At 36.4% G+C, this 61,777-nt stretch overlaps 5 protein-coding genes across 11 annotated transcripts; 3 read left to right on the plus strand and 2 right to left on the minus strand.

Annotated features, from left to right (window-relative positions):
- The first annotated feature begins 14,775 nt into the window (after window positions 1-14,775).
- Window positions 14,776-20,172, plus strand: LOC145006261 (pyrophosphate-energized membrane proton pump 2). Of its 5 annotated transcripts, XM_078965355.1 has the most exons (15): window positions 14,820-14,931; window positions 15,013-15,123; window positions 15,286-15,375; window positions 15,917-16,222; window positions 16,373-16,728; window positions 16,839-16,986; window positions 17,073-17,205; window positions 17,300-17,472; window positions 17,551-17,671; window positions 17,980-18,608; window positions 18,744-18,908; window positions 18,990-19,145; window positions 19,228-19,339; window positions 19,432-19,651; window positions 19,747-20,172. In XM_078965355.1, the coding sequence occupies exons 4-15, from the start codon at window positions 16,130-16,132 to the stop codon at window positions 19,844-19,846; spliced, it is 2,406 nt and encodes an 801-aa protein (XP_078821481.1). In that variant the 5' UTR covers window positions 14,820-14,931; window positions 15,013-15,123; window positions 15,286-15,375; window positions 15,917-16,129; the 3' UTR covers window positions 19,847-20,172. The 5 variants fall into 5 exon arrangements, with proteins under 5 accessions (XP_078821478.1, XP_078821477.1, XP_078821480.1 ...); XM_078965352.1 differs by lacking the exon at window positions 15,013-15,123 and having other exon boundaries at window positions 14,776-14,931; XM_078965351.1 differs by lacking the exon at window positions 15,013-15,123 and having other exon boundaries at window positions 14,781-14,931; window positions 15,269-15,375.
- A 484-nt stretch (window positions 20,173-20,656) lies between these two features.
- On the plus strand, window positions 20,657-22,800 carry LOC145006263 (Phosphoglycerate mutase family protein). The gene is made up of 5 exons (XM_078965356.1): window positions 20,657-21,012; window positions 21,432-21,531; window positions 21,601-21,780; window positions 21,911-22,028; window positions 22,462-22,800. The coding sequence occupies exons 1-5, from the start codon at window positions 20,724-20,726 to the stop codon at window positions 22,528-22,530; spliced, it is 756 nt and encodes a 251-aa protein (XP_078821482.1). The 5' UTR covers window positions 20,657-20,723; the 3' UTR covers window positions 22,531-22,800.
- Window positions 22,801-44,156: 21,356 nt separating this feature from the next.
- LOC145004368 (alpha/beta-Hydrolases superfamily protein) lies at window positions 44,157-48,089 on the plus strand. Its single transcript, XM_078963263.1, has 11 exons — window positions 44,157-44,486; window positions 45,648-45,729; window positions 45,867-45,970; window positions 46,042-46,168; window positions 46,271-46,365; window positions 46,443-46,566; window positions 46,647-46,826; window positions 46,935-47,123; window positions 47,210-47,356; window positions 47,451-47,609; window positions 47,702-48,089. Exons 1-11 carry the CDS (start codon window positions 44,446-44,448, stop codon window positions 47,900-47,902), a joined length of 1,449 nt encoding a protein of 482 aa, XP_078819389.1. The 5' UTR covers window positions 44,157-44,445; the 3' UTR covers window positions 47,903-48,089.
- Window positions 48,090-48,145: 56 nt separating this feature from the next.
- LOC145004369 (uncharacterized) lies at window positions 48,146-50,563 on the minus strand. Of its 2 annotated transcripts, none has more exons than XM_078963265.1 (7): window positions 50,347-50,563; window positions 49,528-49,738; window positions 49,323-49,399; window positions 49,143-49,185; window positions 48,969-49,026; window positions 48,792-48,861; window positions 48,146-48,685 (listed from the first exon to the last, which is right to left on the minus strand). In XM_078963265.1, exons 2-7 carry the CDS (start codon window positions 49,673-49,675, stop codon window positions 48,260-48,262), a joined length of 822 nt encoding a protein of 273 aa, XP_078819391.1. In that variant the 5' UTR covers window positions 49,676-49,738; window positions 50,347-50,563; the 3' UTR covers window positions 48,146-48,259. The 2 variants fall into 2 exon arrangements, with proteins under 2 accessions (XP_078819391.1, XP_078819390.1); XM_078963264.1 differs by having other exon boundaries at window positions 49,528-49,716; window positions 50,347-50,498.
- A 3,687-nt stretch (window positions 50,564-54,250) lies between these two features.
- LOC145003825 (uncharacterized) lies at window positions 54,251-56,473 on the minus strand. 2 transcript variants are annotated; one of them, XM_078962737.1, is made up of 2 exons: window positions 55,188-56,473; window positions 54,251-55,052 (listed from the first exon to the last, which is right to left on the minus strand). In XM_078962737.1, the coding sequence occupies exons 1-2, from the start codon at window positions 56,272-56,274 to the stop codon at window positions 54,265-54,267; spliced, it is 1,875 nt and encodes a 624-aa protein (XP_078818863.1). In that variant the 5' UTR covers window positions 56,275-56,473; the 3' UTR covers window positions 54,251-54,264. The 2 variants fall into 2 exon arrangements, with proteins under 2 accessions (XP_078818863.1, XP_078818862.1); XM_078962736.1 differs by having other exon boundaries at window positions 54,251-56,473.
- Between the last annotated feature and the right edge of the window lie 5,304 nt (window positions 56,474-61,777).

The raw sequence follows: 61,777 nt of genomic DNA on the forward strand, positions 1-61,777 counted from the left end.
TCAAAACAGTTTACACAATGTATTTTCTGAAAATATACTATTTAGAGGGTTAAAAACATAAATTTCAAGCTTATTGGGCTAAATATGACATTTTCGGCCCAATAAGGCCCAATATGCGAAATTCTCTAAATTGGAGGACCAAAACTGCATTTTTCTGTAAAACAGTGGACTATAAGTGTTCCATATGCTTTCCAAAGGTTTAAAAATGCTTTTCAAATTTAAAAGGGACCAAAGTTGTAAAATTTTTCCAAATTGGGTCAAAAATGTAAAAGTTGCGAATAAGAGGGGCTATAACCGAGAAAACTGAAGTTTCAAGGGCTTAAACTGTTTTCTATGGTAAATATGCTGGAAAATACTTATTTCAATAATTTTTGGTATAAAAATGTCAAAAAAAATTGATTTAAGGACCAAACCGGAAAGTTTTTAAATAAAGGGGTGAAAAGGGTAAATTCTACAATTAAGGAGGGGCTGAAAACAGAAAATCTTCAAGGCTAGTTAATACATGCAATTTGACCAATTGATGGTACCACGCTTGTCGACGAAATACAATATACTACAATACCAAAAGTCGTTGTTAAACGAATTGGTTCGGTCTCGAACCAATAAAAATCCAAAACCACTAACACGACGACGTTACGACATTTCGATTCATAACTAATAACGATGGAGAATTCACTATACATACGAGTGTGCGCAGACGTCTATGCACCATCTTTGGGCCCCAAAAGTGTAAAATCTTGTTCGTTGAGCCTAGCTAGCCCAATGACCTGATCTTAAGGCCCGAAGGTCTCTCTCTCTCTTACGAAGTGTTGGGTTTTACCGATCTGACATAACGTAACAGGACTTTCAATGGCAAACGTGCTGCTGGTCCCCAAGGGTCCTTCAGTGCTGCTAGTAAAGTCGGTAACTCACGATTGCGGGTTGGGCTTCGGGCCCTTCGCAATTGCATTTGTCCTGAACGACGCGGGGAAATACCGAGGGTTTCGCACCTTCTCTCCTTCCCTCCGGTCGTGGGATTACACAAGTCCGGGAGGATCGAGTTGTGTGAAGAATTACGAGTGGCACCTAAGGGGATCGCTTGTAAGGTTGTCGATTGGACGTTTTCATTAACGTACGTCACAACACTTCACCACCCATTGTATTCTCAATGCCTCCGGAACTCAACGATTTCCCTAACGAAACGAAACAACGGTATACAAACTAAGTAATACAAAGTGATAGGAAAACGTCGGGTTTTCCTAGGGTTTTCAACAATTACAACTTATGAATTACCGGTCGAATTTTTCACAACTCTTACGCTTACATTTATAGAATTCAAACATGCATACTCATGGATCAACACATATTTTTACACTATTCTATTATTAGAAAATATCGGATTTTCTGACGGGTTTCAAACATTACATTGGATTTCAAACTCTACTTATGAACTCACCAACATTTCGTATGTTGACGTTTTTCAAAATACTTGTATTCTCAGGTAACAGATAAGGTGACGGATGATTTATACTCTATGATGTTTGCTGTGGTTTAAGTGATGTTGAACAGTTATTTTGAGAATGTAACGTTTGAACAATGTAACGAATGTAAACACTATCGGTTGTACTATTCCAAATGTTGGTGATGTTTTATGTTATGTTTCATGTATATGCATTGTAATGGTATTCAATGAGTCACGATAGCCCTCGGACGTTTCCGCCGTCTGGTTCGGGGGTGTGACATTGTCACAAGAGATCATTCGTGATATGTAGATATCAAATAAAAACGATCACTAGGATAGTCAGGAAATGGTTGTGAGTCCTAAGTGTGACATCCCCAAAATCTCGGCCAGAAAAGACCGATTTTCATTTATGCTTTTAAAATAATTTCAGAGTAAATCCTTTTGATTTGAAAGAGTTGCGGAATTTGTTCCCAAAAACAAAACATGATAAAATAATATTTACCAAAGCATTTCATAAAAGAAATGTATTTTCATTATATAATCAAAACTCGGGTTGTCATGTTCCGATACAGACCATAAAGCATAAACGATAACATTACAAGTCATTAAACAAATATATACATATACAAACTTGTAAACAAAACAACTTGATGCTTCATCCATCTTATGCCCTTGCGCCACTTCTTGTAATACAAATAAAACTGAGTGGGTCAGGCTTGTGAGCCTGGTGAGCATATAGGGTTTTCAACCCAAAATAAATAATTAAATTTAATTCCACCAATCAACAATAACTCAATTACCCATTCCCGTTATTCTCACTTTACGTCCCTAAAACAACTAACACAAGGGACCTAGTCTTAGAATATTTCATCGGGGCGACAGCACATGCATTCAGGGGTTTCCCGGCAATATATGTCAAATAAGGCAACCATGAGGGGGATGGAGTACAGCGAATGAACACCCAAGTTCATTAACACCTACAGGTGGCGAACCTGCTAGCGTTCCACAGGACTGTCTAGAAAAGTCTGTGGTCGTCATCTAAACTCCGCTAGATGACTGAATCAAAAACAACATCGAGGCCTCTCATCTGTTTATCACACGTCAACTATCTACCCATGTTCTACCCGACATATTAGTAGATAAAAATATATATTTTTATACATAGTTTAAAACCTGCATAGCATTCTCATTCAATACATATTCCAAAACAACATATGAGACACATAAACATAACACATATTTCATAGAGAACAAATCATATCTATGAGATAGAAGAAAGTGAATATACATTCACGCATATAACAACAAAATATACACATAACACGTATTTTATATTAAATACTTGATAATTATGCGTTAGAAGAAAGTAACCACACACTCACTTGATCAGAAGATGATCGGACAGCACTACGACTTGTAGAAGTAGTATTCTTCGGCAGATCTGGAAGATCTTCACAAAAATCGGACTCCTCACGGGCAGAGCTTCGGCTTGGGAATCGCACTTCTCGGGAACTTCAGGGCTTCGGGACTTGCTTCGGGGCTCGGGAATGATACCGGGGCTTTGAGATAATTCTTGCACGAAAAACGATGCAAAAACGCGAGAAAAAGAGAAGAAATGAGCAAACTACTCGGCTGCCCTCGACACCCTTTTATAGGGGCTGGAAGGTCGAATTACGTTGGGCGTAACGACGATAAGGTCGCTGACTCCCCCCCCCCCCCTTCGGATAATATTGAAATATATATATATATATATATATATATATATATATATATATATATATATATATATATATATATATATATATATATATATATATATACACACAATATCGAAAATATTTAATAAACTTCAAAAATTCATATCTTCCTCATTCAAACTCCGTTTTCGACGTTCTTTATATCCACGCGTAGGTGAGACTACTATCTACAACTTTCTTTTAGACTCTGTCGGCTAATTTTGATTTTATTTTTATTATTTATTTTTAGTAGGTCGGGATAGGAAAATTCCGTTATAAATTCATAACTTCTTCATCCGACGTCCGTTTTCGCCTATATTTTTATTGTTTTACTCCTATTAACGAGACCTTCGATTCTCATTTAGATTGTTTCGGCTAAAAACCGCTCGATCTCAAATCAAGTATTCGGGCTGCATACTGCTAAGTCGAAACTTCGAAAAATCATAACTTCCTCATACGAAGTCAGATTTTGGCGTTCTTTTTATGCACGCTCTCGGTTTAACGAAATCTACGACTTTCGTTTAGATCACTAAGGCTAAGTATTGATCTAACGTAAATTTCACTTTTTACGTCATTCAGCATTTGTCGGTTCTATCGCGAAACTTCGACAGGTCATAACTTCTGCGTTATAACTCGTATTTCGGCATTCTTTATATCTTCGGAATCCTTGTTTCGACCACTACATCTTTATGCAAAGATATTGGGATTATCCCACACTTCAAATTTGACGCTTATTTTATTCTTAATTCATTAAATTATAATAATTAAGAAAATAAATACATAATTCACATAATACTCAAATATTTCATCATTAATACTTCAAAAAGAGTTACAAGGGTTAACCTAGACTATTACATCAATGATAATGCCTAGCCTGGAAACGCAGACGTTACACTAAGGACCACCGAAGGTTTGATTGTGAGTCTTCAAGCATGGGGGATGATGACAAGAGCAATCTCACATCAAAATCACGACGTATTCTGAACGAATTGCTTGAACAATTTTTATACATCGAAGTAGGTAATGTAGTCAAGACCTTTTGTGTCGACATTTATATCGAGTAGATTGTGTTGACATTTCACGTCTGAAGGCGATCGTCATTCCCAGCATGTAATTTTGTAGAGGCACAAACCAATGAATTCCTGGTTTTGGATGACTTCGTGAGGAGTTTGGTAGTAGATCTATAGTAGAAAACGAAGTTCAACAACCAAATAATTATAGATAGATGAAGGTGGTAGGGGAACACAAGTTAGATATTAGGTTAACCTTATGAAACCTCAATAGGATTGTATAGGAACTTTCTTAAGGTGCGCTAGGGGTAGGATTTCGGGATAAAATCTCTATAAGTGGAGGAGAGTTGTAACACCTCATTTTTCACCTTATAGTATAAACAACTAGTCATAAAAATATGTGTCTTTGATAGAAGACTATTTAGGATAAATAGTATTGACGAAAGTCAGAGTAATCACAAAAGTGAGAGCGTGTGTATAGAGAATGTCCAGGTCTGACTACATAAGAGGAAGTTGTGATTTTGAGAAGTTTTAGCGCAACATTGTATGACACATAAATTGAACTAGAAATCGGTTAATTGTTAGGAAAAACAATCTGAATGAAAGTCGAAGATCTTATCCATGTGATTCCATATGATAGATATCTAGTTTTTATATGGGCTTTAACAGTCTAATCCTATTAAAAATATAGCTTTAAAATTAAAGTAAGAATTAGCCGACGGAGTCTAACTGAAAGTTGTAGATATCATCGATAGCTACAAATTGATATAAAGAACATTGGAAATGGAGCTCGTATGAAGAAGATATGGAATATACAAAATCCATGTTTTGTACCTTTCACTACGTACGATCCATTGAAATGGTTAGTTAGTAGTAAGGAATCAGTGAATACCTAAAGATCCTTAATTTGAAGATCCTTGTCTAACTTGTATGGTATCATCATCGACACCTTAATGTGGAAGTTTAGCAACCAATTTTCAATAGGTATATTTATGTAACTCAATTATTTGACTTTACACACACATAACACAACATTATTAAATGGGGTTGATAATTTTTGTTCTTCGTCAATTTTCAGTGTCCACTTCTGAACATAAATTATTGCCCTCCAACTGAAACGGATCTATCATCTGGCAAAAAATTGGTAATGAGATGCTTTATATTTTTATCTTCTCCATGAAAGTCAGCAAAAACTATTATATGTTGTATATATACATAAAAGCAAAAACTGTTATATTCTATAGCAAAAACTGTTAAAGTCTTATAACCAAAAGTTCAAAACCTAGGGTGGAAGAGATCTGATGTTATAAGACTTCCAGTGAGTATCATTTTAGGTTTTGAACTTTTGGTTGCATCTAAATCACTTTTTTTTGGGATAATAATAACAATAATAATATATTATGCATATTATATGTGAATATATAACAGGTTGTGAGTAAGAATATTGTTGTCTATGACTCGAATGGAAAAGAAGTAGAGTATCAAATTCTGCTCATAGTAAATGACACTGTTGCCCTTAGAAACTACTACACTAGTGCATATACTAGTAAATCACCAATTTCAACTCCCAAGTATTCACTTGTATTTACAGCATCTGTTCCACCTCTGGGATTTACCACCTATGTCATTTCACAACAGCGCTTGTCAGCATGCTGCTCCAACCTTTGTCAATTTAATGAATGCTGGAATTCTTAGGCATGCTACACATAATAAGAATATGACCATACAAACACGTAATCATCCACTACCAATAACAGGAAGTCAACGCCTCCAACGTGAAGTATACATATACTTCCAATTATTCTTCTATTTATGCTCATATATTATAATTTTGTCTACGATAACATGCAATCAGAATATTGGCACCTTTATATGTAGTGTGTATTTAAATAGTGATTTGTATGATCTTGTAGGACCTAGATGCATTCTCTGTGGCTATTGTTGTGAGTATTGCCTTCTCTTTCACTCCTGCTTCGTTTGCTATTGCTATTATGAAGGTATGCTACTCTCGAGTTGTCTTTTTCATATAATTGACAAGGAGCTGTTGTATCTATTCAGACTAGGCTTAGAGCAATGGTTGCAGGAGATGAGTTCAGAATAAGAAGAAGAAGAAACAAGGATGCAACTATAGTTAAGGTGTAATGGATGAATTATGTTTGTAAAGTATTTAAGAAAATAATTAGAAACAAGGGTGAATTTGTAAAGATTAGTTAGCTACATGGAGGTTGATCTTGAGTAAGCAAAGGGGAAATGAATTGTATTTTTTGTATCTAATTCGTTTATAAAATCTTTAAACAACTTCTATTGATTTGTTTTACCTTTCCATGGAGCGATTATTTGTATGACATTAAATTTTATGCAATGGATTGTAATTTTTATATATGATATTTTATTTTCTATTATGAGACATTAAATACAAATTTAATTTGAAAATTAGTAAATCTATAAATAACATTTTTTTAAACGTTTTTAAAATTATTATACGCAAAAATGTGTGTCATCTTTATTTATGACATGTCCTTTCTTCATAGTGTCTTCCTTGACATGCAATGCGTGTCGTAAACGCATGTCGTAGTTTCACATCGTAAATAGACGACGCGCAAAAGTGTGCCATCTTTTGTTATGATAGGGCCTTTGACACGCATTTGCAAGTTGTGACATCCCCAAAATCACGGCCAGAAAAGACCGGTTTTGTTTATACTTTATTTCAAAATCAGAGTTATCTTTTAATAAAAGGGTTGCAGAATTTGTCCCAAAACAATAATATGATAAAGATTTATCAAAAACATTTCCATAGAAATGTATTTCATTAAAAGACTCGGGATGTCATGTTCGTACAGATCAAAAGTATAAACAGTACAATATAAGCCTTACTACATTATTTCATATCTACAAGCCTATATCCGTAATCCCTCGTCCAAAACATCACACCTATGCTCATGCGCCACTACCTGTAATACATAAAACTGAGTGGGTCAGGCTTCGGAGCCTGGTGAGCACATAGGGTTTTCAACCTACAATAAATAAGTTTATTAATTTCATCAATCAACAATAACCCGATTACCCGTTCCCGTTTTCCTCACTTTACGTCCCTAAACACCTATCATAAGGGACCTATCCTAAGGATCATCATCGGGACTGACACTACTGCTAAGGGGGTTCCTCAACAATAAATGTCCTAAAGGCAACCATGTGGGGGGATGGAGTACACCGGTGAACACATCGTTCACAAACACCTACAGGTTGCGAGCCTGCTAGTGTTCCACTGGACTGTCTAGAAGAGTCCGTGGTCGTCATCTATACTCCACTAGATGACTGGATCAACAACAACAACATTGAGGCCTCTCATCATTTTATCACACATCGTCTTATTACATCTACCCATGTTTTACCCCAACATTTTTTTTAGATATAAATACATATACAGTTTAAATCATTTAAAACTTGTATAAAAACATTCATCCAGCATAGATAACAAGTATATAGATAATATGCACACATAACACGTAATATATAAAATACTTCATATCTATGTGTAAGATGAAAGTAACTATGCACTCACCTGATTAGGTGGTGACTCAGTACTCGGACAGCGCTTCGATACTCTCAAAATGATATTCCTTCGATAAAACCTACTATCGATACCACTAGGGTTTAGTCTAATGATAACCGCGATAAATTAATTATCTGACTATTATTATTATTATATAAGCGTTAATAACACTCAATATAACTCATAATAATAGCCCAAATAATTATTTTAAGGACCTAATAACATTCCTATATTAAAACATAAGCTAAACTAAAGATAGGATAGGTACAGCTCACTTACAGCGGATTTTTCTAGAAAATCGGGCTTCGCTGGAGCAGCGTTCCCGAGCCGAAAGGCTCTTTTCTTGGAACTCCGGGAGCCTCGGGGCTTCCTTCAGGTGCTAGGGGGTTTACCTAGGCTTTAGGGGGCTTAAGGAGGCTTAGAGAGAGAGTGTAGAGAGAGAAAGAAGAGGGTTGAGGTGTGAAGAGAAGGCTAGACCCGACACCTCTATTTATAGTGCAAAAATCTGATGGACTCGCCGAGTAGGGGGGACCTACTCGCCGAGTTGGTCCATGTGGTGGCCTTCTGGTGATGCCACGTGTCCAATTCTAGTGGTGCCACGTCACCCCCTATCGCGTATCAGCCCTCGAACTTGGAAAAATCATAACTTTCTCATACGAGCTCCATTTTCGACGTTCTTTATATCCATGCATAGGTAAAATCAAGATCTACAACTTTCGTTTAGACTCCGTCGGCTAATTTTCGACCGATCTCGAATTTAACAGTAGGAGGCGTTTAGATTGTTAAATGACCGCGAAAAATTCATAACTCCTTCATACGGACTCCGTTTTTGTTTGTCTTTTTACCGTTGAGTTCCTATTAATGAGATATTCAACTCTCATTTAGGTCGCGTAAGCCAAAAAACCGCTCGAACTAAAATTCGAGTTTCGGGCCGTGCACTGCTAAGCCGAATCTTAGAAAAATCATAACTTCTTCATACGAAGTCAGATTTGGGCGTTCTTTTTATGGATTTTCTCGGTTTAACATATTCTACGACTTTTTTTTTGATCACTAAGGATAAAAAGTCTTCTATCGTAAATTCACTATTTACGTCTCCCGGTGTCGTGCCGGTTTTGCCGTAAAACTTCGGCGAGCCATAACTTCTTCGTTATAACTCAGATTTTGGCGTTCTTTATATCCCCAGAATCCTGGTTTCGACCACTACGACTTTATGTAAAGATATTGGACTTATCTCACACTTTAATTTTGACGCTTATTTTTATTCTTTATTAAATATATATATTTATAATAAAGTAATAAGCACACAAATACACATAATTCACATAGAATTAAAATATTTCATCTTTATTACATCAAAAAGAGTTACAATAGTTGACCTAGACCATTACATTGAAAATTATGCTTAGCCCTGAAACCCGGGTGTTACACAAGTCATTTAAGCGTTTTACGACACGCATTGTACATCGTAAAAGGCTCTTTTTCTAGTAGTGAAATGTTCCTTTCACCAAGAAAAGAGATTTTGTCTTCACAAAGAAGACAGGTTTGTCACCAAGACAATTGACACAAAGCCACGAATCCTAACACAACATTACGGTTTATCCTAATGTTGTACATATATGAATCTATACATGTATATCCCTTGATTGATAGGATTGAATCTAATCTATATTTAGAACCAAACTTGTTAAGTTGGTGTTGGCGTTGTCAACATGCTGACACTAATGGATTAGCCTGTTATGTGTTTGACTGCCACCCACTACCAACATAAACCACCACCATCCACCACTACTATTGTTGACGTCGAAGCCCCTTCCCCCCACCACCTCAACCCTCGTATTTTCCTTCACTTCCTAAAACAACCACTACCAAGGGTGATGTTGTTGTGGTGACCGCCGCGAGACACTACAATCTCTAATCCCTCTTTTTTTTTGTTCAATTAGAACATGCCTTAGAGCCAGCCACCACCTACTTCCCTCCCTCGCATCGAACTTATCGGAAATAGAAGCAGCATGAAGATGTTGTGCAACCTCCCATTGTAATCGATCGTCACCCTCTCTTTTCCCTCACCGATCGACTGTCGTATGCAAGGAAGGAAGCAGAGGGATGCATCGCCGCTTGTTGCCACCACTTTCCTACTATTGTTGATATGTTCCGACCACCACCTTGCAATTTTCGAACCAAGAGAAGCATCGGAGGTGCTCCTCCCTCTCAACAAAAGATCACCCAACGATCAAGCAACACCACCAAGCCCTTGGCCATTTCTATTGTGTTTCTATTTTGGCCATTCAAAGGTCAAAGGAACTCAAAACTTGTTTTAAAGTGTTCAAAATCAACCCTCCCTTGATTAAGTTAATTAAAATCAGTCCAAATCCCCCAAAATTGATTCCATTTATCCTAAACAACCCCTCATTTGGTATTTATTAACCAAAATAGTCCCATTTGATAAAGAAATTACAAACCAGCCCGTCCAATTGTTTAGAATTTACAAAATAATACCTCTTGATTTAAATCATTACAAGAATAGTCCCTTTAGTTAAAGATATTACCAAAACGACCCAGGTGGTTTGTTTCAACATAAGAAGAAGTAAGTTGTGGTTCTCACGTCATGCATCACCAAACCAAATCTAGTCCGAGTTCAGGCCTCAAGGGTGAGTATTTACGGCCCCTTTTTAACATTTTCATTATTTTGGGGGAGAATACATACAAAAAACATATATCAATTATGAAAAATGCATGTTGAACTCATATTTAGCTTAAATCAATATTTTGTTTGTAACAACCCAATTTACAAGGTAAAATTTTCATTTGAGAATAAGCAAACATGATGTCATACATTAAGAAATCCAGTTATAATTGTTTTCAAAACATAAGTCTAATACAACTTTTATTCCAAACATCAGTGTCCCAAAAAGTCTATGAGATAGTGCGCGTCGCGCCATCACGCCTTGCCCTTGGAATCTGAAGTACCTGAAACCATAAACAAACCTGTAAGCACGAAGCTTAGTGAGTTCCCCAAAGCATAGCCCACACAACAAGCACATAACATGCAAGCTATAGAAGCTACCTCTACCACATACACATATCCATCAGCTATAAAGCTACCTTAACCACTTACACATATAATTCAGTTATAAAGCTACCTCTACCACATAACACATATCAATTAGCTATAAATCTATCTCTACCATTAGCCACAAGGCTATCACTACTCTTAGCCATACATGCTATCTCTACCATTAGCCATACAGGCTATCTCTACCATTAGCCATACAAGCTATCTCTACCACATATCAATCATAAACATGCCACACACCTCTACACAACAAGTATACCAAACATCATAAAATATGCCGGCCTTGGTGCCTTATACCCATTAGTATGGTGAGAAGACTCACATCGCACTGTTGAAGCTTCCCGCACGAATTCCATTGTTGATACTTTGCCAACTTCCCGAGCTGCCTCTACCAAACAATATACCCAATTAGCAATTGGATCCCAAACCATAATCCTTAATCCATGCATGGGGTAAAATGACCATTTTACCCCTGGCCCAGTATGATCCAGAACTAAGGCCCAATCCTTAAAATAAAACCCAACACTGGGTAGGCTTTCCAAGCCCACTAGTGGTCTACAAATGGCACAACTTGCTCAATTGGGCCCAATCCCTTTAATGGGTCTTACCCTAAGCCTAAACATGTTGCTGGCCCAAAACATATGACTCCTAATGGCCCACTGAAGCCTAATGACCCAAAGTCCATTGCTTGGCCAACCCGAGGCCCAAAACTCTACAAGCCAAAAACGGATGAGTACGCGGGGTGTACTCTACGTACGCTAAGCGTACAGGCAAGATGGTGAGTACGCTGGGCGTACTTGCACGTACGCTCAGCGTAATTCCCCTATTAAGTCCTTTTTCCATTAAGCGCTTATTACTCCACTCCAGAGGCTACAAACTCAGATCCACGTCCTTTTCCATGTCTTATTCCATAAAGTCACTGACTTAGTGACTTTACTTGGCCCAAACAAACCAAACTCAAAAAATAATCTTCTACTTCCATAAAGAGGGCTAGATCTCATGCATGATTATGAATGGACCATCAAGTTCGAAGCTTTACTGCTCATGAAACACTCTTAGCCTTAAGGATGGCAACCCCATGCTCAAAAACGAGATTTCATTATAAAGGTCCAATCTTGGGACCCAAAATGACTCCAAAACTTCACTACACTAGATCTATGCATCCGTAAGTAAAGTTATGAACTTTATACCTCCACAAAGTCCAAATGATGATGCTAATCCAGATCTATCAGCTCCAACTTCGAAAGTTATTCCTTGTTAACTTCTTCTTTTCCTCTTCCAAGTTTACACCACCAAAATGAGCTTCTTAAGGAGAAAATCACTCAAGAATGAGGGAATGAGACGTTTTAGGGTTTTCTGAGGGTAAGGGAACAGATAAGGAGGCTAGGGCTTGAACCAATATGTTCTTTATATAGTGGCATGCCCTAAAATTAGGGTTTCTGGACATTAGACGTACGTTGGGCGTACTCCAGAAGGCACCCGTGATCATTTACCCTTATACGCTGGGCGTACCCCTTACGTTGGGCGTACTCGCGCGTTTGCCACTTTTCATGCGTGGTTCTTCTTGCCATTTATTTCCATTAGGGGCCATTTCTGTCAATAACTTAAAGTGTCATAACTCCTTCGTTCCAAGTCCGTTTCCGACGGACTTTATATCCACAAAAAGGTGGCGAGAAGCCCTACGCTTCTAGCGATACTCCCCGACCCAAAACCTCTCGAATAAAAAACTCAAAACCCATAAAAGACCGAAACTCCCCTAACCTTGCCCTTTGAAACCCATAAACGCATATTTTCAGAATAGGGTGTTACAACTCTCCCCCACTTAACAAGACTTCATCCTCGAAGTCCGCCACAACCAACTATCCTGCACCCTTGCGACTCGTCGAGTGCACCCTCGCGACTCGTCAAGTCCCCTCGTATCCTCATAAGTCTCACAAAGCCCAGTTCAACTCATCGACTTGACCCCCAACTCGCCGAGTTATCGCACAATCAACCCATCGGGACAAACCCTCACTGATTCGTCGAGTCAGGCCATGGACTCGGCGAGTCCCTTTGATCAGATTCCTCATTTACACGATTCAAGGCAGATCCATCACTCCAAACACTAGATCTACCATCCTAAGGGTTGATTGTCACATAAAGCTACAAGCTTTACATTTAAACATGGCATGCAAGGCTTATAATGCCAATATAACTCTAACAAGGATGATTAACCACAATAACTCTTACATGGCTAGATAAAACTATAATCTTTGGACTCTCTGGAGCTCACAAAGTTCAGATCTGAAATCTAGACCTCAAAAGGGACCTTATGCATCAAAGTCCTAACAATGGTGGAAGAAACCCTAATCTTCCAAAGCAACAAGATCTAAGCAAAATAACAAGAAAGGTGCAAGCTTTTACATCTTGCTCAAGCCTTTGCACGAAATTACACCAGATCCATTGATTCTCCAGCTTCCTTGTTGGATGATCTTCTTCTCCTCAAGAGATGCACTAGACTACTTCAAGATTTAGCTTCCAAAACTCTCATGGCTCTCTATGCACGTTTAGGGTTTTCTCTCAAATAAGGGTAGCCACAAATGAGACTATAAGTGCCTTTAAATAGCTCCTAAACCCCAAAAATTAGGGTTTCTCTGCCCAACACCTGCTCGGCGAGTCCCTCATCTGAGTCCACTCATTAAATCCACAGGAGAAACCCGACTCGACTTGGCAAGTTGGACCCTTAACTCGTCGAGTCTCTCCTTCAATCTCAAGAGTAATATAAACAATAATATCCCTGAAGATCCGACTGTTACAAATTCGGGTATCGGGTATTTTCAACAGGGCTATATTACACTGTTAACGACCGTGTAAAATTCATATCTTCTACATACTGACTCCGTTTTCGATTGTCTTTTTATCGTTGAGATCATATTAATGAGATATTCAGTTCTAATTTAGGTTGTGTCGGCTAAAAATCGTTCGATCTGAAATTCGAATTCCGGGTTGTATACTGCTATGCGAAATCTTAGAAAAATCATAAATTCCTCATACAAAATCAGATTTTGACGTTTTTTTATGCATGCTATCGGTTTAACGTATACTATAACTTTTATTTAGATATCTAAGCTATAAAGTAGTTTATCAAAAATTCATTTTTTTACGATTCCCGGTGCCGTGTCGGTTTTGCTGTATAACTTCAACATATCATAACTTCTTCGTTATAACTCGGATTTCGACGTTCTTATATTTCCAGAATCCTTGTTACGATGACTACCATTTTCTTCATAGATATTGGGTTTATCTACACTTTTATTTTTGACGCTTATTTTCACTCTTAATTTATTATATTTTATAAATAAGTATAAAGCACATAAATTCACATAATTCACATAATATTCAAATAATTCATCTTTATTGCTTCAAAATATGTTACAATGGTTGATCTTACTATTACATCACTGCACTAATACTTAGCCCAGAAACACGGGCGCTACATTAGTAGTTTTATCCATCTCGTAGCTTTAAATTTATAGTTTTGATAGTACGTTGCTATAATAGTAAAACTTAGAGTCTTAGATCTAAGGTGCATGTACACTTAGGGTTTTTATTAAATGCTTCCGCTGCCTAAATTTCGTGTATAGATGTCTAGAAAACCCTTCAATGATACACATAAAATATTAGACACATATCATCATACCCAATTAAATAGAGAGAAATTAAATATTCTCTTATTTTTTTGTTCCTACAAATCATCATACACAATTAAATAGTAATACATATAACATTTAATGCTCATTTAATGAAATTTAGTAATATTTTTGTATACTAATATGATACATATTATAATTAACATAATTTAATTTGATAGGAGGATTTACAAAAACAAGAGTAAAAAAGATATTTAATTTCTTCTAGACATATTATTAACCAAGAAGCCAACTCCTCACAGAGTTCTTGTAGTTTACTTTATTTTTAAGTAGCGATAATTAGTCAACCATCTTGAGAAAATAATTCCCCTTCTAATGATGTATAAGGTATGGAAACCAATTATATTTGCCCTATTTCATCAAATAGTGTAGCGACTCAAAAGAAAGAGACAGAGTTGATCTCTCTCTCACACTGATCTCGATCGTCAGGTAAGGTCTCTCTCTATTATTGAATTTATGTACCGATTTCTATCTGGATTTTGCTTTCTATATGATTTGTCGATCTTTTAGGCTCCGAAAAACCCCAAAATGTTGTCGGTTTTTGTTTTCTGTTGTGAAGTACTATAATTGATGATCAGATGAAGCAAATAGTAGAGTAGCATTGTTTTAATGATCGAACAGGTGGTTTGTAAGTTTCATATGTTGATGTTTTCTTGCTGGTTTCCTTTTATATACGTTACGACCAAGTCTTCGTTCATATCTAATACGCCCATAAAACAAAATTGAGCGACTTGACTCTACTCTACTCGTGTGTTAACGTTTCCAGTCTTCATTCAACGCAAGGTCTGCTGTTAGAAGAGGGAGAGAGGGAGCAATTGAATTTTCACAGAAGTCTCGTCTTAAGGGCTCTTGCCATAACCCCAGCAAAAGAAGGTAATTGGACCTTAAGCGTTTGTTTGCACATCGCCTGCCTTTTTATTTTTCTCAGTTGCATTTTTCTTGATATGAATCTTAATTGTTTGTGATTGGATGAGGTGTTTCTATTCAATTCATCATCTTTATGCTTGCTATCCTCATGTGTTTGGTTTTGAAATTCATCAATGTCCAATTTTTTTATTTTTTTTTTTATTTATTTATTTATTTTTTTTTATTTATCTCTGTGGCCATCGATTATAAGAAATTTAATGTATATATGGATTTCTGGTCTTGGAACGTATCTAGATTCCATTTTCCTTGGATAATTTCTTAATTTGTTGTTTGTGATATATTGTTCATTGGTGATCTTACCTGATCATGATTGCTATTGATACTCATGAAGTGTTAGTGATACGAGCTTGCAGTTTGCCTATTCGGACATTACTGTTTGTCACATTAACCTCTGTATAACCAACCTTGCAGTCATGCCTTTTTTTTTTTCTTTCTATTTCTTGATACTTGCAACATGATGTCTTGTCTATTTTGACATGCTTAACAGGTGTAGTTGATCATTTTGAAGGCCTTGAATGAGTGTATGATATGATATATATATGTCTCTGTGAGGAGAAACCGTTTTCTGCTGCTGGATTTTGAGGGAAGAAAGGTTAAGTTTTGATCTCTATTGTCAACTTGGAACATTTAAACAGAGACAGCAAACAAGTCTAAACCTTTCCCTAGACCTCAGACATTAATTTCCTTCTGTGCTGTTGCAATGGATGATGCCATGGAGACTGGTAATTTGGCTCCTTACCAAGATAGACCTAGGACTTTTCCAAACATGCGCAGTAAACCTAGCACACCACTGGTAATAGTTATCTTCTGTCATCTGTTAGTGTTTTCATAAACATCTTTACATTTTTTTAATCATCTTTTAGATCATGCAAAAGTGTTTTTCAGCTTCCTCCTTTGGTTCTTTTTTGTTTTATGTTGCTTCATTCGATTTCCTTTTATGCAGGTATTTCGAATTCTCATGACAATGAATGTCCGTCTACTTTTTGTGCTTATGTTCGTGGTATTTGGAGGAATTTTTTACATTGGAGCTAGCACCTCACCGATCATTGTGTTTGTGTTCTCAATATGCATTGTGAGTTTCATCTTATCAATATATCTCACTAAGTGGGTACTTGCAAAAGATGAAGGCCCCCCTGAGATGGCTCAGATATCAGATGCAATACGTGATGGAGCAGAGGGTTTTTTTAAGACCCAATATGGGACAATCTCTAAAATGGCATTATTTTTAGCAGTGGTGATATTTGGTATATATATGTTTCGCACTACAACCCCTCAACAAGAAGCTTCAGGCATAGGGAGGTGAGAATGGGAATGGATGTGTATAATTGTATATTTCTTTGATGAGTATCTTTCCATGTTTGAAGTTGTTGACAAAAATGGAAATATGTTCCTGTGTGATGCTTGTGCAGGTTAACTTCTGCATCCATCACTGTGTTTTCTTTTCTTTTAGGAGCTGTATGCTCTGGAATGGCTGGTTATGTTGGCATGTGGGTTTCTGTGCGTGCTAATGTTCGTGTTTCAAGTGCTGCAAGAAGGTCTGCAAGAGAGGCTTTACAGGTTTCTTTCTTTCTTTATTCTTACTTACATTACATAATTGGTTTCTAAGCATCTTGCTGAGCTGGCAGATTTTTCTTTTTGTTTAGATAGCAGTTCGTGCTGGTGGTTTCTCTGCCTTGGTGGTTGTTGGTATGGCTGTGATTGGTGTTGCAATCCTGTATGCCACATTCTATGTTTGGTTGGGTGTGGACACACCAGGGTCAATGAAGGTTACTGACTGTGAGTGTCCATTTAGTATAATATACTATCATTTCAAAATGAAAAAAAAAAATAAAAAAATAAATCGGTTTTCATTTTATGTCATATCATTCAGTGCCTCTTCTTCTTGTGGGATATGGTTTTGGAGCTTCATTTGTAGCCCTTTTTGCTCAATTGGGTGGTGGAATATTTACAAAAGCTGCTGATGTTGGTGCTGACCTTGTTGGAAAAGTAGAACAGGGAATACCTGAAGATGATCCCAGGAATCCAGCTGTCATTGCTGACCTGGTATCTAAATTGTTTTTGTTCTTCATTTCATTATGTTGACCTAGTATATTAAACTAAATTTTAATTTTGTGATACAAGGTTGGAGATAATGTCGGTGATTGTGCAGCAAGAGGAGCTGATTTATTCGAGAGCATAGCTGCTGAAATAATCAGTGCTATGATACTTGGAGGAACCATGGCTCAAAAATGCAAAATCGAAGGTAATCGTTTCATTCTATTAATTTACATATTTGGTCCCTTAGTATATCTGATTTTTTGCAATTGTGGTCCTTATTTGAGGTTCTTGTAATGTAACGTTTCAGAGTAAAATGGCTATTTTTGGTCCTGAGTATAGCAGATTTTCACTGTTATGGTCCAAAAAATAGTCATTTTACTCGGAACAAGGAACAAAAAAAGTACCAAAATTGCAAAAAAAAACAAATCAACTATACTCAGGGAGCAAAAATGTAATGTTGTCTATCATTTAATATGCATACTAAATTTGATTTCCATTACTACACGCATGCAGATCCATCCGGATTCATCTTATTCCCTTTGGTTATCCATTCATTCGATCTCATAATCTCATCAGTGGGGATCTTTTCAATCCGTGCCACACGTGATCCTGGAGCAATGGGAGGAGGTATGGAGGATCCCATGACAATACTCCAAAAAGGATATTCCATCACAATAGTTTTAGCAGTTATCACTTTTGGTTTCACAACACGTTGGATGCTGTACACAGAACAAGCTCCATCTGCTTGGTTTAATTTTGCTCTATGTGGATTAGTTGGAATCACAACTGCTTACCTTTTTGTCTGGATCACTCAGTATTACACAGACTATAAGCATGAGCCTGTAAGGAGATTAGCTCTTTCAAGTTCAACAGGTCATGGGACTAATATTATTGCTGGGATTAGTTTGGGTTTGGAATCTACTGCTCTTCCTGTTCTTGTGATTAGTGTGGCTATTGTATCTGCTTTTTGGTTGGGGAATACTTCAGGGTTGGTTGATGAGGCTGGGAATCCAACTGGCGGATTGTTTGGGACAGCTGTTGCCACAATGGGGATGCTTAGTACTGCAGCTTATGTTTTGACTATGGATATGTTTGGGCCTATTGCGGATAATGCTGGTGGGATTGTTGAGATGAGTCAGCAGGTAAAAATGCCAAAATACTTTTTTATTTTTATTTTTTCAGTAATTAGTATATAGCATCTAGTAGAACAAAAGTAGGTTGGTATTGTTTGCATTTAATATAAGGTTTGGGTTTGGGTATTTATTTGTGATTTGCAGCCTGAAAGTGTGCGAGAGATCACTGATATTTTGGATGCAGCTGGGAACACCACAAAAGCAACCACAAAAGGGTTTGCCATTGGATCCGCTGCACTTGCATCTTTTCTTTTGTTCAGTGCGTATATGGATGAGGTGGCATCGTTTGCTCGGGTCCCATTTGCACAGGTAGTCTTTTCATGCTGCTGCTTTAACTTCAAAATCCTAACTTAATATATGTAATTCTAATATGAGGTTGGTTTGTTACAGGTTGACATTGCTATTCCAGAAGTATTTGTGGGTGGGTTACTGGGGTCCATGCTTATCTTCCTTTTCAGTGCATGGGCCTGTGCTGCAGTTGGTAGAACTGCCCAGGAGGTTGTCAATGAAGTAAGAAGACAGTTCATTGAGAGGCCAGGCATCATGGTAGGTCCCATTCCCATTTCTTTTTAACCTCCTATGATGATGATGTTATGTTGATGTTTGGGGGTGATATATCATTTAATAGGAGTACAAGGACAAACCGGATTACGGGAGATGTGTTGCAATTGTGGCTGCTGCATCTCTGAGAGAGATGATAAAGCCTGGAGCCTTAGCGGTTATATCACCTATATTTATTGGTGTGTTGTAACTTGTATCTTTATTGTATATATAAACTATTATACAAATATATCTCCTCTAACTTTTTTTTTATTTTTTTTTTTTTATGAAGGGATTGTGTTTCGGATATTGGGTTACTATACAGGGCACCCGCTGCTAGGGGCAAAAGTAGTGGCATCCATGTTGATGTTTGCGACAGTTTCTGGTATTCTAATGGCTCTGTTCTTCAACACTGCTGGTGGTGCATGGGATAATGCTAAAAAATACATAGAAACCGGTGCACTTGGAGGAAAAGGAAGTGAAAGCCATAAAGCAGCAGTTACTGGTGATACGTGAGTGACACGCTTTGTCCATAAATCCCCTTTGATTTTAAACATCCAATCTTCCGTTTTTGCCCCTTACGTATTTGTGATATTACTAACTACAGGGTAGGTGACCCGTTCAAAGACACAGCTGGGCCTTCGCTTCACGTGCTTATAAAGATGCTTGCAACGATAACACTGGTCATGGCTCCAGTCTTTCTGTGATGCATAATATCAAATGAAGCATAATATTGCATATTGCATGCACATACAGTAGGGAGGGAGGGAGGGAGGAATCTAATTGAGTTACTTACTATATAATTACCGATTTTGTGTCAACTTGGAAGCCAGATACATGTGAAAGACTGCTGGTTGGCATAATATGAAAGAATTACTGCCGTTTTTTTTTTCAGACAACTTTGAGTGAACCTGTACTCGGTTAAGGGTTTAGTTACATCTTCCATCTAATTGCTTCTTGTAGTTAACTATTACTTTATGGGGGGTTATTGCATTATTTTTATGGAAGAGATCGACTTTTTACTTTTTACTAACCTGATGTGTTCTTTTATTTTGACTTAATGGGTTCAGCTCTTAATGTGTACACATATGTCTGTTTCTTTTTACTTAATGCATAAACCGGTCTCAAGTCATTAAGCGCAAAATGTTGGCTTAATACATATGGACCCAAATCTTTACCATATCATTTAATGGGTTTTCTCCTTGTTCATGTTTCTGATTTTATGGGTTTTCTCCTTTGTATATACAACGTTTTATGCAAACATATATTAGTATCCGTTCAACCATTTTATTTATAATGATTTAATGGGGAAAAAGAAAGACACTAAGATGTTAATTGCACTTAAACAAACTTTTTTTTTTCAAACTATCAATTTTTAGTTTTTTACAAGAAATTGCATTTTTGCAGCTTTCTCAAGATAAAATATTATGTCCACCTGAATTTATTAAAAGATATATATTTTTTTTTGATGTTAACGGTTATGAAAACCCAATTTATTTATTAAAAAGAATTTGTTCTGTTGGTTATAGCAGAACATAAGTAGCCAGCAACGAAGGAAAAAAAAAAACAAAGCGATAAAGCTCAATGGTAATGGTGGTGTGTAGCAGCTGTATGTTACGGCCGTTCCAATCGCCGGTGGTCTCCTTAGCAGCGACAGAATCACCATCATCGTCGTCTTCGTCTTCGTCGTCATCTTCATTATTTAAGAGCATCAGGCATAAACATACGCCTGTATTTCATCGTCCTCAATCTCAACCACTGGTCATCGAAACTACGCTTGCCGAGACTTCCAAGGAGGATTCTAGTGTTCCATCTCGACGCTTGATTCTGCTTCGTCATGCAAAAAGCTCATGGGAGGATCGCTCACTTAAAGGTACTAATACAAATAACAATTTTGCCCTAGTTATTCTGATGCAACTACAAAGTTTTTGCAATGACAAGCGCACACAAGTTTCAATTCGTGGTTTCAAATTTCCCAACCTTACGTCATTACTCCATATAATCCGAGGAAATTATGCTAAAAGCTCTCTACAAATTGTTTTACTTGATGACACAATCATAATTGATTAGTTATCAGTGTTGAACTTTAATATTAATCGGACTCATGGTGAATGAAGAATCTTACTATTAGGTAATTCGAAAAGCTGAGTGTTACAATGTTGTATGAAATTCAAATGCATCTGCAAACGTAAAGCACAACTATTCAAATGCATAACCTCTAGCTAGCATTAGCCTTTCTAGCCACTATCATTTGCATTCTCTTAGTTTTGTTTCTTTTCTTACCCTTCATAGACCATGATCGACCTCTGAAGAAAGCTGGAGAAGCTGATGCTATACAAGTCGCTTACAAGCTCCAACAGTTGGGCTGGATTCCTGAGCTTATTTTATCAAGGTAACAATTATCTTCTTTACATTTGCACATACTATTTTGATATTGAAAGTGTTGCTGTTGTTGATGCAGTGATGCAACAAGAACAAGACAAACTCTTAAAATCATGCAGGAGCATGTAGGGGCATTCTTGGAAGCTGAGATACATTTCATCTCAAGCTTTTATTCTATTGCAGCAATGGATGGGCAGACAACTGATCATCTTCAACAAGCTATCTGTAAATATGCCAGAGATGAGATACTTACAGTTATGTGAGTTCTTGTGACTGTAACAGCTTATTTGGCCTTCAATGTGTTTGCATTTAAGTATTAAGAATCTTTAATTGATTTATAATTATATAGTGAATTGATTAAGAAGTTATGTTGGAATTTCAATTTTCAGGTGTATGGGACATAATAGAGGGTGGGAGGAGGCAGCCTCCACTTTATGTGGGGCCTCCATACAACTCAAGACTTGTAATGCTGCGTTGCTTCAAGCTGCTGGAAAATCATGGGAAGAGGTGCTTACACTTTTCATCTTTCACTCTTGGAAAATTACATAAAAGCAACTGTATTCTGGTCATTTTTGTGGTTTAAGTTTAACCACTATATTTCAGTTTTGTCAACGACAGACACCCAAGTTTTACAATTTTTTTTTTCTATGTTGACCACTTTGACATGTGCACAGTAGAAATTTTGTCAAAGTTTAGTGGCTTTAGTGAAAATTTTGACACTAAATATTCCATTAAAACCTATAGCAGGTCAAAGTGGTAGACAGAGAAAAAATTGTCAAAATTGTCATTGACGAAACTGAAATACAGTGGTTAAACTATAAAATGGGCAAAATATGGTGACTTTTATATTATATAATTTGCCCATTTACTATCTTTGTTTTTAGTTATTATGTTATATATATTTGTTTATTGTGAGTGATTACAAAGTTGTAAATTGTAGGCATTTCTTTTGGCGGGACATGGTGGGTGGAAACTACAACAATTAGTCAAGCCAAATGGTGGCCCTTAGATATATAGAATGACTCTGTTATGATGATAGGCTTATGTTTTTTTTTTTTTTTATATTTTCTAAGAACGTATATAATATAAATTTAGAATATATCAAAAAGTTTAATTAAAAAGCAAAACGTCCATCTCATAATTAGTGTACACATGGACAAACGTATGGTGGAGGGTAGAGCTAAAATCTCCCAATTGTGTGTTATGTCATCATCATACAACTGGTTTTGTGGGTTGTACCCTAGTTTCAATTGATAAAGAACGCAAGTTTAATATTGTAGTTGAGTGTATAAAAGATATTATATATATTTTTTATTTTTCCAGTTTAAACTTAATTTTTTTTTTTTAATACAAAAAGATCTTTACACTTTTTTTTAGGTTCGGCTCTTTTAGCGGGTTTACTGACAAATTTTCTGTTTAAGAAAAAAAAAAACCGAATGAACATTAAATTTTTCCGAAAAAACCCATATATTTGAAAAATATTTTCTTGTTTGTACAATCCATTTCATTTTAGCTCAAGACTTTTTTTTTTTTAATTATAAATATTATTTGTGGTATTCTTTATGGTTTTCAACGTTAAAATCCAAAGAAAACAATTGATTTGCTTTTTGAAACAAAGAGAAAGTTGTGTATAGTTCTTGTCAGAAAAATACTTATTAAAATCTATCTATAAGATGTTTTGAGAAGCAAACATATAAATAGCAAACAACAACAATATAGACTGACTTGACATCTTATATTATTTTTAGAAGCAAACATATAAATAGCTTTCAAATTTTATTTTATGTTTGAAATCTAATTTCAATTTTCATGTTTAATCCCTTAAACATTTTAAATCTTAAAATTGTTTTGATCCATAATAATCTTATTAAATTCCTTTGAGGCTCATTTTCCCACTAATAATGTATTAATAATAGCATAGTCATTTTTTTCAAGCATTACATTATTATTCAATTTCAAATAAACATACGGAAAACCTTCAAATTTGCAAGCGCAAAACCTTTTGTTTATTAATAACGTATTAATAATTAGCATAGTCATTTTTGTCATTTTTTTTTTCATGCATTGCATTATTATTCAATTTCAAATAAACATACGCAAAACCTTCCAATTTGCAAGCGCAAAACTTTTTGTTGGTTAATCGAAGGTTCTGCTCCTACTAATTTGAAGTTGAACGATGATATGCCCACCGTATGGGCTAAAACTAATTAAGATATATTTTTGAAAACATTTATTAATTTCAGAATTATTGTAGAATTTAGGCTCATAAACTTATGGCCTCACAATTATCATTGAAAAGTCAAGGATGTATAGTTAGATCATAACATAAAGGCAAAGGTTAATCACTACATTATTAGTGACCTAAAATATCCAAGCTAACCCCTTTAGCTATGCTTCATTCTTCTAGTCAAAGTGTATGTCAAAATAATAAGTTAGACTTGGGGAGCCTAGTAAGTAAACCCATAGTTAGGCTTTTGAATTGGATTTGATAATGGAAATAATCAAAATGCAAAATTCTAACCCTCAAAATATTTTTAAAATAATTATATATTTGTAAGACATGTGGGGATAAAAAAACATTAGAAATAACCAATTCAAAATCAAGCAAGTATGTAATGCACATATAACCAATTCAAAATCAAGCAAGTATGTAATGCACATGCTTCTAAATTCCCAACTCAAGTCCTCTTACACTCAAAACAAGTCTTTTGCATTGATGATTCAATGACATAAACAAGGTAGTGACATCGTACCTAAAATCAGTTTAGAGGCCTAATAATAAATATCAACATTTTGGAGACATGTGCCACCCACATGAAACCATAGAATGTGTTTACAAAGTCCATCCATTAAATAGTATCGACTTATGACTTATACGGTAACCAATATCGAAAATAAGATTTAATCCTAACTAAGTTTCTGGGAAAGACTTAAGTCAAACCATCCTAAGTGATATACATATATAGGATACTTAACAAATTTTCAATCAATATGATATTCCCCCAAATGAAAATGCATTCAAAATATGTTTTGTGGATGTACCAACATACACATAGTAGCCACATAACAAGCAAGAACACCATAATATAGATTAAGTCCAAAAATATCAAAAAGTAGTGATGTGGACATATATTTTTGGTATTTATTCATCTCAACTGATTGACAAACCTTCTCTCTTATTCCAAAACTACGGAGCTTCTTAATCATCACTTATTGAAAAAAAAATTGTGATTACAAAATGATCAAAATATCCATATGAAGGTCTCTAACTTCTTTAAACTCATTTAATGATTAAGACCATTGTTTCAACTCTATATGAAAGTTATGGAGGTAAATAGAGCTCAAATGCTTAAAAACAAGTCAAAAACTTGTTTTAGAAGTGACACAACATTACATAACCCGTGTAACAATAGCCTTGAGAATTGCACAAACATGTAATATGCATGGCTAATTCATACAAAACTTTCTTCCGTTTTGAGCATTATATTATGATCCAAATGACTTTTAATCCTCAAACAAGCTCTTAATTGACCTTACATACGTTCAAAGACCTAGAGACTTATTAAACTACTTTAACACATCTTAACTAATGATGAGTTTTCTAGGTTATAAAAATTCATGTGGCGGAAATGTAACATCCTGATCCCAGGTATAATATTTAACTAATTTACATTCATAATGTCAGAGCAACCCGACGAGTTGGACGCCCCCAACTCGCCGAGTAGAGGAGTTAATGGTCGTGTGATTTTTAGCGTCTACTCAACGAGTTGGAGAACCCTAACTCGACGAGTAGGATCTGAGTGAGAAAACCCTAATTTTCAGGGTTTGAGTCCTATTTAAAGGGCCTTAAGCCTTCATTTACGCCTCCCTTATCATCTTAACACTCTGAAAGAAACCCTAATCGAGCTATAACCTTGTGTGAGAGAAAGAGAGGCTAATACTTTGTATTTTAGTGCATTTTTGGAGGAAGGTTGAGGAGCAAAAGGCTTTGGATGAGAGGGAGCTTTTGGATCCAGTGTTTATTCATTCCTAGCTTCCGTTTGAAGGTAAAAAGTTACCACCTTGATCATTATTTGGTCAGATCTTTTTTCTAGGGAGTTTAGGGCCTTTTCCTATCATTCTTTGAGTTCTTGAGTTGTTTGAGCTTGCCATGGAGTTAAGACTTCAGATCTGGACAATATGAGGTCCCTTGAGCCCAAAGGTCCAAGCTTTATCAAGCTAGTGGCAAGTTTTTATGCATTAAACCCTATGTAGAGCTTGTTTTGTCATTTCGAGCCCTAGATGCCATGCATAGACGTAAAGCTTGTAGCTTTACGTGGTATTTCAACATTGGGAGGCTATATTTAGAGTTTGGGACCTTATTTCTGCTTAGAATTCTTTGAATGAGAATTTGTTCTAGAGGGACTCGACGAGTGCATGCGCCAACTCGACGAGTCACATGGGGTTTTCCATGATAGACTGGACACGCTACAACTCAGCGAGTTGATGAGACAACTCGACGAATTGAGTTGGATTTTCCCGATACTTCAGAGAAAACGAAGGAACTCGACAAGTCGCAGAGATGCACTCGACGAGTTTAGTTAACATGAACTGTTGACTTAAGCGTTGACTTACGTTGACTTTTAGGGTTTGGTAAACTGTGGACCTTAGAGACCACGGAGGGGTAAAATGGTCTTTTCACCCTTTTTGAGATTTAGTGGAGGAATTAGCTTAACATCTCGGAGTGGTTTTTACAAATTGCTTATTAGAGATAATTATATTATGCAGGCGGAGTCTAGACTGTTCGCGGGGTACTAGATCTACTTGCTTACTTACAAGGTGAGTCTTCTCACTATACTTACCGGAGCGGTAATACTGTGTGACCGGAGGGTCTTATTTGAGTTATCAACCGGAGGGTCCTATGTGCTTATACTGAGTATGTGATAATATGCATTTTTTCTTTGTGATACATGCTATATTATTCTGTGCTTTACTGAGTTAGGACCAGAGGGTCCAAACCGAGTTCTGAGACTGGAGGGTCTTCACTGAGATACATGACCAAAGGGTCCAACCCAAGTTGTGAGACCGAAGGGTCTTCACTAAGACACATGACCGGAGGGTCCTCACCGAGACGCGTGACCGGAGGGTCCATGCCGAGTTATAGCCATGAGAGGCTTATTACTGTGTATGTGGTATTTTGGGGAACTCACTGAGCTTCGTGCTTACTGTGTTGTTTATGTGTTTCAGGTATTTCACAAGATTGCGGGAAGGTGCTAGCTTGATTGTACACACCTGGTCAAGATTATGTTTGAGGATTCTGGGATAATACCAATTGTTTAGTTGATATGTGTTTTGAAAATTGATACATTTGTGGTTTTTGAGAATAGTGACATTGAGTTTTGTGTGGTTTAAAAATGAAAAAAAAATTGTTTGAAAATTTACGGTGTTACAAGTTGTTAGCAGAGCCTTGGTTTGAGGGATTCAGATGTACTCTTGGGTATGTTTGGACTCAAATTGAGGATTTGAGAATTTTTTTTTCTAAAAGAAATGATTTTTCTAAAACGAGTAAGAGTTTTAAAGAGACAACGAGATGGAGCAGTGTATACAATCAGTCAGAGCCCGAACGGTGATTTCCCAAAATACCATTACTTGTTTATATTATGAGATACTTATGAGATATTAGAGCTGCATGCTAGAGGACAAGCTAGGTATTTCAGAAATTAGGGTTGGAGTTTCGTTATTCATGATGCCTTAGCCTAGGGTATGTTGTTGATTGATCTTATCTGCTATTTGCTTTATGTGTGCTGAGTAGGGAGAAACATAATAGGAATCTTTTAGAGAGAGTTTTGAGTGATCTAGGAGAGATACCTAGATGAGCATTGAGGAATCCACCGAGAGAGTAGTTTGATATCCATGAGGGATTGAGTACTGTGAATTAGGATCCTAGGAGGAGGACTTGGGACGACTACAGGTTGGTGGGGAAGGTAGTATTGGGCCTGTACTACTGAAAGCACCAGATCTGTATGCGACCCAAGTAAGAATCTTAGGATACTAAGGAGCGTGTATGGGTGGTTAATCAAGTGTATGTGTGTGTGTATGTTGATCTAGTCTATGATGATTTTGTGTTTTCATTTCAGAGACACTGTGGTGATTACCTGTAACAACCCTGGGGCAGTGGTACCAGTAACGAGGAAATCTACATGATCATTCATGAGGAGCTAGCCGTAGCTATCACAGAGTCCATACCAGAGATGTTCGGGTCTATTAAGACCATGCTGATTGACACATTCGATGAGCAATACGCTGCTGTTACGGAGGCTGCTGCTGCAGCCACCGCGGTCATAGCTGCTGCCAGGCCACAGGGAGGCGACTCGTTGTTGTTCGATGAGTTCAGCAACACGAAGCCACCATGGGACGCAGGACCCGATTGTTTCCATGAGATGGATCTTCGACATTAAGGGGTGTTTCTATACGTTTTCATGTCTAGAGCATCTGAGAGTTCGGTTCGCGTTGAACCAGCTTCGCTTGGGAGCGAAGGACTGGTGGAAGTTTGTTACGACTGATTTTAACCCTGCAGATCATGCTAGAGTGACTTAGGATAGTTTCACCAAGTTATTCAGAGATAAGTATTTTCCCCAGGTGGAGAGGGAACGTTTGTCACAGGAGTTTCTATCTCTCAAGCAGAAGACAAAGTCAGTGACAGAGATTACGAGGATGTTTCATGATAGGGCGTTGTTCTTCCCTGAGCATGTGTCCACTGAGCAGGCATGTGTGAGTTGGTATTTGAGCATCCCGAGTATATATATTCGGGAGTTCATGGCGAAATCATCTTATCAGACATTGGCTGAGTTGCAGACCAATACCAAGAGGAGAGAGATTGAGCTGGAGATTCAGACCAAAGAGAAGGGAGAGCAGCAGGGGAGAGATAGGAGACAGGTGTAATCATAGCTGGCGACAAAGCGGGCTAAGCCCGATGATTCGAGAGCTGGAGGCCAAAAGAGTCGCACTTGTGGAAAGTGCGGCAAGAGTCATGAGGGGTCTTGACGAGCGGGGATTTGCTATAAATATGGCAAGGAGGGGTATTTGGTGAGGGACTTCCCCAAGGGATTTTCGGTTTGCTTTCACTGCAACCAGATGGGCCACCGAAAGGCCGAGTGTCCCCAACTCACTCAGGGATCAGCCCAGGTGTAACACCTCATTTATTAAATTAATTAATTAATTAATTAATGAACGAATAGTATCCCTAAAATCAATAATTATATAGCAAGGTGTTGGTCTCAAGGAGATAAGTGTCACAATTTTAGAAGTTGGGGGTGTTTAGTATCATTTGGACTTAATATGAATGGATTTATGGAAGCGGGGGCTAAAGAGTAACTTCTGGACCTAAGTTGAAAATGTTTTGGTAGAGGATGGGCCATTTGGTAACATAAGGACTTCAATTGAAAATAATTTTTAGAGGGAGGGGCTGTTTGGTAAAATATGGACTTAATTTGAAGGGTTTTCTGGTGGCTAGGGTTAAAAGGGTACATTGTGGATTTGTTTTGAAAGAAAAGGGAGACTGAGGAGCCATTCCTATCATTATGGTAATAAGTTGGTAGGGCACTGTGTATATAACCCCCCCCCCCCCCCCGGTCCAAACCCTAACCCTAAGGGAGTGCAGTCGCCATCCCACCACCGACCATCACCCTCCTTCTTCGTCTCTGGTGAGATTACCATTTCCAGCCGACTGTCGCCGCTACTTCGCCATCCAAACGCCATAGTCGCTGTCGGTGATGTTGTGGGCAGCCGAGGGAGAGCCGTCGAATATCAGAGATGGAATCATAGGCCGCTGCCACTTCCATTGAAGACGAAGCTATCGTCAAACATCGCAACTACTCCTTTCCGATGACGTCCTCCGACTGCTCTATCGCCGCCATCAATCACTATTCCAGTCGACGATGAAGTCGGGAGCCGCAAAGTTGAGGACCGCCGTTGTTGCGTCCACTGTCGTCAAAGAACGAAGACCGAAGGGGAGCATGATGAAACGAAAGCAGTTGGAGATCGGAGCTATAACGTCGTGATTGCCACCATCTAAGGTCACTGCCATCGTTGTTGGAGCTATAAATCACTGAGAAGCTGTCTTCACAGTTAATGTCGTTGTTGTTGCTGTCGTCGAATGCCACCAAGTGGGTGACAGTGTTACTGTTCTGGGCAAAGAGTGTTTGTGTGTGTTTATTCAGTGAAGTGGGGTGTTTTGTTTAGCCAGAATTCTCGAGAAAAGCCACCACCACCACCGTGAGGTGGTGGCTGCCACCATGTACCACCGATGGCCACCACAATAGTCGTTGTGTGTATGTGTGTATTCATCGATTTGTGTGTGTTTATTTTGGGATTTGGTGTTGTATATTGTAATCGGTGATGAAATAATGAAAAGAAAACTCATAACCACCACCATGAGGTGGTGGCTGCCACCACCTACCATCGTGTTGGGTGGCGGTGTGCTTAGTTTGTGTTTAGATTTCGTTTGGGATGCTTGGACAAGAATAGACTAGAACCATAACCACCGCCGTGAGGTGGTGGCCGCCTCCGTTAGCTTAATTGGGTTGTGATGGGTGGGAAACCCTAATTAGGGTTTAGAAAACCCTAATTTTGGGTATATGGGCTTTGAATTGTCGGGACGTGCATTTTGGGCCATTGGAATTGGATTATGTATTAAGCCCGACCACACTATATGATTTACTTAGTAGATTGATGGACTTAATGGATTAAGTCCTTAAAGGGTTAAGTAAAAAAATACTTAACCCTAATCATCATTTTATGTGAAAACCCTAATTTCACTTGGGTTTTGAATTGGGCCTTTCTATTGGGATTTGGTGATTAGGCTATTGATGAGCCATCCAAGAACAATCATATGGACTAAGAATTTATGGGTGGGCTTTAGGGTAAGGCTCATGTGAGGGTTTGGGCCTAATTTAGAAAATTAGGCCATAGATGGGCCATAATTGGACCTTTATGATTATGAGATATTAGGCCATTAGAAATGCCAAATGTTTGGATTGGACTAAATGGTTGGGCCTTAGGGGAAGACCATATATAGGTTTGGGCCCAATTTCCATATGTTGGGCTTTGAGCCATAGTTTGACTTTTGGGCCTTTAGAGTGGGCTTTGAGCTTGGCTTAAGCTAAGATAGGGGTAAAGTAGTCTTTTACCCTAAGCATGGACTTATGGTATGTGATGGAACCCGATTATTAATTGGGTGTTGTTTTGTGTTGACAGTTCAGGAACATGTCATCCAACAGCTAGGTTTTTGTCCGCGAGACTTCAGCAGTGCGAGGTGAGTTACCTTCCAGTAGAAGTGGGTCTAAGGCCACAATGTCGAGCCACTAGTAGGACTTGTTTGATAGATGATTTTCTTTGTGATAATTGTCTAGGTTTGCTACTACCTGATATGTTTATGTGCTAGCATGATATGATGTTATGTGATAGTAGGTAGTAGGGGGTAAAATAGTCCCCGTAGCCGGTTGAGATAAACCGTAGGGTAGGTTGGGATCCCCAGAATTGCCTGACAGGGTAGGTCGGGCACCCCAAATATGCCTGACAGTATGTTTATGCTATGTTATTATATGGTAGTAGTATGGGTGAAATAGTCGTTGTAGCCGGTTGAGATAAACCGGAGGGTACGTCGGGCTCCCCAGAATTGCCAAATAGGGTAGGTCAGGTACCCCAGAATTGCCTGACAGGGTAGGTCGGGCACCCCAGAATTGCCCAACAATATTTTTGTTATGTGGTATGTGGTATGATTGGGGAACTCACTAAGCTTCGTGCTTACGGTTTTCAGTTTTGGTTTAAGGTACTTCGTTTTTAAAGGAAAAGAGTCGGCGATCGCAACGCATCACACTATGTTTTCCGCACATGAGATCTTTGGGATTACACTATGATATTATTTTATGTTAACATGTTTGATTATTGACACTTGGTTTTGACATGGGATGTTATTATAGATGTTTGTATACTAATTGGTTTTATAATAACTTAATTAAAAATGAAATTTTTGGTCTTAAATTTTGGGATGTTACAAGTTGGTATCAGAGCCTTAGTTTGAGGGATTCAGGCACACTCTCGGGTGTGCCTGGACTCAAACTGAGGACTTGGTATGAAAATTTTCAAAAGAAAATCATTTTTATAAAAAGAATTTGAAAAGGGATTCGAAAAGGGAAAAGAACTTTGAGAACAAGGTGTGTGATGCATGTAATTAGCTGAGCTCAAGTAGGTATTCCCTAAGATACCCATACATGTTATGTTATGATATGATATGTGTATGAGAACTGCATGCTAGATTAGGGCTAATGATCTAGGAAGGATGCCTTATATTCCTATTGTATATGTATGAGAATTGCATGCTAGATTAGGGCTAAGGATCTAGGAAGATGCCTTATATGCCTGCTATATGTGCTTGTTGAGCTGCATGATAGTACCGATCAGTTAGTGATAGGATAGCCTGTTTAGGTTATGCCTGATTGTATGAGCTTTAGAATCTCATGCCAGTACAGATTCCTGATTAGAGGATATAATGGTTTGATTGGAGTATGTTGGTTAGATTTTCCATTGTCTGAATGTTGCTTGCTTTGTGCTTTGTGGGACTCTAAGTGATGTGAGTTAGCTGTTAAGTGAATATGCTAAGTTACATAGGACACATGCTGAATAATCTCAGAGTGATGACTTGACCCTATTGCATAACTCTCATTTGAGTATAACCGTTCTAGGGATGTGTAACGACCCAAATTTTCAAAGAAAAACTTCATTTTTAATTAGTCAACTATATTGCATGAATCATGAAAATCCCAATAATTGTTTCCAAAATCACCAACATTACAACATTATTATTTTCAAAACATCAAAGTGTCCCCCAAACCATATCAGAAAGGAGAGATAGAGTGCACGCTGCATCATCACGCCTTGCCTTTGCCTTTACCATCAAAGTGTCCACAGACGGTAAGTTATCTCTACCACATAACACATATCGATTATCTATAGTAGCTACCTCTACCACATATCACATGTCATTTAGCTATGAAGCTATCTTTACCGTTAGCCACAAGGCTATCTTTACCATCAACCACAAGGCTATCTCTACCATCAGCCATAAAGTCTAAAGTCTTAGGCTTCTTAGCATGTCCTACTGCTGCCTGAGCTTGCTCAGGCTTTCACTTTGTGCGAGATTCCAACTCCATTTCTCGCTCCCAGGCCTTCTCCACCATTTCATTCAGGGTCTTGCACCCCGTAAAGCTCACAAACTCCTGAATATTGACCCTCAGCATGGAATGATATCGCGTCCGCCTCATCTCCTCATCGGTATCGTATTGCGGTATCGTTTTGGTCATAAGACATCCTATGTGCTCATACAAACCCTAATGCTAGGATCTAGGTTTCTCTATTGTACATGCTTTGAATCCAAGACTATAAACCCTAATTCTAGTATTCAAGTAATCATATTAACATAAGAATGAGTTTATAATGTTACCTTGATTGTTATGTAGCAATAACAATCCCAAATCTCCTTGTATTGACTTTGGAATGCTTAGAGTCACAAGTGTCACTCCTGTAATGGTTCACAAACACCATATGCAAGAGGATGAAGAGGAGAAAGGATGGAGGCTCCCAAAAAACGTGTAGAAACCCTTACAAGAAGCTTAGCCACGTTTTTGAGCCTTAAGGGGTCTTTATATAGTTGGGCTATTAGGGTTATCTAACAAGGAAACCCTAATTTGGATGCTTAAGCCCTAAGCAACCCATAGACTCCTTTAATTAAGCCCATGGACGATTTCCTTATGGGTTCCCATTAGAATTCGTCCATCCCTTAATACAAGGCAATCCATGGCCCAAATTGCAATTATCTTATAATTACAATTCCAGTCCCTTAAGTTTAATTAATCTCTTTTAGTCACAAAACTAATTACCAATTAATTATTAACTAATATTAATTAAACAATATGATTTCTCCTTTAATATATTATTCCCATAATATATTAATAAATCATATTTAATCCTTACTCTCCATAATTCATCCTATCAAGTTGCTTTGGTGAAGGCAACCCAAAAGGACCATGCACCATCGGGTCAAGTACATACCAAAATAGTTATGGACTTAGACACTAATCCAACAGTCTCCCACTTGGATAAGTCTAACAACTATTCTGCGTATGACTTCAGATCCTGATCTGCAATCGTAGCTTTCCAAAGCCACTGTCAACTCTGATCATATCAGATACGCGTGTCCTTAGATAAGGGATCATATATTCCTCCATTCTAGATATCGTATGAGATATGATTTCAAATCATTCTCTTTGTACTACTTCTCGATTTCCGATTTATGATGACAGACTAACTGAACAAATCAAATTAGCCCTAGCCCGGCCGAGCATTTACGTATGTCATCACTAAACCATCGAGGGGCCCAAAGATATCGCTTTTATCCTACCTTGGATAAAAGGAACGGATAAACTTTGATACAATGCTTGCTTGCACTCACTCACCGAATCACACACAACAATATGTTTTATAACACCAAGTTACTAGTGCGTTTACATATTATCAATGTGCAATCGATTAGCAAGATACAACTCACACATCTCAGTTTCAAGAATATAAGATGTTATCGTCTCACTAATCACTCGTGATACAATTCATGGAGTGATCCAAGTGAGCATGGGTTTAATCCAATGCTCAAATCATATTCATAAGCACTCATGAACGTTGCAGCAAACATTTGCTTATGTCTAATACTCTTCTAGACAATCCACACACCAATTCACGACAGTCTTCATTCATATCTACTTCCAACATATGAACGACTGTGGCCCGTTTGAATAATTCGATTATTCTTAATAAACTCAATTATTCTGGAAGTCAAAACATGCAAGGTGAAACACAAGAATAATACTAATCCCATATGGCCTCAACCCTTTGAGTATAAACAAAACACGTTTTATTTATCACCATATCGATTACTCATTATTTGTCGTTTTGGTTAATCAACTTCTTACTTGAATTATTACACTTGTCCCATGCTCCTAGCATGCACACAATGTTTACCTATGATTCTTACTTTTGTGAAATAGACAAATTGAACACGTTTCCAATCCTTCTCATTTTACAACTCCAAATCCATTTTCTTAAGTGTAAGAATATCAAATTCTCGCTACTTATAGAATATGCTAGATTCTAACACTTTATGCAACGATCCTTTCGTAATGTCACTGCACCAAAGTCACAAAGACTATTGCCAATGATTTTACAAAGTCCTCTATCGGAGATTGTTACAAGACAATTCCTTAGATACGATGTCTCTCACTCAAAGTACATTCCTTTGAACATCCTTTTGCATAAAGGTTTCTAATCTAGATATAGATTTTCAATATTTACTTCCCAATATGGACACGCTTCCATATTTTCCATATGACAACTAATTTCTTAATAGAATCTTATCTATTCGTAATGATGTCGATATTGTCCATCCAATATGGAAACATTTCCATAATTTCCAATACTATACTTCCAACTACTCACAAGCGACCAATCCTCGTCGAACTTTGGATTGTCCTTTGATAGTTGTTTAATTATTTTAGTCAAAACCGATTCTAGTCCCTTTTCCCTCTAAATGCGCTAGACATTTGGAAAATTTTAGAATGGTCAAACATTAAATCATTTGCAATCGATCCTATACTCGAAGCGTATGGGACACAACGCATAATGTTTTATTTGCTATGTTCTCAAAATTCGAATTGTGAAGAGGAATGCCATAATCATAATCGAAACATTAAGAACACACTATGTACCCTTGACTAAATTTATTAACATTTCACAACCTAATCCTTTAGATTTGAAATGAAGCATAATATTCTCTCCCTTAATTATAGCAAAACAACTTTACAACTTTGCAAAGTATGACTCTTGTTTTCTATAATTAATATTGCCAACTATGCAATACGTGCCTTAATAATCATACAATCATAACATTTATGCTCACACTATCATGATGATTATTATAAAACATAACACTTATGCTCCCACTAGCTTCGACATGTATTCATAAACATCTTAACTTTCAGAAAAACAATACTTATTGAATTTCTTAAGTTCATGTTTCTAATAGTTAGTGCTTTGATAATCTTTTATCAAGGCTTCTTGAACTTATACACTTTTGCCTTAGATAGTTCATATGTGTGTCTTAACAATTAAGACTAATTGCCAAACCTCACAATTCAAATTATGGAAAGGGATGCCGTAACCATGATCGAATTCGAGAATGCAATTTTACAATCACTATCTTTTAAAATCTTTCTTAGTGAAAGCATTTTCTCACAATCATTTTCATGAAGGAGGAAATCTTATGACACTTAGATTTTAAAGCGGTGTATTCGTTCCTATCCATGTGAATTTGTTAAAAAACAAAGTTTACGACAAATTCAAACTCATATGGATCGAACTTTCTTAATCTTGATTGCCTTATGGTAGCACAGCTGCCCACCACGTCTTCCAAGTAGTTAAGTAGCTCACCTTTTCCTATCAATGTACTTTCCATTGATCAAGGTCCTTGCCTTTTATGCATTCAAATGAGAACTCATAGGACTCACATGCATAATTAACTCGATTGGATTGGCACAGAAACAAAATAATGTCTTCACGATAGGTTGTAAACCTCAACTCGTGTGCTAGTGATGATCGATAAGGTTTATTTGATTTGTTCTTGAAACTTTTCAAGACTATTAAGACTCCCACTGACTCCTTGACATATAAGATTCTCTTGTCAATACATTTCTTGACAAACAAATATTCAAGAGTTAGTGTAGCTTTTATCAAAACAAAACACTTCATAATTTTGGTCTTAGTTGGTCTTTGTCTTATCCAAGACATCACAACTTTCCACTATTGATGAATGTTATAAACCTTCTTAATACTATTCACTCAATGTCACAATCTTGACTTTAAGACTTGTTTTGGAACGAAGTATGATTGACTTCTTGATTTGACCATTTCTTCAATCTTTGATTCCTCTTCTTGGACATACAATTGTACCAAGACTCACTTAGAGGATCAATTGAGATATGGTTCTTAATCATTAAGACCTATCATAAAGCATAAAAGCTACTCTCCCTTCTTTTTAGAATGGAGAAACTCTTATCTTTCTGCCTACTTGATTCTTCTTATTCGTTTTGTTATTGATCTAAACCCTTTAATCAATTCAAAATTACACTTAATCTTATAAGCATAATCATATTTACTAAGCCTTTAGTAAATCATGACGAATATCTTTGTTACTCTTATGGTGAACTTGATCAACACACAACTTTGTGTACTCGATCTCCTAGTCCTTCACTTGACACTTTGTCAATGAATTAGTCTAATTTCCAAATACGAAATTTCTCATTCATCGTGCATCCACGTTGCATGATTCCAAGTTTCTGTCCAATTGAAATTTGGGCGATGAGAAACTCTCCCTATTTGGTAAATTCCTGACATTTCCATAAATAACATAACCAAGAATCATATCCATTCGTTGTAGAAATATGCAAACATCAATTTTCACATAACGATTTCATTGCAAGGAAGTAAACAAAATAAATAAGTCAAACAAAATTTATTTTATTTATAAAAGCAGCGGAAAAATATTTGTCCTTACAATGCAAAATCTATTGAAAACTATGTAAAAGAAAAATTTCTAACAACTCTATCATAACTATCTAAGCTCAAAATCCAATCTTCAAGTCCATGAGATCGAGATCCATCTCTTGTGATTAGATTCATCTTGCTCTCTTATCAAGCTTCCTTTCTTTTCACCGATCCTTCAAAACATTCAAATGCAATCTTATCACATCATGTATTAAGAATCAATGAATAGGAACTTAATGGAGTTAGATAGTGGATTCTTACCTAAAGCGTAGTCATACTTTTGACTCTCCCATCTCTTAGATCTCTTAGGTAAATAGGGAAACTTCGTCTCCAATGCCCCTTCTCTTGGCAATAAAAGCAAATTGACTCCTTTGGAATAACACATGGAACTACTTCAGACATCGCCTTTCTCTTATGATCAAACTTTTCGATCATTGCATGTCTTTCATTGCCATTGTCTATATCCATAGAGGTCTTGAAGGCAGATTCACCAATCAACTTTGCTTTTCTATTGCGCCAAACCATTGCTGATTCAGCAGCAATAAGCATGTGGGTGAGATCTATAAGGTTCACGTCGCGGTTCATCATATAGTACTCTCTTACGAACTCACTATATGAGTTAGGAAGTGACCGAAGAACCCAATCAACAGCCATTTCCTCACAGACAACGGATCCCAACAGTGTGACTTCATCCCTAGGACGTGTGCACACACCGACTTTCCTTCTTTATGTTCACTTGCCAAAAGGGCTTGAGTGATCTTGAACTTTTCAAGCCTTTGAACTTGTGGGTTAGGGAGAATAATTGGAGGAGGAGGAGGAAGTGAAGCATGATTTCTTGTTCCTCGATCGAATCGTGGAATATCATCTTCATGTGGAATGCTTGTTCCACGGGATTGAGAAGACCATAGTTGTCGAACTTTGACATCGGGAGAAAAACGAATTCAAGTTAGTTGATTGATTGAGTCCTTGGTAAATCACCCAAATGAAATTCCAAGGCTAGGAGCCAACACAATATCCTATAACTCGGGAGAGGGATGCCGTAACCCAAATGCAGAACATTTGAAGGTAAGTGAATGACGATTCACTAATTTCCACCATGAAAAACGAAAAAGAAATTTAAGTTTTAAATCTATGAAAACTCCTAGATCCTTTGAGATTCATTGAACATTTCAATGGCATGTTTAAATCTCGATATGCCCCTCTTGTTTGTGACTGGGATGCCGAGGATCACAAAGCGGGTGTGAATAACCATGCAAACTACATGGTGCCCTCACATGTTACAATCACCTATTCGATGTGCCGGTAAACCACACACGCTCCACCGAACTATGAAAAACATTGAGTCACCCTTTGCTACCTTTGCTTAGAACCATTTAGTGTGCCGGTAAACCACACACGCTCCACTAACGTCCTCGCAAGGGCACAAAGTGTAATTTCATGGAATTGCATCAATTCACTTTTGCCTAAGTAACTAAGATTGGGAATTTGAAAAACATTTAGTTACTTTGTATTTCATTATACTTATAATGGAAGGTTTCGTCCTATCCTACCCGTTCGGCTAACGACCCTCCACTAGTCAAGAGTGCGGTGGGTAAGAGTGGATACCCATTCAATCGCCATTTTATAGGCAATTTCCTTAAACACCCCTTATAGACCAGCTTCGTGAATGAGGCCTACTAACGGTAAGACTGACTTTTACTCATACATATATATAATGTTATACTTTTAATGTTATATATAGTATAGGGTGTATTTTATACTTTTAAAATACTAGTTGGTCAAATTTAACAATTATACTTTTAATTCAATTAAATTGCAAACCTAAACTTTTATGGATTTATTAAACTTCTTTTAATTATACACCTTAATTAATTAATAAAACCATAAGGGTGTAAATTGAACTTTTCAAAACATTACTAGGGTTTTAGAATTTAACATTTCTAATTAAACCTTTAATCAACTTTGAAATTCCAAAACTTGAGGGCAAGTTTCGAAACCTTTCAAAACATTAGGGTTTTAACTATTTAAATTTCAAAACAACAAAACTTTTGGGGTTCAAATTTAAACTATAAAACCTAAAGGGATAAATAGAAACTATTTCATAAAATAATTCAAATCTAAATTACAAATAATCAAACTTTATCTAATAAAACAAGTGATTATCTAAATTTTTGACAATTATCTTCTATTTTGGTAAGGATAATCACATAATAATGAAAAAATTCGGATTTTATCACAAAAACAAGTTTATGGTAATTATCCAAAACCAAAACAGGAAGAAAATCGCGAATCTGAGCTGTCAGACCCTTTGACTCGTCGAGTCTGGACCTGGACTCGTCGAGTACAGCTGACTCGGCGAGTTCACCAAGTGACTCGGCGAGTCAAACATTCAGAAACTCAAAAAATCGATTTTCAGTGCTTATTTCGATCAAATATGCATCAATACAATTGAAACCAATCTAGTCTCTGATACCACTGATGGGTTTTGGTCATAAGACATCCTATGTGCTCATACAAACCCTAATGCTAGGATCTAGGTTTCTCTATTGTACATGATTTGAATCCAAGACTATAAACCCTAATTCTAGTATTCAAGTAATCATATTAACATAAGAATGAGTTTATAATGTTACCTTGATTGTTATGTAGCAATAACAATCCCAAATCTCCTTGTATTGACTTTGGAATGCTTAGAGTCACAAGTGTCACTCCTCTAATGGTTCACAAACACCATAAGCAAGAGGATGAAGAGGAGAAAGGATGGAGGCTCCCAAAAAACGTGTAGAAACCCTTACAAGAAGCTTAGCCACGTTTTTGAGCCTTAAGGGGTCTTTATATAGTTGGGCTATTAGGGTTATCTAACAAGGAAACCCTAATTTGGATGCTTAAGCCCTAAGCAACCCATATACTCCTTTAATTAAGCCCATGGACGATTTCCTTATGGGTTCCCATTAGAATTCGTCCATCCCTTAATACAAGGCAATCCATGGCCCAAATTGCAATTATCTTATAATTACAATTCCAGTCCCTTAAGTTTAATTAATCTCTTTTAGTCACAAAACTAATTACCAATTAATTATTAACTAATATTAATTAAACAATATGATTTCTCCTTTAATATATTATTCCCATAATATATTAATAAATCATATTTAATCCTTACTCTCCATAATTCATCCTATCAAGTTGCTTTGGTGAAGGCAACCTAAAAGGACCATGCACCATCGGGTCAAGTACATACCAAAATAGTTATGGACTTAGACACTAATCCAACAAGAATAACATGGCTAGCACATTGGGGAACTACTTACTTGGCTCGGCTGATCACGCGCGTTGCACTCTCATATTTTTCTTCTTTCAAAAGCTTTTTATGTCATTTTTTTAAAAACAATTTTATCATTTCCTTAGTTTGAGTCCTGACACATCCGAGAGTGTGCTTAAATCCCTCAAACCAAGGCTCTGATACCAACTTGTAACGACCCAAATTTTCAAAGAAAATTTTCATTTTGAATTAGTCAACTATATTGAATGAATCATGAAAATCCCAATAATTGTTTTCAAAATCACCAACATTACAACATTATTATTTTCAAAACATCAGAGTCTCCCCCAAACCATATCAGAAAAGAGAGACAGAGTGCACGCCGCATCATCACGCCTTTCCTTAGCCTTTGGTCTCCGATGTACCTGAAACAAATCCATAGACAGTAAGCTGAAAGCTTAGTGAGTCCTCGAGAGCATACCCCACACAAACCACATATCACATTAGCTATAAAAGCTATCTCTACCACATAACACATATCGATTAGCTATAGTAGCTACCTCTACCACATATCACATGTCAATTAGCTATGAAGCTATCTCTACCGTTAGACATAAGGGCTATCTCTACCGTTAGCCACAAGGCTATCTCTACCATCAACCATAAAGGTTGTCTCTACCATTAGCCATAAGGCTATCTCTACCATTAGCCACATAGGCTATCTCTACCGCATATCATACATACATATCACACCTGTACATAACAAGTAAACCAACTAACGTAAAATGGGTCGGCCTTGGTGCCTTAGACCCATTGGTATGGTGAGAAAACTCACCTCACAAAGCTGAACCGACAACTGAAATCAGGTATGTCCTACACTACTCCTCCCAAACTGCCTATAACCAACAAGTAAATAATCTTAACTCGGCTCCTAATGCTCCTCTGAGTCAAACCTGGTCAAAGTTTAGGTTTGTAGTGAAGGTCAACAATCCATATTGACCTTGACTTGTCGAGTGCTATCAGCCACTCATCGGGTTCCTTGCTTAACTCATTGACTTGCCGAGTCACTCGAGATACTCGTCGAGTTCCTTGATGTTTACAGCCGTAAACTTCCAACCAAACACCCTTGACTGTGAACCCTTGGCCGTGAACGGGAAAACCCTCTCGACTCGTTGAGTCACTTGCACGACTCACCGAGTCCCCTTAGTCCATTATGTTTACGACCCTTTCCAGTGGGACTCAAGGTCCCAAACTTCATATCTATCCTCTACTAGTGTAGATAACACATAAAGTAGCAAACTTTACGTGCATGCAAGACCTCACATGGCCATAACACCAAAACTAACCTTCAAACAAGGTTTTCATGCATGGAGAGGGAATAAGCTTAATAAAAGGTGTAACTTTATGATATTTGGGACCTAAGGAGGCCCAAATCTGGAATCATATCCTTGTGATAGGTCCAGATCTAAGTTTGCTTCCATCTCCTTAAGGTTGGCCATAACTTCCAAAAAGAAATCAAGGCTTAAGGTAGTAGATTAATACCTCAGACAGATGCCCAACACGAAATAGATGCCTGATCTAATACTTCTCCCTTGATACTTCCTCTTCAAACTTGGAATCCTCCCCAAAATCTCAAAGATAAGCTCCTTATTGATCTTATTTCACACACTAGAGGGTTTGCGGCCGTGAAAGTTCTTCTATGGTGTTAAGGGAGGCTACTAGGGTTTATAATGATGTTTATATAGGGGGCAAACCCGAAACTAGGGTTCTCTCTAAACAGATCTGACTTGCCGAGTTGGGCCTTCCGACTCTCTGAGTTAGTTCCGACCCGCGTCCAAGATGTCACGACCCTACTCGACAAGTTGATCTCCCAACTCGCCGAGTCCATGCATAAAACCTTCCAAAATTGGCAACTTTCCAACCAATACCGAACCAGGTGTTACAAGACGAGTCTTTTACTCGAATGATTATTTGATCTCCGTTGCATGTGGTTATATTCATAAGGTAGCTAGTTGACATTACTGGGAATCTTTCGGAAGCTGAGGATTGGGTGGGTTCAGGAACCGAGGTAAGCCTAGGATAAGTTTTAGTAGGTTAGTAGTGAGGTTTAGTGATACTTGGGTGCACCAATTTGAGGAAGTGACTTGGAGGAGTCAGGAGGATTGCTGAGGAAAGTATGGATATGTGTGGAAGGTAGTATTGGGCCCGTACTACTGAAAACACATGATCCATAATCGAATCGGTGAGAGTCTTAGAGAATCTGAGAAGTTTCGGGGAGGAGTTTGTGACCCGGTTTAGGGACAGAGGAAGTTCTAACTGTTACAGCTCAGCCATTGGCAAGTGAGCTACTGAGCATGACGGGGTGTCAGACCCTGGGGGATATGACTTCCAAAGTTCGAGGGGTGTCAAACACTGGGGGATATAACTTCTAATGTCATTATCACCAGGAGGCTTCCAGAAACCCTAATTGGGTTCCTCCAAAATCTTCCCTATTGGGAAGGTTCTGGAAGCTTTCATTTGTTCATCTTTTGGACAATGACAACCTTAGTCCCTACTCCTTATACTTTTAATTAATCCAGTCAATCTCAAAATTTGTTCCAATTAATTCCGAATTAATTATTACCATTTCTAATTAACATATTAATCATTTAATAAATTAGTAAATCATGTGTTTCAATTTATTAACCATATAATAAATTAGCAAATCAGTCTAAAAATCATTTTATCCGGTTATCGGTTATGAAGGTTACCCAAAAATGACTTTGTCTCTAATACAAGAATATACCAATTTAGTTATTGGTTTAAACATCTTAATCCAACAACTAATTCATAACATGATGATTTAAACGAGTTAATGCCTTAGAAGCTTAAATAAGCACACACAAGGTATCAACCTTCCAAGTTAAACCATGAACTTCGTTTGATTTAATAGATCATCCATATTGTTCCTAAATGGCTTCTGTTGAATCAAATGACATTCTAAATATGTTACTATTCTTTTGAAAATATAATTACACAAGGATTTATGGCTCAAGTGTGATGATCCAAAGTTTTGAACAATAAAATTCTATTAAATTCCATAAAAGTCAAACAAGCTTCAAATTCTCACCAATGTTTTACTAAACATAGATCATCGGCAATTATGTTTCAATCCGACTTAATGAATCAAACTCATGACATTTAAAGAGCTTTAGTAAATCAAGAGCTAGTTTATGGACATAAAAAATGTAATTTAAAATTTCAAAAACAAGTTCAAAATCTCAAATTTAAAGAAATTTTTTGTTTTTGTCGGTATCTAACAAAAAGTTAAAAAAACAGGAGCAAAATGAAGTAGACAATGATGAAGGCATAAAAAATGTCATTTAGTTGAGAAAATGATGATATTTCTATTTATATTTGGGAGTCAGAATAATTTTTTTGAAATATATTTAATGCAAATTAAAAAAATATACATTATATATTAAAAATACATCATTGAAATCCAAAATACCTATTTCAGAATTGATATTCACTTTCATAAATGGATAAAAATTGATTTACCTTTCTGTATTTTTATCATCATATAGTCAGATAGTCATGTTTGGCATTATCCAAAAAAAATAAAAATTAAACCAAAAATATGAAAAGTAATGAATGAAATAAACCTGTATTGTACTTTTGTTGTTTACTCTTTTAAGTTTCTGGATAATCGAGTTGGCATAACTTTAATGAAATTACTTACTTATAACAGAACATGGGCCACATGGTCGTATTTCCCTTCCCAAATTAACAGTCCAATGGTCATTCTTGCTGTACTTCCACAATCGGATTACTCATCGTCTACCCCTCGCTCTCCCACAAAATCCTTCATTACAGACGTTTGCACCGGAAATTGTGTCACTCATCTTCAAATACTACGCCCAAATGATCCCTAGATACACACGCATCTGAGTTCCTGCTAGGTTTCGTGGTGGGTCAAAGGGAGCATTCGTCCTCCGCCCTTGTTCATTGGGCGGAGTGGTTCTATACTACTCTCCGCCTTAACTTTCCGACGATATGATTGATCAGTTCATCAATTTTGTCATTCGACCTCCCAGGTATGGATACGCTTTCCGTTTTGACTCATGATTATGTTTTACTTTATTTTAAGAACTTTGTTCCACATCTTTTTGGAAGCATATTAGGTATCGATAATTATTTGCCAAACATAGCATAAGATATGTAAAACGGATTGGTATACTTCACTATGTGTAGCTTCGTATCCATGACATTGCAGATCTGTTCTTGGGAGTTTCTTTTATCATCTTACGAACTCCCCAAACTAACCCAAAGCCCTTCATAAGCAACTCTTTATGGTCATTCCTTCACTTCCTTCTGAAAAAACCTTAATAGCTGTTAGTTCTATCCTTTCCTGCTTGTTTTGAAGAAACCCTACTCAGTTTTTCTTAAACAAAAGTCAGTAGTAAGCAACATCCTTCCTCAAATTATCTTCTTGATAAAACCAATGTTTCATGCTTTCTGAATGAAACAGTTTAGAGCAACAATTCCTTCTCTGTTATCTTCTGCAATAACAATATCATCCCATATAATGCTTGCAGAATTCTCTTAGATATAGTATTTATAGTTTGTATATAAATGGAAGTTTAACCTCACAATGAAGTACAAGAAATATATACCAGATCTGATGCTTACTGACTTCTGATCCTGTCAATGGTTATATATATATATATATATATATATATATATATATATATATATATATATATATATATATATATATATATATATATATATATATATATATAATCTGAACCTCCTACTTTAGGTTAGATATATTCCATAGACAGGTACCATGCTGATTAAGAATATAACAATTGTCAAGGTACTAAATATTAAAAGGGTAACACCCTTGTCAACATTTGACAATGAAAAACAGCAATAGCACTTACCTTGAATAAAAAACTCAAGGCAATCACAGCGCATCTAGTCCCTGATACATGCATAGATACACCCTTGTCAACAAATTCATTACCTTTTTCCTATTCCTTACTTTCACCAGCTTTTTAAGCTTATACTTAATACTTTGGCTTCAAATCATGCTTACTTAACTTAACAAGTTCTTTATCATCATAAAATTTGAGGATGTTACAAAAGGCCATGGTTGAACAAGACCAACACATTCATGGAACTGTTATTTAAAAAGATAATTCTGCACAAATATTATGACTGAATAGCAATTGATGATGTTGATGAAACAGAGCTGATTATAATCCTGACCAGTATTTATGGGAGAAAGACTTCACTCTTGCTGGAAGGAAATACAAAAGACAAGACCTTGAGGCAAGTATGGACATATGCATATATATAATATGATATATCCACAACTTACTTGCATTATATTAATTATTGGGATTTAAGTTTAGCAAAAATTACCATAAACTTTCTGAATCATATTATTATTATTATTTAAATTTCAGCTCAGAAATGGTAGAGGGCATATATTGAGGTGTAGCCATTACATGCCTTCAGTCTTCCCAGATAATACCTCTCTTCCTTGTGTCATATACTGCCATGGAAACAGGTTTTTGTCTTTGAATTTAATTAAATGTATATAAGAAACTTATTTCTTATCTGTGGGACCCACTCGTGTAGTGGATGCAGGGCGGATGCAAATGAGGCTGCTGTGATTCTTCTACCATCAAATATTACTGTTTTCACTCTTGATTTTTCGGGTTCAGGGTTATCTGATGGTAATTATGTCAGCCTTGGTTGGCATGAGGTATATTTTAATTATACACTCTCCATTCTTGTATTTCTTTCTTTACTATATTCTCTATTTTTTTTTCTATATAAATATATGTGTTTGTTAATTTAATTTCAGAGTGATGACTTGAAGGTTGTTGTGTCATATCTAAGAAGCAACGAACAAATATCTCGTATTGGTCTATGGGGGCGCTCTATGGGTGCAGTTACCAGGTACTCTTTAATCTTTATTATTGTATTGTTGAAAATCTTTAAGAGTAAATTACCTTTTTGTCCCTGACTGAGTGTAGCTTACTGTATGGAGCTGAGGACCCTTCTATAGCTGGAATGGTGTTGGATAGTGCTTTTTCTAATTTATTTAATCTAATGATGGAACTTGTTGATGTGTACAAAATTCGGCTTCCTAAATTCACGGTAGGCTAATGTTTCTTGTGCATATGAATGTGATTTATTGTTTTTAATAATCATATAATTAAAATTAAATTTATTGACAGGTGAAAGTAGCTCTGCAATACATGCGTAGAGTGATTCAGAAGAAGGCAAAATTTGATATTATGGATATAAATGCATTGAAGGTTGCACCAAAAACATTTATTCCTGCTTTATTTGGACATGCAAAAGGGGACAAGTTTATACAACCCCACCACTCTGACCTCATTTCTAACTCCTATGCAGTATGAACATATCCTTTAGTATCTATCTTCATTTTAGTTATTAAAAAAATAAAAGAAAAATAATATATATATATATATATACATTTTGACATATGATGATGATTTTAGGGAGATAAAAATGTGATAAAGTTTGATGGGGATCACAACTCATCTAGGCCACAGTTTTACTATGACTCGGTCTCCATATTCTTTCACAATGTCCTTCACCCTCCTCAGTTATCACCATCATGTTCAACAAAATATGAGAAGTATTATGATTTGGGAGATCTTCAAGTTGATGCTGCTGGTATAGAAGAGGTAGTTTAAACTTAATAACTTTTTATTTCTCTTGTTTATGATATATATATAAAGTGTATAATAAACATTTGTGGTGTTGTGATCAGAGTTTATTGTATGAGATAATCGGGGGGAAAGGGCAAGGGTTGGAGAGTGGCAGTGCAAGCACTTCATCTGCCCCACCTACCATTTTAACCACGGATTCGGTTGAGGATTATCTTCATGGAACTGGAATTATGCCCCCGCTTTTTAAAGTAACTCATCACGACTCTTCTTTAACCTTTAAAATCATTCATTTTGTAAATTGTAATAATTTGTTGTTATCCTCATGTCATGTCATGTGTGCAGAAGGCGAACGATGTAAATACGGAAGCAGCACAACCACAATTGCAGGAGTCTTGTTCGTATACAAGCTCAAATAGAGAGAGCTGGGGAAGATGCTCCTCTTTGGGGAGTGATGTTGAACCTTTTCCAGATTGCTCAACATCATCCAACGACAATCACCTGGTTGCTTCTCCCTCCCTCCCTCTCTCTCTCTCTCTCACACACACACACACACACAGAGAAACATGATTTTGATGATTGTTGAATTGTTGTAGGTAAGGTTGAAGGTGCTTGCAACACCACTTCGAACGACGAGTAAACATAAACATGCAGCTGGAGCTGAAGCTGAAGAAAAGAAGAAAGTAGTAAAGAAATCATCTGGACGTGAAAAGCTGGAAAAACTAGAGGCCCTTAGTCAGCGCCTGCGACTCTGTATTTTGAAACGTGTCAGGCATAGGAGGAATCATTCATCTTGAATTGATTATACTCTATCATATGTTGTATTCTTTGTAGGTCCCACTCCCACTCCCACTCCCACTCCCTAGCTTTTCTAACTAACATGTGTAGTATGTCATATGTAAACATGTAACGTACCATTTGCAAATTTGTATTTCTGTTCTTGTGTAACAACTAGTCAAAAAAGAGACCAAATTATAAATTAAACCTTTTTTTTTTTTTTTGAAAAAAAAAATGCAGTGGTAGTACAATACAAAAAGTCCTACTCCAAACATATGAATCCATCATCTCCATTCTTTTTAGAAAAAAAGAAAAAAGAAGCCCCTTTTGACACACATTAACATTACATGAATCAATCTTAAATTGGCCCTACCGACCTAATCTTGTTGATTGTCAATTGATGAAGTACCAAACTGGAAAGATCCTGATTGTTGTTGTTGGTGATGCTGGTATGGTGGCCTGGTGGTGGTGGTGGTGGTGAAGCTGGACTCCAGTATCTGGTGGTTCAGCCCCAAAGCTGTTCCTGGTTTAACTGCTGCATCCATGTTGACTCGTCTCTTCTTCAATGACCTCTCTTGATCCTCTTTTGGGCTCTCACCACCACCTGATGACTCATCATCAGGCGTTAATGGTTCATCCATGGAAATGCTGTTTGCAGGTTGAGTTTGATTATTATTATTATCAGATTCTTGTGGGTCTACACCACCACCACCAGCAACACCACCAAGTTTCTGTTGCTCTTCGATTATCTTCTTGAGGTACTTCCCTTGAGCTTCTATCCGTAACTGAAGTTGTCTTTGCACCTGTAAATAATGTATCATACACACAACCACAACCACCACATTTTACTAATCTTCACTTCACAAAAACCATCAAATAATACATTTATAGAAAAGAAAATATAACCACCTCCAATTGCTCATGCAGTCGCTTTTGCACCTCCATCTGCAGTTTCAGTGCTTCTGTGATTTGCATACCACTGTTTTTATAAACAAACAAAAAACAAAAAATACCTAATATTTAATTCACTACACAAGTGATTGCTGGAATTGAAACAAAACAGGAGAGGAGGAGAATAATACTAACGATGACCCATCCAAACTGGAAACCATATCACCCGATTCCTTCTGGTCAAATGTTTTTCCTACCAATACCAATACCAATACCATATATCATATTCATATTAGTTTCACCAACATAATCAGCATCCACTTATCACATTTGTCAACAGCTTGGTTTAACTGGATATATTATATATACCTTCAGAAGATGAGTCAGGGAGATACTTTGCAAGCCGATATTTCTGTATAAACAACACTTACAGTTACCGTTACATACACATAGATAGATGTCAACCAAAAAAAAAAAAAAAAAAAAAAAAAACACCATTACAAATGCAAGTATGCAATCATATCTGTATCTGTAAACATTTCCACTTACCTGTAAATGGCTCTTTACATGATAAATTGTGAGACCTTGCACACCCATAACTCTCAGTACACCTTTTGGAGTAGCTCCTGATAAAAAGGAAAAGAAAAAGATTCCTCTCAACAACATAACCTTTGGTCTTTCCATAAATTCTGTACATAGCTAGCTGATAAAGAAAGGCAAAATTTTCAAGAAGATGAAGATGTAAATGACTCACTATCTGGGCCACCAAGTTGTGCCACAGCATCAACAAAACGTTCATGAAGCTCATGTGTCCAACGAAGTCGTTGCTTAGAGGCTAGACTCTGGCTGCTGCTATTATTGTTGTTGTTGTTCATACTATTACTTCCATTCACCATGTCCATGATGATGGATAGATAATCAAGACATACTGTGCTTTTCAAACCTACAATTGAACCATAACCACCCTGTAATCAACAACAAAACTCACTCATCAAATTCAAAATCAGTCACACAGAATTTAGATCAAACAATTCCACCAACTTATTGCATAACTAGGTCATAGTGTTGTACAAGGCTCTCTCTCCATGAAAGAGGGTTAAAAATTAGATACATATCAACAACTAACATTCTTCCATTCCAAGTATTAACTTCAATCCACCTCTAAAACCCTTTCATAACTAAAACTTATCAACCACACAAGTTTCATTTATAAACCAGGCAGAAATGTGTAAAGCTAACAAACAACAGTGACAATGCCTAAAACACCTTAAAAACTGGAAATGAAGATCAACAATAGACCACTTCTTGCAATACAAAGGACTCCTCATCGACCTCTACACCTTCAGAAAATAAAAGAACGTGTATGATTACGGAAGTGCATCTCCGAAAATCGAGCTCGTATACAAATAACACAATCAGACACTCAGTTAGGGTTGAAGTGTAGTGGACGGAGTTTAGCTAGTTTCGTGAAAATCCATATCACTTGAAGATATCTAGGTATGCTGCTATTAACGATATAGCTCTACGATTAACGAAGAAATCAAATGGAGAAGACAATGAAGAGGCGACATACCGGCCTGAGACGTCGACGTCGTAAGTTGTTGTATCGAATCAACGAGATTTCGAAAAAATTACTGAATCTGAAGGAAACGAACTCAACGAGAAGAAGCAGACGGTTGTAGATCAGGCCTGTTGCGTCTTCTTCGCCTTCCTCTTTAACTCCTGTAAGAAAGAAAGAAAGTCCACGCACCAATGGTGGTTCATAATCAACTTCACCTGGGTTAAAATGCTTCCATCAATTTTATAATTTATTATATCAATTTGTATAATCGTAATTTGCTGCTGTTTTTATTATTATTCTTACCAAATAAAACCATATTCTTTTGTAAATTTTGTTTCTATTTTAGGCATAAATAAATAGCACTCCCTCTTCCTTTTTTTACTTTCTGCTTTTTCTTTATTTCTTTATTTATTTTTCTCAATTGATTATTTCTTATAGTCTAAAAATTAACTGTGAAAAATAAAACTTATAAATTTAAATGTTGATAAAAAATTTGTGATAAAGAATTTTCTAAATGCAATAATTTATTCGTTTACAATTTAATAATATTGAATTATTAAATTAAATGATATATGTATTTATAAAATGTTGATGAAATAAAAAATTTGTCAAATCAAACACTACTTTGACCAATACAGTGATGTACCCAACAATGTGTTTTAGCCTTTGCCCTTTGGGTCAAATAGATAGCAAGACTAGGCTAAAAAGTGTAACATTTATAATAGCAACAAAATCATTTATGAATGTTACCAAAAACTCTATTATTGGAGAGGAAAGAGGGGGGGGGGGGGGGGGGGGGGGGGGGGTAAGGAGGATGTACGAATGATATTTAACAAAAACTTATTATATAAAATTTCTTATAAGAGATAAATTTACATAAAAAATTCATTTAAGAGCTTTGACCATTGAACTATTATTAAAATAACTACTTGTGATATCTTAGCAATGATTTGATTTATCATTTAAATCACTAATGTCCGTGATTTTAGTGGTATTGATCTTTTTATGTAATTAGAATTAATATGATTATCGAGGATAAAATCTTTGATTTAATACAAATTAAATGGTGTGGAATGTATATTTGTATATAAGACGATTTTAACCTCGAACATATCAAAATGTAGGGGTCATGGAAAGCGTTTTTGCGGGATCCAAAGGACATAACCACTTAAAGTGATATAGAAAACATGTTCAAATAGAAGTAAAGTTAAAGAAATAGGTGAATTTAGGTCTCATCAGGAGACACAATTCAAGCCGCCTAACCGCCAAAACTATTAACAACCAAGCTGCCTACTAGCCCACGCTGCCTAGGCAACCTAGAACCAAGTTGTCTCGACAATCCAAGCTATTTAGACAACTTCGAGCGAAGTTGGTTGTTTGAGTAATTTTACCAGCAACTCAAGCTGGATAGTTTTTTTTTTCAAAAATTTTCATAAACCTAATCAAATTTCCAGACACAGATGAATACATATATACTCATATTTCTCTTATAATTCTTTTTACATAATGAAAAAGATTTTAGTAAAACAAATCTAGCAAGTAGCTAGTTCTAAACAACCAAACCATTACAAAATAATCGACATAAGTTTTTGATCTCAATCAACTTAACCAAACGACCTCTTATACCTATTTCGACACCAAAAATACGCTTGCATGACAATATTATAAAAATAAAAACTCTCTTCGGTTGAATTTAAGAAAAAAGAACTTTGTTCTTAAAAACCCAAAATGTGCTACTCTATAACAAGGAAAACCGCCTCCAAGAACTCCTTAACAACCTTCCGAATTCAAAGACCTTTAAACCAAGTAAACCAATTCAAAAAAAAAAAAAAAAACATGATCATCTATAACCCGCCAACACAAAACTCGGTCCATAATGGCCAAAGCAACCGAACACGAGAAAAATAAACGGTTCACTGACGCCATACCATTATCACAAAATGGCAACTCAAAGAAGGAATTTCCAAGCCTATTTAGATAGAAAAATCCAAGTTGGCAACTAATCCCAAGACTTTCTTACCTAATCTAACAACCTATATTGCTTTGTGTTTTGTACCAAAAGCTTTTCAAAGCTTTGTACCAAAAACACAAGAGTCCTAATCTATTGTCCCACATTGAATGTCTCAGTATCACATACGTAGCAATTTTTTTTTAATATCACATACATAGCAAAAAAATATCAATACCAAAAGTGACTCCACAACCCATGTGATATCCAGATTCTTATCTACCAAACCCATGTTATTGAATCCTATTTTCTAACAATTATATTGATATATCTGTTGGTAATTAAGGCCGAATTTATCAATGATTTGACTTTAAAGTTTGCGAAGTTGGAAAAGTTCAAAGACACTGATACCTAACGCCCGCATATAAGATGCGCTTTTTGTTTAAAAATATAAAAGTGGTATGTCTAGTCTACCCCAATGCTAGAAATTGTGGAAGACGAGACAATGCAATATGTAAGGAGGATGAGTATGTGGTAGAAAGATGATTACACATACACATGACATATTATAAACAATGCAATATATAAGGAGGATGAGTATGTGGTAGAAAGATGATTACACATACTGAGGACATATTATAAACGATATATCTAATTCCTTATCCAATATTTACTAAAATGTAAAAAGTACGAAGAGATTGTGAAATTACCTTGAATCAAAATATATATTTGAAGATTTTGTTTCTTCACAGAAGTTTTTGGTAATCGATTTTAATAATTATAAGATGATTGATCAAAGGCAGTGAAACAATTTAGTGAAGTCATTTGCATTTTGGATCAATTCACACTGCAGAAAATGAACATGGATTAATCCATTTTTGTGTCTAGTGTGATTGGTAAATTACCTCCCCCTTGGAAAGATACAGCCGTACATTGAAACACACACACACATAAATAAAAAAAAGTAAAGAAAAGAAAAAAAAAATTCTCATTTGTTTAGTGTCATTTGCTCATTGGAGAATTTTTGGAGTAAAAGAAAATGACAAAAGTAAAGGTAAAATTTAATTGGATAGACATCTCTTCACATGGTTAAAGAAAAGACAACAAACTCTAACAACAAAGGAAAATGCAATAAATGGAAGTTTGATGGACCACACAAATCCAATAAAAAGCAAAAGGATTCGGTGTGTTGGAGATTCAAAAAGTTTGTTTTTGTGTTTTGTACCACAATCATATTATATAAAAAAGTATGAATAATATTGTTACAAAGTTGTTTCAAAATTCATAGAACAAACACGGATGTATACATTTTGCCTTTTCTCCATCCTTATCGTAGTTGTTTTTGTTTATTGGAAAATTTTCATATCGTATGTCTACAAAGCTATTTGTAAACATGCAATTTTTGTTTGGTTGAATCGTTAGACGATGTAATAATATTTTGGAAATTGATTTGAAGAATTATAGTTTGTGTGACGCTTTTATAATTACATACCCCTATGGTGATCATTAAAAACATAAGACACCATCAATATTGTTCATAATAACAATTATGCCACATCTGATCTAAACCATAGTTTTTTTGATCTTATGGTCTAGAAAGGGTTCTCAGTTATATATATATATATATATATATATATATATATATATATATATATATATATATATATATATATATATATATATATATATATATATATATATATATATATATATATTAGTGGTAGTATGATTGGCATGGTATAAAAGGGGAAGGGAGGGGTTTAATTTAATAGTGTTTGTCTTTATGGCATGTCAATTTAGGCATCTTTCACGAACAGATTCCCCCCTCCCTACTTTTGTCCGTTACCTTGTCTTAATTTTACTCACCAATATTGACAAATGGTAATAACTTAATCAGACAAGTTCATGGTGGGACTTAATCAATTATACTAGACCATCAAGATCCTTAATTTCATATTAAATCCTCAAACCTTGTTTAAATTTCACATTAAATCCTCCACAAAATAACATTTAGACATCAGTTTCATTTCTGGTAGAATCTTGTCTCTTAACATCTCATTGATTTCATCAAAGTTAGTGTGAGATCGATCCCCCACAAAAAATACATAATTGCACCCCTTAACATACACCTGACTAAACCCTGGCAATTTACTACTCACTTTACCCTTCATCTCCCTCCTCACTTTAGCAACTTCCTCCCATCTCCCAGATGCTGCAAAAACATTTGCCAATAACACATACCCTCCTGATTCATTTGGTTCAAAATCTATCACCTTTTGTCCTATTTCACTTGCGAGTTCATCATCACCATGCAACTTACATGCACCTAATAGTGCTCCTAAAGCAACACCATCTCTCATATCATGAGGCATTTGGTCAACCACTTTTAGAGCCTTGTCTAGTTGACCAGCTCGACCTAAAATGTCAACAAGACACGCATAGTGCTCGGATTTTGGTCCCACATTGTAAACATGCATCATTGAGTTAAAGAATTTCCATCCTTTATCAACAAGACCCGTATGGCTACATGCGGTTAACAGGGCTAAGAATGTAATTTCATCTGGCTGAAACCCTAATCGCAGCATTCTTCCAAAGATTTGTATAGCATGAGGACCAAATCCGTGAGTTGAATATGCTAGCATCATTGCTGTCCATGAGACTATGTCCTTTGTGTGAAAAGTATCAAAAGCAAGTTTAGCAGATTCAAGATCTCCACATTTGGCGTACATTGTGATGAGAGAATTAGCAAGTGAGATCTCATGTTCAAGCCCTAATCGTATTGCAAGTGAATGAGTTTGTGATAAGTCAACGCAATCCTCACATGAAGTCAACACAGAAGTGAGAGTACACTCATTTGGCCTAATGTGAGAATGAAGTAGAAAGATTAGATGCTTGAAGGACTCACCTCTGGGACCTGCTTTAGCATATCCACCAATGATTGCATTCCAGCTCACAACATTCCTTTCAGGCATTGTATGGAAAAGCTCATTGGCTTCAGTCATCAGGCCTTCATTTGTATAAGCAGTTATCATTGCATTCCATGCAGCTATGTCTTTTCTTGGCATCTGATTGAAGTATTGTCTGGCAAGATTTGTAGAGCTATTTTGTGCCAAGCCTGTCACCATTGTAGTCCAAGAAACATGATTTCTTTTAGGCATGGAAGTGAATAAGTCAATAGCTTCTTTAGTTCTGTTGTCATTGAAACAACCTTGAATCATTATGTTCCATGAGTAAAGATTACGCAGTGGCATGGAGTTAAAAAGTTTAAGTGCCTCATCAGTTTGGAGATTATCAATGTATACCTTGATCATGGCAGTCCACACAACCACATTTTTATTGGGGGTTTGATCAAAAATAGCCCGAGCTTGATCAATCAAACCATTATGAGCATAACCTAAGAGCACCAACGTCCAGGACACCACGTTTTTACCAGGCATTTCATCGAACAGCTTCTGTCCCTCACTGACAAGTCCATTTCTAAAAAGCCCAGATATCAAACTGGTCCATGAGTAGACGTTCCTGCGGGGCATTTGATCAAAGATTCTCCAAGCGTCGTCCATGCGGCCAGCTTTGGTATAAGCATCAATCATTGCGGAATCAGCGACAATATTTCTCTCTGGAATTGTATGGAATAGTGCTTCGGCGCTGAAGAGATCGTTGTTCTTTATGTAGACGGTGATCATAGAAGCGTATGAAACAATGTCTCGTTGAGGCATTTCATCAAACAGTTTCCTAGCATCATGGACTTTCCCAAGGCGACCTAACTCAGTTAATCTGATATTGTAACCGTACAAAGTATTCGAAAATGCTTTGGGCTTGTAATAACCAGTGTCGGGTGAACGAAATGGATATGGAGGGTTAGATTTGCAGGAGTGTAGCTGGATGCAAAAGGTGCGGCGTCTGTGAGAAGAAAAGATAAACGGATAGCCAGATAAAGAGCCCGTCCACCTCCATTTCCACCGGATTAACTTGGCGCCAACATTCATATTCATAAACCACGCCGCCGTCGCCGCACTAGTGCGTCTTTACGACGGAGTGTGTCGTTTTCAGGGGCAAATTCATTTGAACATCGGTGAAGTGATTTGTGAGTTGGTAGTTAAACAATGTGACGAAAAAAATTTGAGTTAATGTCACTTAAGGGTAATCACTTATAGTATATTCTAAAATTTCTTATTGAGAAAACTAGAAATGTTTCTTATCCAAAAGGTTTTTGTTTTGCAGAAGGAATCCTTTTATCAAATTTGATTGTGTTTTAGTTTGTCCTCTCTTTTTATTATTTTTATAATAATATTATATTTATTAAATAAAAAATTGAAAATTTTGACAAGTCCTTTTATAGTTTTCAAGATTTAGACAGATATTAAAGATTTTTAAGCAATAAACACCAATTTAGAGGTCACAAATGTGAAATTGGCTTGAAGGTTCTGCACCAACAAAATTCTTTTTAGGAGGCCATGATCCGAATTTTCTTACATCAAAAAATAAGAGTTTTATCTATAATTGTGAAATCATATTCTAATTAAAACACTTAAATTCTCAGGACAATCACGTATTTATAATAAGGTCTTACATACAAACTGAAACAACAAGAAAATACAATAAATAGTAACCTACTATATAAGTCTTGTCCTTGTGTTCCCGTCTTCTCATTTGGTACCACGGCTACTGCTACTTGAACCTGTAAAACATAAAATCTCTATAAAATATTTTGTCTGGTGAATTACTCTTCTATCTTTTTTTTATCTTTCTCTTCCTTATCCTTCTCATACTCTTTCATCTAACTCTTTCTCTAGTAGCATGCCGTGCTATTATTCATTCTTTCATCTATCTTTTTATTTTCTTCTCTAATTTGTCTTTCTACTCTTACTCATCTCATATATCTTTTTCTCTATCATCTATTCCGTTTCTCATACTCCTTTTTAGCCCATTCTCATACTCTTCTCATACTCTATCTCTATATCTAACTTTCTCTCTTCTTTACGTTGTCTATTCTCTGCTCTTTCTCTACTCTACTCGTTCTCTTCTCTATCCTCAGTTCGAGTGCCTCAACATTCTTTTCTTATTTAGACCCAATAGTCATATCTCATACTTTATCATATATATCTTCTAAGGGAAACAACATCTCAATACATTATTGGGTATTCCCATCCGGTCATACTTCTCTCTCTCTCTCTCTCCCCCCCTCTCTCTCTCTTATGATCTCTCGTAGATCCTTAAAATTTCTTCTCTTATTAAATCCTCTCATGGATTTATTACTATTAATCCCTCACGGATTATCTCTAAGTTCTTATAAAGAACTTTATTCTTTTGTTCCTCTCAAGGAATCTTTCTCTATCTTCTCTAGCTATACATAATCCAGATTTCCGCATGAGTCATCTATCTAAATTCCCAAAAGGAATCATCCTCTCTTACCCCGTAGGGACATACTCTCATTCCCAAAGGAAATCTCTATCTCTTTGAAACGTCCCAAAACTATAGTCCAAAAATTTCATCTTAAATCATTAAGAAACCATAGTTATCAAACATCATATAAAAATCATAAGTTGTGTATCTCAAAAATATCATAAACATCTGTCATATATATCAGAGTATAAACATCGCATGCTAAACAAATGGTGTGTGCACTGCAATCACCCTGAGCCCTTCCGCTTGTTACCAGAAGTACCTGAAACCAAAACCAAAACTCAAATTACCCTTTTATACTCATAACCCCTTTAAGGGTTAGCTCTGGTCAATGGTCAAAGTCACAGTCAACATCGTGGTTGATTTAACTCGCCGAGTTAGTCCATCAATTCGTCAAGTTCCATAATCCATAGAACCCTGAAATCTCGATCCTACTTGTGGGGTTCTTCATGAACTCATCTAGTTCTTCATTATAATATAGTCAGAACCTTTTACTCACAACTCGCTGAGTTCCTCCTTGAACTCTACGAGTTCTCCTTCATACAGAGTCGGGATAATTTGCTCATAACTCACCGAGTTCCGCCTTAAACTCATCGAGTTCTTCAATCTTCAAGCCCAAAACATGTCCAACTCGCTGAGTCATCTCCTAGACTCAACGAGTTTACTCAGTAATCAAAAAAAGGTTGGGGGACCACGACTCAAATCGCCGAGTTGTATGAACAACTCGTCGAGTCCCCTATAGTCTAAATCCATACAGTCGTTTCTATTCGATCTTAATGCATCCAAGTCATAGATCTGGTTCCCTAGGGTCGATATATTACGTAAAGTTTCTAACTTTATGTCACACCCCCAGCCAATGGCGGAAACACCGGGTGGGTGACGAAATTCGAATATCACAAACATAGCATATATCAAACATTAAACAACCACATAAAGTTTTACATCGCATACGACATAATCATATCTTACTTTGTTACATGTTTCATGACAAATCTTCAACGATTCAAAAAGAGGACATAAAACATAATTTAGAACAAAAATATAAGACGATGATTCCATACTCCTCGCGTGAATTTCTTGCTTTAATTTCCTGAGAATACATGTTAAAATACGTCAACAATAATGTTGGTGAGTCCTACAGGTTTTGACTCCATATATTCTTAAAATAACAAAAGGTCTCCATAAAAAAATAATTTAACGTTGAGATAGAAATCTTTGCCCCTTTCAAAAGATAATTTGTCAATTCACCAAAAATTATTATTTTACTGTTGCATGTGTTGAAACAACTTAGTAGAAATCTCTCTTTGTCAATTTCCATATGATAATTATATTGTCGGTGGTCGTTTTTATTGATTTAAGAACGAAGGAATATTAGATGATGTCATAACCGAACTCTTGACACTAAACTTTATTTTTGCACCGACACCATGATAGGGCGCGCATGCTAAAGTCATTCACCTCGTAATAACGCGAGGTAATGTTCGATAATGCTAACGCCAACACCAAAATTCATCTCGTCAGACGTAGTTGTAGCTAGCAACTCCAGGCGGGCGGTCGTACCGTATAAGATCAATGTTATGACACTTATACCTAGCGTTAGTCGTTCCCTCGAGGATTAACGGTTATTTGACGGAAGGTCTCTACTAAGTATTGTGAACTTAGCCCTTGTGAAACCGGATATGAATACTCGAACTGATTGGGTTCGGTATTGGGAATAGGTATGATGAACCTATTTGGAATGGGTATAATAAACCCTCAAGAATAGGTATAATGAACATATGCGGAATGGGTATGATGAACCCACAAAGAATAGGTATAATGAACCTATGCAAAATGGGTATAATAAACCCACAAACGATAGGTATAATGAACCTATGTTGTTCATTCTAAATTCACTAGAAACACAAAGTTATTCGCCGTTTAAGAAAACGATACTCGGAATTCTTAAAACTACAAGAATTTATTATTCCAGGTACGAATTTGATATCGTGTTAACATAATAGTTAATTTTGTTTTTATTTATCTAAGTTTGGATCGACCGGGAACCTACATTCCCCATCTTTTATATAACCCATGCGAGGTTATTTTTAATACGTTCAAATTTTGGAATAATGATAAAGTCTTTAAATGTAAGACTCGATAAGTATTTATTTCTAACGACTTTTATACCAACTTTTATAACGTAACCAAACCACATTAACCTTTAATATACTAGGGTTAACTCCATAATTTACTAAAACTGATGTCTATATATAATTATTCACTTAAGTTTATATCATGTTAAGTTTAACATGATTATTGTTTTAATACGATCCAAAGTCCTTAATAGTTATTACACATATTAGAAATTCTAATGTATTAATATAATATAACTATGACCATTTAATCCTCCAGGTGTATTTTTAAGTTTATTTCCTTTTCATATATATATATATATATATATATATATATATATATATATATATATATATATATATATATATATATATATATATATATATATATATATATATATATATATGCTTTTGTATAAGTATTTATATCGCTTTAGTTATCATAAATTTTCAGAAAAAGCTACACGGAATATTTATATATATGTATTTACATTTCCTGCACTTGTTTATAACCATGGTTTCAAAACTCAATGCCATATTAATTCGTCAACTCTCTTCATACGTATTCATACACCATCTATAGCAATTTATATAATCCAAAATCGTTTGTTTAAGTCCATTTTGGTTATCAAATATTGACCAATAAAACATGTATTCTCCCCCAAACAATGAAATCAGAAATGAGGGGCCATAGAACTCACGTTGATTTTGAGAGTCGGAAGTGTCGGGAAGCTCCTGTTCTAAGCGGGATTTGGAACGGGAATCTTGGAGTCGACCTAGACGTCACATGGCAGAAAAATAATGGAATCAGGAATTTTACACACTTGACTAAAACCAAACCCGCCAACGGGATCGTCCGGTTAGAACGGTTCAGGCCACCGGCCACCATGGCAGGTGCCTAATGTTCACGGTGGTTGCTGGACGAATTTTGATCAGAGAAGGTAAGGAATTTACCTGAGGTCGATGGAGGAGCAAGGAAAAGATGTGCGGAAGCTGTTTGATAGTCGAACAAATGAAGGCAGGAGGGGAAAATGGAAGTAGTCGCTGCTTCTTTTTCACTGGTAAGCTGCGGCTACAGGCCTGTTTATGGTCAGAGGTTTGCTTCAACTGGAATCGGTGGTGATCAGGGAGCTTTTGAGTTGGTTTTCCATTGGAGAAAGAGAAGGTACAAGGAACTGGGTTTGAGATGGGGAAAACAATTCTAATAGCTGTTGAATCTCTTCTCTGTTTATAGGAGAAGATATGGAAGTAAGAGGTATGGGCAGGTGATAGAAAATGAGTGGGGCCTTCAAATAGGAATGAGATATTATGAAGCTTCTCTACATCTCTTTTACAGCTGTGGATTTTGGCAGAGATTGAATTGTACAATCGAGATTCATGAAGGATATGCACATGTGCTGAATTGTGTGTGTAGTTTAGGGCAATCGTGAGAGGGAAGGAAGATGAGTGAGGTGGTGGATGAGAAACTGTATCGTCCTTGAGATATTTGATTGGGTTTCTTCACATGGCTCATTGTACTAATGCAGATTATAGAAGATATTGAAGTACTTGACACAGTTCTCATAGATATTGAGTACATGTTGTATCTGTGAGCTTGTAGTTGATAGAGAGATGAGAGGGATAGAGAGGGTAGAGGGTGACGAATTGTAGTAGTACTAGGGGATCATCTTCCTGATTTTTAAGACTTATAATATTGGTATGGGCCATATAATCCAATGGAAATTTAATAAAGATTTGCTCCATTCTTGCGCAAGATATTTGTATGTGTATTTTTATATTGTGTGTGATAGCCATCAACAAGAGGGGTGTGAGTGGGTATAATCTGCTATATCAATTTCTTGCACTAATTGTTGCAGAATAACTTCATGAACTATTTGTTTTATTGTATGTATATACATTTGAGAATAAGTTTATGTCACTTGGTATCAAGTATATATACGTATAATATATACTCATCATTTTATGATATACATAAATG

This window comes from Lactuca saligna, chromosome 7 (genome assembly GCF_052625555.1).
Source record: "Lactuca saligna cultivar CGN05327 chromosome 7, ASM5262555v1, whole genome shotgun sequence".
NCBI classification, from domain to species: Eukaryota; Viridiplantae; Streptophyta; class Magnoliopsida; order Asterales; family Asteraceae; genus Lactuca; species Lactuca saligna.

What these genes read in the sequence shown, in the direction of transcription:
- LOC145006261 (XM_078965352.1), top strand. Translation starts at nt 16,130, where the DNA reads ATGGATGATGCCATGGAGACTGGTAATTTGGCTCCTTACCAAGATAGA. An exon ending in TTGTTGAGATGAGTCAGCAG is followed by an intron (nt 18,609 to 18,743) that starts GTAAAAATGCCA and finishes TGTGATTTGCAG; the next exon opens with CCTGAAAGTGTGCGAGAGAT. An exon ending in TTGAGAGGCCAGGCATCATG is followed by an intron (nt 19,146 to 19,227) that starts GTAGGTCCCATT and finishes ATCATTTAATAG; the next exon opens with GAGTACAAGGACAAACCGGA.
- LOC145006263 (XM_078965356.1), top strand. Translation starts at nt 20,724, where the DNA reads ATGGTAATGGTGGTGTGTAGCAGCTGTATGTTACGGCCGTTCCAATCG. An exon ending in GGAGGATCGCTCACTTAAAG is followed by an intron (nt 21,013 to 21,431) that starts GTACTAATACAA and finishes TACCCTTCATAG; the next exon opens with ACCATGATCGACCTCTGAAG. An exon ending in CCTGAGCTTATTTTATCAAG is followed by an intron (nt 21,532 to 21,600) that starts GTAACAATTATC and finishes TTGTTGATGCAG; the next exon opens with TGATGCAACAAGAACAAGAC.
- LOC145004368 (XM_078963263.1), top strand. Translation starts at nt 44,446, where the DNA reads ATGATTGATCAGTTCATCAATTTTGTCATTCGACCTCCCAG. An exon ending in ATGCTGCTGGTATAGAAGAG is followed by an intron (nt 47,124 to 47,209) that starts GTAGTTTAAACT and finishes TGTTGTGATCAG; the next exon opens with AGTTTATTGTATGAGATAAT. An exon ending in CATCCAACGACAATCACCTG is followed by an intron (nt 47,610 to 47,701) that starts GTTGCTTCTCCC and finishes GAATTGTTGTAG; the next exon opens with GTAAGGTTGAAGGTGCTTGC.
- LOC145004369 (XM_078963265.1), bottom strand. Translation starts at nt 49,675, where the DNA reads ATGGACATGGTGAATGGAAGTAATAGTATGAACAACAACAACAATAAT. An exon ending in ATGTAAAGAGCCATTTACAG is followed by an intron (nt 49,186 to 49,322) that starts GTAAGTGGAAAT and finishes TTGTTTATACAG; the next exon opens with AAATATCGGCTTGCAAAGTA. An exon ending in GACTGCATGAGCAATTGGAG is followed by an intron (nt 48,686 to 48,791) that starts GTGGTTATATTT and finishes CATTATTTACAG; the next exon opens with GTGCAAAGACAACTTCAGTT.
- LOC145003825 (XM_078962736.1), bottom strand. Translation starts at nt 56,274, where the DNA reads ATGAATATGAATGTTGGCGCCAAGTTAATCCGGTGGAAATGGAGGTGG.